Source organism: Mesocricetus auratus, unplaced genomic scaffold, assembly GCF_017639785.1.
Source record: "Mesocricetus auratus isolate SY011 unplaced genomic scaffold, BCM_Maur_2.0 Super-Scaffold_100010, whole genome shotgun sequence".
NCBI lineage: Eukaryota > Metazoa > Chordata > Mammalia > Rodentia > Cricetidae > Mesocricetus > Mesocricetus auratus.
Genome location: NW_024429194.1, coordinates 21,393,673 through 21,465,463, shown reverse-complemented (window position 1 = coordinate 21,465,463; position 71,791 = coordinate 21,393,673). Strand labels below are relative to the sequence as shown.

Here is a 71,791-nt window from a genome sequence, read left to right as displayed (position 1 = left end):
CTGTATGCAGCACACCACTGGAGAGACCTCAGATCTCAGGGCTCTGTAGATGCGCTCAGAGGAGAGGTGGGCAGGACCAGCCGCCAAGGAGCAGCTTCATGTACTTACTGTGCTATCCCAGTAGTTCAAGGCTCCCGAGAAGTGGACAATCAGACAGTTTCGGAGTGTTTTACAATTCTGGACCATTTAAATAACTAACAGGCAAGACACGGAGGGAGGGAGATGGCCCAACACACAGGCATGAGTGGTTGAGTCTCTGGCAGTCACCAATCAGGGTGGACTGAGACCTCAGCACAGCCCACACCAACTGCAGCTCTAGAAGCCACTGGACCCCACCAGAACTCCAATGCCATCTTGTGCTCCACTCCCTGGCTCTGCAGGCTTGGAAAATGAACCAAGAAATCTGAAAAAAAAAACACACACACACACACACAAAATGCCCCCACAGGTTTGATTGTATAAATAGTTTATTTCTGTTCACAGCATCATATATGCATTATAAAAGGGGGCGGGAACAAAGAAGAGAGTGGTGAGGACAGAACATTACAAGAAAACCAAAAAATGGAAGCCAGGGGACTCAGTCCCAACACGTCACAGAGTATGAAGAGAACAGCTCTAAATCATAACTGGCCTCCCTGTTGTCTGTAGAAACCATTCCAAAACTTGCTTGGGGAGGCCAAATTCCTCTCCAGGAACCCAAAGGACAGACACACCACTCGTCCTTGCTGGCACATGATGGGAACTCCCCATGGCACCACCACACAGTGATTTTCACTGGGCTCCCTCTTGTCACAAATGAAATGGGCTTTTATTAGGTCAAACATTACAGAAATCAACTGAGACTCTTTACTATTTGCTGATACACCACAGGGCTTGACTTTACTGCACAACTACTAACAGTCAAATGCACCCTTAAGTATTGATAATGGGGGGCGGGGGCAGGGGAGAAACACCACAAAACCATCCCACACCATCGTTCAAGCAGGTCAGGACTTGAACACTGACCCGGAACTCAGCTATTGTGAGCACAGGAAGGTTACAGTATTTGGCATAGGCAATGTCACAAAATAAATATATTATTCTCTCCATATTGTGGAACTACCAAAATGTCAAAGTGCTTAAGAAATTGTGAAGAAAATAAAAGAAGGTGGATTTTTTTTTAATAATTCTATACAGAATCTTCAGACCATGGGACCAGCCCATGAAGAAGCCAGTAATGCCCCATTGCTGTGTAAACAGATCTTGGAGGCTGCTCACCACTGCTTAGCTCTACTGTCTACAAAAAGACCAGCATCGGAGGGCTACAGAACACACAAGGAAGGAGCATGGGCTGCTATATTTCGGCTTTAAAACAATCTAAGGATCAGGTTTCAAGCAGGAAGCCATGATTTCTGCCTATGGTTCCTAAGTTGACTCTTAGTGTGTCAAGGACAACAGGGATGGGGTCATACTGTGACCAACTCCGTGCTCACTCACGACCATGGATGGCCTCCTTTGCACAGCAACGTGTTGTCATGGAGGGAAACCAAACTCCTACCCTAAAAGATGGATTCAGAGGGGAGATTTAAAAAGAAAAAACAACAAAACCTGGTCGTTGTAAATTTCTCTTTTGATACTGTGTTTCAGGACAAATGGCAGCTTTTATCAAGCCAAGACTCACTCCTGGTTATAAAGGATTTTTAAAATTACATTATTAAAAATATGTATTTATTCTTTCACTTTATCTATTTTCCAAAGCCTCTTTCAAGTAAACTGTGAAGTGCCTGAGTACCAATGACCATGACGTCACACACCTGCTCCCTTTTCATCTCAAGCACTCACTGTTGTCTGCGTTTAACCAAAGTGCTGGCTGGCTCGGAGGCCAGGTCAGCTCCCACAAGGGTGAATTCCAAAGGACTCCATCCTTCAGACCGTCCTCTCTTCAAATCCATGCAAACGAGGTCAGCGTTTCCAAGGTGGGGTTTTATTCTTTTGGTGAATGACATCAAATACTCTAAAGACACACTTTGAGTAGAATACTGAAATCAGATGGGCTGCAAAGACCCAACTCAGAAATCTGAACATGTCTCCACTTGTAGTACCAAGGAGCACAAAAGGACAAAGTCTTTTTTTAACTAAGGTGAAGATATTCATTTGTGGAAGTGTTTTTTTTTGTTTGTTTGGTTAAAAAAATGTCTGAAACCTAATCACCACGTGGTTAGAATGATCAGACGTCCCTTCTAAGAAAACCATTTTGCAATTCAGCACACATCTGTAGCTGGTGTGCTCCTCCAAACCAATCAGTAGGCTGAGAGAATTTCAAATTCCACACAGAGGGTCCAGTATTTATGCCGATTATGCAGTATGGAGGGCACACACACACACACACGCACACACACACGCACACACAGAGCTCATTAATGTCAAGAACCTCGCCCTTTGAACACCTGTACTGGCACCACCACCTCCAATGGTTTTCTGTTTTTCTTTGTTTTATTGGTCTCTTTATGTGATAGTGACCAACACACTGACAGGGCCTAGGCCATCTGGAAAAGGTCTCATCCCAGGCTGAACAGCAGTTCTCAACAAAACCACACACACCCACCCCTGGATAGTGGCGTCTTCCAGGCCATTCCCAGCCAAGGCCAGAAGCGCAGCAGCACCCTGGGCCTCCGGCTGCCGCATGGTCCCAGGCAGTCCACCGGACGGACCCACGCCACCACCTCCTTTGGGCCCAGAGCAGGACAAATGAAACTGCAAACAGGGGCCTGCCCTGCGACATAAAACGATTCAGTTCGCACAGCTCCAGAATGCAAGGAGCGGTCACCTCCCCCAACCCCCATCAGTACACCCCAGTGCCTACCCGCTCCCACGGGGGTATCCCCAGAGTTCTGTGAACTGCATACCTCAGGTAACTCACACGTGATTTCCCCCCGCAGTGGGGGCTGGGCAGCCTGAACTTCTGGCCCTGATGGAGCAAGAAGAAATCTCTTTTGTCTCTCTGACATCCAAGCTTCCCACCTGGGGCCAGAGGGCTCACCACCGGACCCTCGCGTCCTCACGTCCACTCCCCGCCGGTTCCCCCCACCCCACCCCATCGGTAGCTCAAGCATTTAGACAAAAGGTCCCCTGAGCTGGGGTGGGGGGTGGGGCAGGTGGCGAGCAAGGTGGTAATGCAGCCTCCACACCCGGGTTAAGTCTCCAAGTCTTGCATTAGGACACAGAGATCGTGTTTTAAAAATTCGAAGCATCGCTTTGGTTCGTTGTCTTTGTTCGCGGGCGCGGGTTCTCGCTCACCCAGACGTCCATTCATTCACTCAGTGGCTCTCTCGCTCAGCCTCGTTCCCAATCGCTGCCCGGACGCATTACCGCTTCTTCTTCTGCTTGAGAGACTTCCTGCGTTTCAGGATCATCTCATACAGCTTGTCCATGCCTTCGGTGAGGCCCTCGCCGATGATGGCGCACGCCGGCTGTACATGGTAGGTGGTGGCCGGGATGAGCTCGTGCAGCGCCAGCTGCTTCTCAATCTCGGCCACCGGCAGCGACTTGGGCAGGTCCTGCTTGTTAGCGATGACCAGCAGCGGCGTGCCCTGGTTCTCCGCAAACTTGGTCACCTTGTGCAGCTCCGTCTTGGCTTCCTCCAGCCGGTCCACGTCCACCGAATCCACCACGTAGATGATGCCGTCCGTGCAGCGGCTGTAGGACTTCCACAGCGGCCGTAGCTTCTCCTGGCCGCCCACGTCCCAGAAGTGGCAGCTGATGCCCTTGGCGGTGCCGTTGCTCAGTTTGATCTTCTCGGTATTGAAGCCGATGGTGGGCACCGTGTTCACGAACTCGTTGAACTTGAGCCGGTAGAGCACCGTGGTCTTGCCGGCAGAGTCCAAGCCCAACATAACGATGTGCAGGGACTGGAAGGCCGAGATGTTAGAGGAGATGTTGCCCATGGCTCCTCGCTGCGGCGCCGGCCACTGCGGCTGCGGCGGGAGGGCGCCGCCCCCCGAGCAGTCACAGGCCCTCTGCGATCGGGCGCACCTGGGCCCCGCCTGCCACTGGACCCGCTGGGGCCTCGGCGTCCCCGGAACGTACGGACAGCTGGGCGCACTTAGACTCGGAGGCGCCCGCTCCCTGGCCCACCCGGTGCGAGTCCCGCGGGCATCTTTCTCCCGAGGCTTTGTCTCCCGCGCAGCCGCCACGGACAGACGCAGCGGTGGAGGATGCCGGCGCCCTGCGCTCTCGCCCGGCTGGATCTGCGCTCTGGCTCCGGCTTCCCCGGCGCGCCGCGGAGGCGCAAGCGGGGCGCGGGCTTCCCCGGGTGTCTCCAGTCGGCGTTGCTACCTTGCTGTCCCTGCAGTACCCGCGCTGCCGCTGCTGCCGCCACCAGCCTGCCGCGGCCAGAGGGCGCCGGCCCCGCCCCTTTGGACCCGCCCACCAGCCACGCCCCTTCCCCGACACGCCCCACGGTCTCCCGGGGTCAGGCGGGGTCTTCTCGGCCGGTACCGCCTTTTCGCGCGCTCCGGTCGTTCGAAACTCGCTCAGGCGACCCTTCCCACTGGCCGCGCCCAGACTATGAGCCTGGGAGCCGGCTCTTCCTCCCCAACCCGGTGACGCGTCTTTTAAAAATAGCTCCGGGCTCCGGAACCCCCGCCCCGGGCCGAACCCGCAGCTGGCCGGGCAAGGGCAACGTCTGCAGAGGGCTAGGGCGGTGAGACTGCGGCACCCGCGCGAGAGGGAGGAGGGGAGGGGCTGACCTCCCTGAGCCTGCAGCCTGCCACCCGGATCTCATTCCCACCTCGTGGTCTCACGCACCTTGGTGCCCTTTCTGTGTCCTGAGTCCTAGTCCTTCTGGATACACAAGCTCCCTTTTCTGCCCTAACTTCAAGGGGCACCCGGGGGACCACCCACTTGCTTAGACACCTCCTGACAATTCTTTCCCCTGTCACCTGGTTTATAACCCCAACCCCCGACTCTGCTGACATCCCAGATAAGGTTAGTCTTGAGAAGGCACTCTTTGTCATTCCACCTTAAGAGCTAGCTACCTTCAGACCACGGGAGAGGTGTGGAGTGGCGGGCAGGGAATGGGGGAGGGGGCGGAGATTCAGATCACCTGACTAGGCTCCAGGAAAACCTGGACTCTAGACAACCCTTGATTGTAAACCTGTGTCTGTAGCTTGGAGCTGATGGTGTGATGTGTCACAAACACATTATCTGGGTTCCATTTCCTGACTGTCCATTCACTGGCTTTATTCTACCTTGTAAACATGTAACAGACACATATTATTTCTGGAAGTAGAGGGAACTGGGGAGTGATTATGAGTGACACAGAGATTTGATGATGCTGAGAACTTGAGATAGCCGGCCAAGGGTCAGGTAGTCACATTTCTGTAGGTCTGGCTTCTGTGACAGACAACGTAGCAAATACAGACCAGGGAAAGAAAATAAAAATATTATTCATCATTTGTGAATTAAAAAATTATACACACCCAAGCACACACGCACACACACGTGGTCCATGCAGATTACCCATCCTCTTTGCTACTGGGAGAAATCTAGGTCCGAGTGCTGGGACCTGCTAAGGGAGACCTCAGTTGCAGATACCCCGCCTAAGAACCAATGTTGCACTGGTTCTGGGATGCCCTCCTCTGACAGGCGCACAACAATTTGTCTCAAATATAACTGGCAAAAGGGCAAATATATTAATATATTCTCTGCTAAGAGGAAAAAATTTAGAATGAAGGTTCTCTCTTCTGGCAGGGCTGGATCCAGGAGCTCATGAGTAGACACTAGACCAAATCTTCTCCACCCACCCCCAGTTTCCCTCTGTGATGGTTCTTTTAATTCTTATGGCCTCCCACTGTTTCATTTAGAATCTAGAAGGAAAAAGGAGTTATTCAGTAAGTTTGATAAAAGCTCAGAACACACGTCTCTTTGGCCTGCCTGGTCGGCCTCAAATCCAGTACTTCTTTCCAAGAACAGAACTTGATTGACAGCCTAAAAAGTGATTCCCACAGGGATCCAAAAAAAGGCAGGTAAGCAAAAAGAAATGAATTGAGGGACAGTGAGAACGGCTCAGTGAGTGACTGCTGGTAAGTGTGACAGCCTGAGTTCCATCTCTGGGTCCTTCGTGGAAGGAGCGAAAAGACCCCTTACAGTTGTCCTCCAACCTCCATGTGTACAGGAGCACACACACACACACACACACACACACACACACACACACACACACACCACTCTAAATGTAAGTTTTAAAAATTTAAAAGGCTATCAATCCACTTTATTTGTGTCATGTCTGTTACTGGGAAGGTAGGATTTGTATTCTGGGGGGGAATTTTCTCGACTCTTGTAGGCACACCCTACACACTCTCTCTCTTGCTCTTTCTTCTCTGTCACAGACAAGTGACTGGCCTCCATGGGACTCTAATGCATAGCCTAGGACTCAGACATTTGGGAAGGGCCTGCATGGCATTTCTCAGTTTGGCTCTCACAAATGACCGCAGCATAAGATAGTTTGACCCCGCTTGCATCTGTCTCTGAGTGGGTCAGAGGGTGGTTTTGGTAGGATTCGGTGCCTGCCTTCTTCCTGCTGTTTTGATCACTGCCAACTGCCTCCTGCTTGTGCCTGCAGTCCTTGCATTTTGCATTTCATGGTGGCACTCAGCGGTTAAGGGCTGTCTGTTGTCCAGTACAAAAAAGGCAGGTTAATAGACACAAATAGTGCCTTCCAGAAGAGAGCCGTTACACAGCCACTCACCATCTTTGAATAGCTGGGCCTCTACGTTCTAATTTTGCTCACCAGGTAATAAGTTGATTTTACAGCTGATAATTTAACTCCTAACACATAAAATGTCATTTGGTTGAGGCAACCAGGAATTTCCTTCAAATGTGGATTTCAACTGAAAAGCCCTGGAGTTGTGGGGGGAAAAATACTATTTACCAACCACACCTGCCAGACCCTCCAGAGCCACTATCCGTCTCTTTTTCTATGAACATTCCTCAAGGTGGAGATCCTGGGCCGTGTTGACAGACAAGGACTCCAGCTACTCCCTCACCAACACGGAGCCTCCGTCTTTGAAATGTACCTAACCGTGGTACGTCTGCTGGGGAAATGAGATCACACAGATAGTGTTTGGCAGTGTGCTAGGCACACACAGTGCCCAATAAATGGTACCTTTGATTTGAGCAAAGAAACCGGTGTTAAAGAGCACATAGCCACTTTGATAGCGACGGTGGTCCTCCTGGTGTTTCTCACTGGGTGGAGACTACTGTGCTTCTGTTTTCATTTTAATTAAGCAGACCGAGATATTTCTCAAAGAGTAGTGAGCTCCACGTCTGGCCTGTGATGGGTTTTGCAAGCACGGAGCTATTTCTGCTTGTCTCCATCCACGAGACTTTCCACCCAAAGATGGATTCAGTTGCTTCAAGTAAACAGGATGGAATAACTCGGCAGTAACTTTGAAATCGCATCGCATAAGATTCTTTTCTCTCCTTTGAGGGCTTTAGGAATATGTGTCACCAACTAAAGTAGATCTCGAGTGAATCTAGTCTGGTTAATAGAGTAGCAAAATTGCATGGTTAGTATCTTTACCTTTAGTGAGGCTAATAGTATCAAATGCAAAGGCTGAGTCTCTGGGCCGTCCTTCACCGTGGACCCGGATCAAGATCAAAACATGGGCACTTACGACTGCACGCATGCGCACGTGCCAGGATGATTACTGCGTGTACAGACTGGAAACCTGCTGCGCAATGCGGGGTTCAGAGTCACAGCCTGTGCCTGATTGTGCTGATGCCGGAGCGCCCTCTACCGAGACGCCCGAGGAATAGGCGGAGGCCGTTGCGGAGGAAAAGACCCTAACACATTTACAGAGGGCTCGAAAAGCCAGATCATTCCCTCCTGGGAAGCACCAATCTCCCAGGGACTCACTAGCTAGAGAGCGAAGCGGGCAGGGGTGCCTGTGTTTGGGCTCAGAGCTTGGGGAATATCTGCCAGGACCCCTGCAGCTTGTGGAGAACAGGAGTGGATGGTGTTGGGAGAGGTTCCAGGAGCCTGGCAGGGTGTAAAGGGGTTTTGTTCAGTAACTGTGGGGGAGAAAATTTTAAAAATAAACCAGGAATTGATGATAAGGCATGGGAAGTAGGTATCCAGGAAGCCCGTGCTGAGATTCGAGACGGGAAGAAACCAGTAGCTAGACCTGAGTCAGCACAGGCGCTGGGGAGAACGGGGTATGGTGGAAGGTGATGGGAGCCAGGGCGAGGCCCGCAGTAGTCCTGTGGAAGCCGGGGCCGTAGTGAACAGCAACCCCCATAAGTCTGAGGGAGTGCAGGACCATCAGTGTCCACACCACTGCATAGTCCTCTGTCTCCACACTTGAGTGAAATGTCAGCACCAGGCGACTGCAAGACACCCAAGCTGGTGGCAGGGCAGGAGGCGAGGCAGAAATACACAAGAATCTCTCGTGCCCGAGGCTTGAGTTTCATTCAAGCGGAGAAAAACCTGGGAATGAAAAAGGATCCACCGTTCAATTATCCATTCAAGCTCATGATTTTAATAAAAAAACAAATCAGCATGTTTTTATTTTCAGTTTTCACTGAGCCACAGGACTGATCCAGTTCAGCTTCTCGTGTCCCTAGCAATGGCTGCTGCTGGGGTCTGACACTCTCGTTGCTGATTTCTTGGTAACGAGAAAATAGCCGCCCCCACCCCCATTCGTGTCATCACTTGACCGGAAAATTCAGAAGCCATATTTATCAGTACCGTTTTCGAAGGCTAGCTGTATCCCCTGCCTCAGCCTCCCAAGTTCCACCACACCCGACTTTCAAATGTATTTCTTAGGTAAGATGATTAAAAAAAGAAAGAAAAAAGAAAGAGACAAAAACAAAGCAAACCACACACACACACACACACACACACACACACACACACACACAAACAAGCAAACCCCCCAAAACCTTCCCTTAAGCCTCAAGTATTATCTACTAAATGGACTGAGATAAGGACTTCAAGACCCTAACTTGAGAAGTCAGGACTGGGGAGTGGGAGGGGCTGAGATGATGGGTTCTCACGGGAGCCACACCCTATGAAGGGAAAGATGGAAGGCTTAGTGTGCGAAACCTATTTCTATTTTGTTTAATAATGTAATCACCTTAATTAAATTCCTACTCTAATAAGGACAGAGAAAAAAATAAAAATCAAGTAATGACAAATATCCAGTCATTAGAGAGAGCTACACTGTGAACTGGGACGTATCAGACGGAACCTTGGCTGGCCCCGCCCTCCTCCCCAGGTGAACTGAGATGGCTTTATTTTCATTTAATTAAACCCCTCTTGGCTGGACCTAGGAGGCACAGAACAATCGTGCTCTGTGAAGGCCCATCAGCTCTCCTAGCTGCTGCCAGCCCTCCCCAGGTCTAATGTGTGGTCACTCAGGATGGCTCTTCTCTGGATACAACAGCGGGCTTTGTATGTAGCCTTCCTCTGGTGGACGTGGCCCAGGCACTGAATAGAGACCTTTGGCTCATTGCTGCTTGGCAGGGGAGCCATGATCACTTGAGATTATAATTTCCTTCTTATGGGTTACTGAGATTGTGTAACCTAATATTTGTCCCCATCTATCACTGAAAATACCTTTTACTCGTTCTTTCTCCCTCTATTGCCCCCCTAAACCTCTTGAAAATATTTGACCAAAGACATTGGTGACGAATGAAAAAGCACAAAGGGTTGTTGGCTCCTTTCTTACTAGGTCTTTTCAAGTGACATTTTACCTACAGAATTCTTCCCTAAGAAAACAGATGGCTTAGTGACTGTCCCTCCTTCTTCACAGGATACTCCCAAGATGCAGGACTGACTCAAGGCCAAGGGGTAGAGATGCTCATTTTCAAGTTGTACCACGCATAGGACCTCACAAAACATCCCTTCTGTGTCTCAGACCATCACCTGTAACCTGTATTCTTGGCCACCAGCCCACAGAATGTGAGTGTCCCCAAGTCTTGTTTCTGTACATGTTATTCCTCTCGTCTCTCAGTATTCATCTGTCTCCTGCTCAGAGTTCCTCACTGTCAAAAGCCACAAGTTGGGTGTGGTGGCACCTGCCTACAATCCTAGCACTTGAGAGGCAGAGGCAGGAGAATTATGAATTCAAGGCTAGCTATGGCCACATAAAAAGATCTTGTCTCAACAAAACAAGGGTCAGGGTGTAGCTCAGGATTGCAGTGCTCACCTGCTATGGGCAAAGCTTTGAGTTTGACTCCCAGATTGGGAGGAGAAACGATCAAAAGACATCAAGGTGGAGTACTGAATGCAGAAATCTCAACATGGAATACTGAACACAGGAATCTGTGTAACTGATTCTCCTTCAGCTTGTCAAGGCAGTACCAGATCTTGCATAGGTTTGGTGTCTTTCTGTCTCTCTGACACCCTCTGGGATTAGATGACTCTATGGGCTCTTGAAATGAAGACTGTGCATGCTTGTCAATAACTCTGAATAGCCTTCCTTCAGTTGAAAACACCTACCTTGATTACACCTTTGAAGGATGCATTATACAATTCTGTTTTTGCATATGCATGGGTACCACCTCTCTCCACTCTGTCTGGGGATAGGGAAGAGGTTGCTCATGGAGTTAACCTGAACATGGTAATGAATTGGATCCTTCCATTGGTGGTGCTCAGTGCCGCCTGCCATTGTGGGATAGCTGATTTCTTGGGAGCTGTCTTCTGTTCAGGGCAGAGAAGTCAGGCCTGGTTGAGATCTCCAGTCTCAGCTGCTTCCTTCATGTAGCTCTCACCACAGCATTCTAGAAAAAGACGAAGGTGACAGTCTGTACTTTCCCAGTTTCATACAAGCAAGATGCCCAGCTCATGCAGGGAGGTGCTAAGTGGAGGAATTTAGTTCTCAAAACCCAAATCTCTACCTCTGCCATGGCCCTGATCAGCATCAAGCTGACTCTTTGGGCCCATGGTTGCTAGGCAACAGTAGAGCAAACAGGAAAGAAGCAACCCACAAAGAAGCATAGAGATAAGAAAAAATATTTACAACAAAAGTAAAAGAACAAAGTGTGTGTGTGTGTGTGTGTGTGTGTGTGTGTGTGTGTGTGTGTGGTGGGAGATCAGGTGGGGGTGGTGTTAGCTCCTGATTTTCAGGTTCCTCTTTTACTTCTGGCATTTTTTTTTCTACCCAAAGATATATTTTTAAAAGAACATATAAGCCTGGCGTTGGTGGTGTATGCCTTTAATTCCAGCACTCGGGAGGCAGAGACGGGCGAATCTCTGAGAGTTCAAGGCCAGCCTGGTCTACAGAGCGAGTTCCAGGACAGCCTCTAAAACAATACAGAGAAACCCTGTCTCGAAAAACCAAAAACCAACCAACCAAACAAGCAAACCTAAAAGAACATATAGCCTTTTAATTGCTCCCCACTGAGTAAACTTTCCTCTCTAGGGCAACTGGTATTCAAGGAAGCCACTTCCTCCCCCAGCCCTCTCTACTTCCCAGACACCATGAGGTGAGCATCCGTGCTCCACAAGCTCCTCCCCCAATGATGTTTGGTCACAGCAGTGGTGGGGTCAAGTGGCCATGAACTGAGGCCTCTGAAACTGTGAGCCAACACAGACCTTTCTTTCATCCTTTCAAGTTGTGTGTCAGGTACTTGTCACAGCAGCGGAAAGCGAACAGAGAGCTAGACCCTTCCTTACACACAGAGGGCACAGATTTAGTCAGCAGTATTTGGTTGTCTGGCCAAGCTAAAGTAGGGCCAGGAAACCTGGAGCCAAATATCCATGAGAGAAATAATAAACTCCGAGAAAAGAAGAAGCCAGTAGGTTTTCTTTGCTGTGGCTATTGAAACATTCACTTGATAGCCCAGGTCTGCCAGACAGTGTGCCAAGAGAGACCGTCATGGGACCTGGATCACCTTGGAATGGAAATCGTGTGTCCTCGCCCTTCCTGCCCAGCACTGAAGCATCCTTCAGCATCGCTGCACCCTTAGCTTTGCAGACAGCAAGCTAGACTTCTGCTTCCTTTCCTCCTGAGTCAATGCTCCTGGGAGGCAGCACTGTCTACTTCCCGCTGCCGAGTCTACAGCTGCTGGCCAGCATCTTGTTGACCCAGATGAATCCAAGTTTGGTCCGTTTTGGATGCTCTGGCTCAGATTGGAGACGCAAGACAAACTGAAGACAGTAACTCTAGAAAACAGGTGTAGTTTGTCAATTGATGAGCAAGAAGAAAACTACAAAAGAAAGAGAAACAAAAACAGAGACATGAACATGGATTTAATTCACAAGACGTCATCCACTTTGGGGTAAGCTTCTATTTTTATTTTTTTAATTAAAAAATTTATTTTTCATTTTACATTGAGGTAAGCTTTTAGTCGTGCAAATTCCTTTGAGTCACTCTTATAAGAAATCCTTCTCCCATAACCCTGTAAGTAAGTAATCCCTATATACCCACTGGCTCACCAAATTCGACTTTGGTGGTATCCGAATTTTGGTCTGTCATCGGTGCTCTATTTGGATTGAGTAGACATGTGTCTCCCTAGGAAGTGTCACCCAACAATTAGACAGACGCTGATATGTGATGTACATTGGGAGTTTTCACAAAAAGATACCCAAGAGACAATTGTGATGTTTAACTCTGGTCAGTGGCACAGATAATGGAAAAGACACCTGTATTTCATTGCCAACACTTTGTACTGTTTCAGTTGGTGCCTGAAAATAATATTGCACAACAACAACAAAAATGCTTGCGAAATCTCCATGTAGTTAATGAACGCATACACAAAGAGAAAAGAATGCATGGCTTTGCAGACTTCAGAGCCTGGCATTCTAGAAAGGGGGGAAATAAATATAGCAGTCACCCAGAGAGTAAACTCCCATGCTGGCAAATGTCAAACATCCACAAATAAGCAATTGCATTGAGCTGCACAAGACAGGTGAAAGTAGCCTTCAAGCGTGACAGAGGCTCACACTGGAGAAGGGTTTCCCGGCCAATTTGTGGAAAGCATCATTTCCCTTCAGAGATGCCCATCTGTTGTCTCAAGGTCAGGCTGACTAGGTTAAAGGCAAAGCCAATTGTTTTAGGTCCTTCCCTCTAAGGTGAAGGGCAGCAGGAGCTTAGTACTTCTAAACCTTTGGACCATGCCCATGGGGTGGGGGTGGAAACAGGGTTGGGGAAGATATTGCCTGTCTTCCAGGTTCTTCTCTGGTTTTTGAATGACTTTACAGGGCCAACATAGAGGTATAGAACCACAGAGGGAAACATCCCTGGGCGACTGGAGACATTTTGTGCTGTTACTTTGAAATTTTCAAATTCTTCTTTCTGCTGTGATCGGATGCAAATCGTCTTTCATAATGACATTTAATCTACATATCATTAACACCCTATGGCATGGGGAGTGTTGGAAAGGAGCTTGCTAGCTGAGGTTTTGGAGGGAGTGGAGAGCTGGCTTCACAGCAGGTTTGCGCACACATTCTGTGTTCATCTGGGCCAAGCTGAGCACAGTCATCTTTGAAGAGCTAAAAAGGAGGAAAAACTGGTGCATTTACCTTTGTTGTGGGGCTGATGAATACCCACACAGTCTCCGGTGTAAAGACACCTTTCATTTCAAAAGACCAACAAAGGTGAGGTTAGATAGGCTGTGAGTCATGAGTGGAGCCTCTAGGTTCAGTCTGCTCTTTGATGTTTGCACAACGAGGGAATCAGAAATGATGCCGTTCTCAGAAGGGGTCGCAGAGGAAGGCGTGGCTGGATGCCAGATGTACCCATCCATATCAGCCCCAAATGGAAGCACCCCTCTTTTGCCAACCATACACAGTAACTGCAAACACCTCCTCTCCTCCAGCCCCAGGGCCATGGGCTGAAACGGTGCCTCCCTGAGAAATCCTTCTTCTAGACCATGTTGAATTTCAAACAACGTTTTACTGATTCTGTGTGATAGACTGAATTGTAGAGACTATGACACTGTCATTCAGGGAGTCACTGAGTATGGGAGAGTCATCAGGTATGCCAAATTGACCTTTGCACCCTCCATAATCATTTCACTGAACTCATTACCCGTGTCACCCCCAGGGCTCTGTAAGTCAAAGTACTTTGTCAGCAGGTGTGATTTATACTAGGTCTAAACACTGAGACATTTATGTGCTTTTCTTATTCTAGAAACTTCCATTGTCACCACCAATACTTGAGACTGAAAATATCCAAAATTTCTCTGAGTAACTTTAGAGAAAAATGTGTGTACTGTGTCTATATGATACCCGATCTTTCTTCTGTCCAGATCTGACGACCCGACTGTGGAGTTAAATAACTACACCTTCAAAAATGGACCATTTCCCTCCTTTCTTCTCAGTGAAAAAGAGGCTCAGTGTTGGGAATATTTGCTTTTCTTCCAGAAAACCTGAGTTCAATCACCAGTGCTCATGTAAGGCAGTCACAGTCACCTGTAACTCCAGCTCCAGGGGATCTGATGCCCCTTCAGGCCTACACAAACACAAACACAAACACATGGCATACATACACAGACACAAGTACAGATACCCAATAAAAAGAAATATTCAATACAGGGGAAATAAATCTTTAATGCAATGTGATATAAATCTTTAATATTAACACACACATATATTTTGCCTTAAATCATAGTATTCAAAGAGCAGACACAGGAGGATTTCTGTGAACTTCAAGTGATCCAGAGATCCACAGTGAGACTCTGTCTCATAAAACAAACAATACAAACACACACACACACACACACACACACACACACACACGCACGCACGCACACACACATGCACACACGCGCGCGCACACACGCACACACCCCCCTCCTGTTTGCTTTCCTCTCCCTTTTGTGTGTCTCCTTCCCTGATTCTGTTTTGTGTGACTATAGGACAAAAGAATGGATTTCCTTGTTGCTTTGAGTTGGGCCACCAATTGAATCCCTGAATCCTTGTCCTAATCTGACCCTTGCTGACCTATGTGTCCTCTCTCAGGGCCACATAGTGCTTTATCGATTCCTGCCACACAAGACCTTCCCCTCACCTTCTTTGCCCAATCAAAGCTCATATTGCCAACCTAGACCATGAGTTGTAACCAAGCCATTCTTCCCACTTCTGGGCCCAAGTAAAGAAAATAAAACTTCCAAGCATGCCGGCAATAAAACACCACTGGGCAGCACATGGCCACATGGTACTGCTTTAAAACTGTAGGTGTTCATATGATAGACACACAAGCTCCAGGGACAACTCAGGATGGCTCATGCTTGCAGCACAAGAAATCATTCAGGTGAAGTGCAGAAAATGAGTAAATGTCATTAAAAAAAAAAGTGCAGCCGGGCGTTGGTGGCACATGCCTTTAATCCCAGCACTTGGGAGGCAGAGGCAGGCAGATCTCTGTGAATTCAAGGCCAGCCTGGTCTACAAAGCGAGTTCCAGGAGAGCCTCTAAAACAATACAGAGAAACCCTGTCTCGAAAAACCAAAAAAAAAAAAAAAAAAAAAAAAGTGCACCCTTCGGGGAAATCATTCCATAGCCACTCAAGACATGGTTTGTGAGGGGAACTGTGTGGTGAAGGCATGATAAACCAATCAGGATCACGGAGCTTGCAGACTAGCAACAGATGCAACCAGCCATAGAAACTGCAGCTGAGTGGGGGTGAGCCTTGGTGGAGACATGGAGGAGGGGTGGAGCACATGTCAGTGGAGAAAGCTCCTGTGAAGGTGATGGCTAAGCAGACATTGAGTAAAATGGTTTCAACATTATGGTGTCTGCTGTCTGATTTGTATCATCTGAAAGTGTTATGGTCTCCTCAAGATGGGTGCATGTGCGTGTGTGCGTGCGTGGGGTGTGTGTGTGTGTGTGTGTGTGTGTGTATGTGTGTGTATCATGAATCCATACAAGGGGACCAGGAGCTCTGCACAAGAAGGGCTATGGATAGCACATTTGGGGATGGACAGGCCACTGGAGCACAGCACAGGTATGATCTGAATGCAACCAAGGAGATGATCCCACTTGAGTCCAGTGGAAACTTTCCCCCTAGACCCAAACATCAAGCGAGCGATTAAAAACATATATTCATGTTCTTGAACTCTTAACCACTCACTTAAAATGCCATCATGAAGATCGGCCAAATTAAAAGATAAGGTTAATAGCAACGAAAGTAGCATCATTAATTCAGTGACTATTGTGGGTCAGTTAACAACACTGCTCAGTTACAGAGTGTTAGAGACACAAGGATTTAGCACTTTATACTTCAAAGGCTTATTTTGAATAATATACACACATGCACACAGATATAGTCAGATCCATATTAAAGGTGAGCCAGCGGGCCCATGGGGAAAAAGGAAACGTGCCGTGATCTCGGCAACGAGGAGAGAAGACTGTGGCTATTCCTCTGAGTGTGCTGAGGGCCCTTCCGGGTAGATGCATGAGGAAAACTCTTTAGCACAATACCCATAACACACATGATTTTCACCTGTATTCTTCAAAGCAAGCCTGAAGGGCATTTTCTTGACTAATGACTAATGTGGGAGGGCCCAGCTCACTGTGACCAGGGTCATCCTGGACTGGGGGTCCTGGCTTCTGTAAGAGAGCAGGCTGAGCAAGCCATGAGAAGTAAGCCACTAAGCAGCACCCTCCGAGGCCTCTACTCCAGTTCCTGTCTGACTTCCCGAGATGATGGATGGCGACGTGGAAGTGTAAGTCAGAAAACCCTTTCCTCCTCAGTTGTTTTCTGTCATGATGTTACCACAGAAAGCAGACTAGACTGACCATCAGGGAAGAGGGGCATATATTCAGGTTCTTTCTCTGTCAGGCAAGACCAGATCCCTGCAAAAGCTCCTCAGTGCAGTTGCACGTACAGAAAAGTTAATATTTTGCTTTAGTAGTCCTCTTGCTTAACAGTTGGAAGTCAGCTTTCTACAAGCTGAACGATGTTTTCCCTGCTTTTGTGTCGCCAATGTTGAAGTGGCGTGAGTGTGGGGGTGTGGTATGGTGCAGTACGTCTGTGTCAGATGAAGGTGATGTGTATCATATGGGGTGCGGTGTGTATCATATGTATCATCTGTGTCAGATGAAGGTGATGTGTATCATATGGGGTGCGGTGTGTATCATATGTATCATCTGTGTCAGATGAAGGTGATGTGTATCATATGGGGTGCGGTGTGTATCATTTGGCCTGGGGGTGGTCCCCAGTACACCTGTCTTTGAGAAGTCAGGGATACAATAGAAGCCTCAGTGACTTTGAGGGACCCAAGCACTTGCAAAGTTCTCCAGCTCAGCATCTGCTGTAAGGACAGCTCTTGACCCATGCCTGACTCAGCCCGGAGACAAGACTCTCCACATCTTGGTTTGCCCTTTATCCAGGCTCACTGACCTGATTCTCTTAAAGGATATATCCTAGGTGGGAGATGGTCAGGAGAGATGTGGGGTGCCAGGCTATCCCAATGCTGCTTAGAGCCACTCGAGAAGCCATTTCATATATAATGGTATTTTCATTTAATTCCTTACTAAAAAAACAAACAAACAAAATACTAAACGTTATCGCAATTTATCACTGTTATCACTTAGAAAATTCACCAGATGACTTTAACAGTAACAGAATTTATGATCTAATGTTAGAATTTGTGCTATCTTAAAATAATAGAAAAGTTGCCGGGCGTTGGTGGCGCACGCCTTTAATCCCAGCACTCAGGAGGCAGAGGCAGGCAGATCTCTGTGAGTTTGGGGCCAGCCTGGTCTACAGATCGAGTTCCGAAACAATACAGAGAAACCCTGTTTCGAAAAAAAATAATAGAAAAGTCTACTGCCCTCAGGGTACTGGTTGCATTAATTACTACTCTTGTGACAAAATACCCAACAAAAGCGACTTGTGTTAGTTACTTTTGTGTGGCTGTGATAAAACACTATGGCAAAAGACTGCTCAAGGAAGAGAGAATTCATTTTGACTTCTGGTGCCAGAGGGGTTAAGAGTCTACCTTGGCAGGGCAGAGGCATGGCGGCAGGAACACGAGGCTGTACACTACATCTTAAACTGTAAGCACAAAGCAGAGGGGGTGAGCTGAAGGTGAGGCAAGGCTTTTAATCTCCAAGTCCATCCTTAGTGACACGCTTCCTGCAGCAAGACTGTGCCAGTCACCTAACCCTCCCTGAGTAGTATCGCCAAATGTTGACCTGCTCGAGCCTATGGAGGATAGTTCTCGTTTAAACCACACACAGCTGTAGGAAGGAAGTTCTGATTACATCATGAGGATACGACCCACCATCGTAGGGGAGGCATGGTAGCAGGGGTGTGAGGCACCTGGCCACATTACATCTGCAGCCAGAAAGCAGAGAGCAATGAATGCTGGCGCTCAAGGCTTTCTCCTTTTTTATTCAGTCCAGGACTCCACCCCAAAGGATGCTGCCACCCACATTAGGAGTGAATTTCCCCACCTCAATTAACTCAACCTTTGAATTCCCTTCCAGACATGCCTGGAGGTTTGTTTCCATGGTGATCCTAAGCCCCATCAAGTTGATGATCAAAGTTAACCATTACACTGCCCCAGAACTACAATCCCATCACAAAACCAACCTGAGCATTGGAGGAAGTGACACTTCTGTCTGACTTTCTTCTTCTCTCCCTCCCTCCCTCTCCCTCTCCCCCTCTCTCCCTCCCTCCCTCCTTCCCTCTCTCTCTTTCTCTGTCTCTTCCTCCCTCCCCCCTCTTTCTCTCCCTCACTCCCTACCCCCCCTCTCTGCTAGTGGAGTAAAACTGAATCCTTTCCTGTCAGCACTCTACACTGGTGAGTGACTCCCAGGGTCTTTGATGCTGTGATTGACAGTCACAACGCATCTACAGCCATCTTGCTGATGGCAGGAAATAGCATTAGCAATAGTGTTGTTGTATAACTCTGAAAATTCATGTGGAGACAGCACAGGGACAAACATATACACACAAGGGCACAAATGGGCACACACATATGTAAGCCAATCACAGAGTGGTTGAGAGCCAAGGCTTTGGAGTCAGATGGACCTGAGTGGGAGTCTTGGATCTTCTGCCTGTTGGCTCTGCAATTATGGAGACTTGCCGAACTGCTCCCGGTCTTATTTTTTTCTCATCTATAAAAAGTCCAGGACTATGCCAGCATTCTGTGGGTGCTTTACGGACTCAAAGGACTAAATCAGAAGGAGGCACTAGCCGTGGGAAGTAGGCGGTGGTGGGCTACTGAATGTCCTTAGAAGAACCAGTGAATAACTTGGTGACTGTAGGTTGACACTTTCTATTTGCAACTAGGGTATGGTGTGTGCTGCCCTGGAGGGGTGGGTTACTTAACTTCTGTGCACTTCAGTTTCCCAAACTGCCCAGTTGGTATAGCCATAAAGTCTACTTCATATGGGCTTCTAGAGAATCACATAAATTAATCCATGTAGGGAACTCAGAAGCTCGCCAAACCCAGCCTCAGCACTCAATAGATGCTTGCTAGTACTATTACTATTATCCCAAAATATCTCAGAGACATCCCTTTCTAACATCTTGTTTTACAGAGTTTCTTGCATCCAATCTGTTTCTTTCCTATCTAACAGATTGCAATTTTTTTTCTGAAAAAGGAGAGAAAGTAGTATTGTAGCAAGGACAGGGGATAAAGGAGCATCCATGTGATACACAACCAAGGAAGAGATGATCTGGAGAGGTCAGGGGGTGTCAACGGGTGAACAAGACTATGGGTGTGGAGAGAGCAACTAAGGCAGCCTCAAGAGAGTTGGATAACAGAAGGGCTGGTGTTAGATGCAATACGTCACTGAGATCTTGGTAGCTTTATATTCTCAGATGGAAACTGAGCAAAGAAAACTGACCAAATGGCACACTGATGCTGCAACGATAAACGGCACACTTGAGGGTATAGGTAACTGTTTATTGTAGAAATTACTCACAAGAGAAAAACGAGCAACCCAGATGAGTCAAGCCTTTCACCACCAAACCAAAAGCCGAAAAGAGAGAGAGAGGTTCTGCTGCTCAGCCTTTTATTCCTTCCTCCATTCACACCCCTAGCCGTGCCCAAAAGTGGGCCTGGCTAGGACGTAGTTCACTGCCTATGTCCGTCCGTATACGTCTTTAGTCATGCCTAAAGTGGGTGTGGTTAGCAGTAAACCGCCCTTTTATTACCTCATCTGTATGCACCTCTAATACGCCGAATGGCTAATGGTGGAGTGCTAAATTTCCCCCTACAGCACACTACTTTTCAAAATCAGAAACCTCATAGAAAATAACTGATACCCAACACACACCAGAGAAATTGGTTGGGGGAACAGTCAAAGACAAGATGGAAGGTGGTCTAAGTCCTCCATTTATAGCTTCAGTCAATTGAAGGGGAGGACATGATTAGTTTGACTGGTAAAATAGTGGAGGTATTGGACATCAGTTGAGAGCCATGTCATTTGAATAGTTTTAGAAGTAGTGAGTTTACTTCAAGGATCGGGAAAAGATGGTCGCCAACAACCCTTCTCAATGTTCACTATGAATGTAGACCACCCAGGATGCTTATTAAACATGGAGGTTTTTGGCATCCACCCCTAATGATTCTGCTTTAATGTGGGGTTGAGAGCATGCAGGCTTTAGGCAGAACTTCAGGGAGCTCAACACATCATGATTCTAGCACATGCTCAGAAGATCTGGCGCTTGGTGGTTAGAAGTAGACTTCCTCGTGTTCTGTGACCTCTGAGATGGAGTGGAAATTCAGTTTCATGGGTTTGTTTTCCTGGGGAGAGATTCCATATGCTCTTCTGGACTCGGAAAGGGTTCTGATGGAAAAGCACTATGGAATGCAGGGAGGAGGCCATGCAACTGGAGGCTATAGTAGCTGGCTACGGAAAACTGGCCAAGTGGAAGACTTGTGTAAACTGAGATGGTCATATCTTCTCAAGAATACAAAGAAGCAAGTTCAGATCCTAAATTAAGCTGAACTATTGGGCAACAGGGGAAGGAAGATGTGTTATATATAGTTGTCCCAAGCTGCTGGCACCCACCATCTCCAGGGCCCCCAATCTGTCTCCAGATGTGTGGTGCTGATGACAGCAGCTTGTTGGAACAAGTGTAAGCAACAGAACACATTCTCAGACTTTCTTATGATGCTTAGCATCCAAGGGAAGGGACTGCCAGGTCCAGGATGCAGGAGTGACTATAATTGTGGGGATGGAGTGCTACCTTTCTGGGTTCCAGGTGTCTCTTCCACCGCCATGATGCTCTCAGGTCCTAAAAGAAGGTTCAGTAATTGAAGATGGAAAAATTAAATCAGAGCTGATCTGACAAAAATCAAGAAATGGAAAGAGGAAGAGAAAAGGAAGGGAAGAAATGGGGGAGGAGTTCCTATGAACTGTTTTTCTCATTCAAGTGTGCTGCCATTTCCATGTGATCAGATGCTGCGGCTGTTGGTGTGAGGTTGTCTTGCAGTCATACACTGAGAAGGACTTTCTGACCTTTACAGAGAACAATATGAAAGAAGGGGCTGGGAGAGCATCTCCCCACTTGCACCTGGCTTTCTGAACAAATCAAACCATTCTATAGAGACCGAACTGATTCTTCTCAAGTCGTGGCTTGAAATCCTAACTCCAGTGGGACTGTGGCAGGAGGAAGAGCAGCATGTTGACCCAGAATCTGCCTCCTTGATGGGAGAGCTGCTTTGAGCTGCTAAGCTGCAGGGAATGCGGGAGATGCCCTCTGCCTTCTTCTGCCTAAAGGGAGCTCTCTGCTCCTTCCATCTCAGTGTGAGGAAAGGACTCTACTCTTTCTTCTTTCCAAATGTGGAAGAAAGATGCCTTCCAAAATTCCTGCTGGATCTTAACACTTGATTTGTTAATAAGAAGAGACACAGACTTTTGAAAGGCTAACCTTCAGGGCTCTGCTCTTGTGAGATGGTCTATCTACATTGCCAATTTGATTAATGCCCTAGTGTTTCTAGCACTGTGATAACATACTATGGCCAAAAGCAACTTGGGAAGGAGAGGTTTTATGTCACTGTACAGCCTGTAGTCCATCATTAAGGGAAGTCAATGCAGGAGCTCAAGGCAGGGACCTGGAGGCAGGAGCTGATGGAGAGACCATGGAGGGTGCTGCTTATCGGCTTGCTCCTCATGGCTTGCTTAACCTGCTTTCGAATACAATTCAGGACCACTAGCTCAGGGCTGGCATCACCCACATCAATTACTAATTAAGAAAATGCCCACAGGCTTGCCCACAGGCCAATCTTATGGAGGCATTTTCTCTATTAAGGTCACCTTTTCAAAAGCCTCTACTTTCTTGTCAAGTTGGCAAAAAGCTTACTAGGGCAATTAGGGGAAGAATCACTTACGAGACACATCTCTATGTCCATGAACATGTCTCTAGGAAGGTATAACTGAAGAGGGAAGACCCACCCTGAAGAGCCTGTGGGCTGGGGTCCCTGACTGAATAAGAGAAAGGGAATGGAGCACAGCCGTTCATCTCCTGTCTTCTTGGCTGTGAATGAGATGGGACCAGCTTGCCCACCCCTCTGTAGTCACCACTGGCGCTGCTCTCCACGCCACACTTCTCCGGTCATGATGGGCTGTACCTTCAAACTGGGACCCACAGGGGACCCTTCCTTCTTTAAGTTGCTTTGTTTCCATTTGTTTTGTTACAACAAGCGGAAAAGTAGCCAAAATGACATCTTTATCAAATGGGTTTGGAGATCTGCCTGGTGCCTCTGCGCCTCCCAGGAAGTGAGGACGCAGACTTTGTTACCTTTAGTGGATGGAATGTAGCAACTTGAAGCAGGGAGCTGCCTTTACCAGACATTGAATAGGGGGTGCCTTAGCCTGGGGCTTCCTAGCCTCCACACTGTGAGAAATGAATTCTCAATCTTCATAAGCAACAGGGATTATCTTACTATGTCTAAGACAAAATAAAGTATTCTTTATAAACAACAGGGATTATCTTATTATATCTAAAACAAAATAAAGTATCATACAGGTGATGAGTGTTTGTATAAAAAGGACACTGTGATGGCTAGCATTAGTTGTCAGCTTGACACAATCTACAATCACCCAGAAAGAGAGTCTTAAGGGATCATCTACACGGGGTTGGCCTATTGACATGCCTGTTTGGGATTGTTTTAATAAGTTGACATGGAAAGAACCAGTCCACAGTGGGTGGCACCATTACCTAGGCAGGAGGACTCGTGACCACAGGAATGGAGCCATAAAACAGAGCACAAGCAGACCACTGAGAGTGCATGCATCCATTTTTTCTCTGCTCTTATATATGATGTAAATAATTGAGTCACTGCCTTGGTTTCTCATAACCTGGGACTGTGAGTTAAAAAAGGACCCTTCCTTCCATTGTGGCATTTTATCACAGCAACAGACACAAAACTAGAATGGCAACCAAATATGTTTTCTCCCCCTTCTTGTAGGGTAAAAGGCTGTGGAGTACATAGTGACAAGGTGGTCTACAAACCAGAGCAGGCCCTTCTCTAGACACCAACCCTGCCTGTACATCTTGAATTGCTCACCTCAAGACTGTGAGAAAATAAACACTTACTGTTTAAGCCTCTCAACTTTTTGTGGTATCAGCCTTAGTTGACTAAGACTCCTGGAAATGCCCAAATAGTAGGCTCAGAAGTAAATGTGGAGGGCAGCGAGATGTTGTCTAATGGCAAAGTGATTGCAAATTAAGAGTCTTGCTGGTTAATCTTCTTGGAATTCAGAATCTTTCATTTCTAAAAGGAGCACTATACACAACGTTTAGCCTGGCAAAGCAAAAAGAGTGTCTTCCTTGATCCTTGGTCAAGATTCTGAAGTGGGTAAGAGTCAGCAATGACAGAGGACTTCAGTGCAGGAAGGCCCAGGCTGCCATCATGGCAGTAGCTAGGAGTTCAAAAGGAGCCCCATGCTGGCTAGTTTTATTTTATTTTTATTATTTATTTTTAAATTTAAATTTAAATTAGAAACAAGGTTGCTTCACAAGGCCCTCCATGGGGGTGTCCATAGTCTGTCATTTCATCCAGGGCAGGGCCTAGACCCTCCCCCAAGAGTTCAGGGTGAGAGTGCATCTCTCATTGTTGGATGGGAGTCCAAAGTCCATTTGTATACCCCGTATAAATACTGATCTACTGCCCAATGCTCAATAGATTACCTAGGCCTCCTCACTGACACCCACATTTAGGGGGTCTTGATCAGTCCCATGCTGGATTCCCAGGCATCAGCCTGGGATTCAAGAGCTAACCCTTGTCAGGTCAGCTGTTTCTGGGGGTTAAACCAGCCCAGTCTTAATCCCTTTGGTCATCAGTCCTCCCTCTCTGGTACTGGCTTTCTTGAGTTCAACTCAGTGCTTAGATGCTGGCTAGTTTTGACTGTCAGCCCAATGCAATCGAGCACCACCTGGCAAGAGTCTTAATGAGGAGTTATGTAGATAATGTTGTCCTGTGGGTGTGTTTGTAGGTGATTGTCTAGATTGCTAATTGATATAGGAAGATCTGGCCCACTGTGGGCAATTCATTCCCTAGGTAGGGGGTCCAGAACTGTCTAAGAGAGGAAAAATAGAGCTGAAAGCAAGCAAGGATCCATGTGTTTATTCTCTTTGTCCCTTGATGGTGGATGTGATGCTTTGAGTTTGCCTTCATGGCCCCAAAATTATGGACTGTAACCTTGAATTGCAAGCTAAGCAAACCCTTTCTTTCACAGGTTGACTTTGGTAAGGGTATTTTTATTACAGTAACACAGACAAGCCCTGTGAGAGAGGTGACCGATTTCTACATTAACCATTAACTGGGACACCCAGTACATCATTGACCCAGGTTCTGAGTCCACCATGCTGCAGCCAAGGCAGCCTCCCAAAGACACCAGTTAACTTAATCCTGCTTTGGTCTTCAGTCCCAGCTTCTGCAATAGGTATGGTCTGGCAATGCAGGTGATAGATTGTCCATCAACAGGATCTCACATCCTGAGAACTCTCAAAGCATTCTTGATGGATGAGAGCCCCAAGTTGCCCGGGAGAGGTGTCTGGATAACTAATTGATGCCTGGACATGGGAATCTCCTTGCTAGTCATTTATTTGAGGCTTATCTTTAAAACTGTCCATTTAAACTGTGCATGGTGCCTTGACAACATAACAGACTGCGAATAGTCACGTGGTCCTCTTCTTTTCCCTTCAGCTTCAGCAAAGAGAGTTGGTGTCTATCTCCTTGCAGTACCCCAGGCAGCTTAGAGTAAAGCACACTCGTGCCTATGACCAGGTTTCCTGACACACCCCTCCAAGTTCAGTGTGAAACCAAAATGATAACTATTCACATGCTGCCAGTACCAAAGGACACCACTAACTGTATCCGTCAGAATTCTCTGTGGAAAAATTCCCAGAGTTTACTTTGGCTGCTTTAGACAAGCACAAAATTGCTTTAATATTCTGCATTAGTTCTTTTTATTAGGAATGAGTGTGTGTGTGTGTGTGTGCACATGCTGTTCGCATCCTTATACCTAATTTTCAACAGTATAAACTTAATTTAGTGTGCTTTACTGGCATTGTCACAGTTGCTTGAACCACTTTTTGTCATTCTGGAGGGTTTTTTTCCCATGTTGTCTCGTTGGAATGTATCTTTAGGTTTTCCAAGAAAAGTGATTCTATTCAAGGGTTTGGGAACTTCATGTGAGAATGTGATGAATGTGGTTTCTTTTTTGTATTGTCTTAGTAAGCATTTGGTGCATGAATTATGCTAGTTTTGTAAAACTGACTGACCTACATGAAAGAAAACTACAAAACTCTATTGGGAGATATAAGAGATATAAAAGAAGGTTTAAACAAAAGTAGACTGAAGTATCCAGTACTGGAGGGGAAGTGAGGCGGGGCAGACAGAGAGTGATGGTGGATATGGTACAGTCTTAGTGGCCAAAAAAGGATATTTGATGTCCTGCTCTATCTCTCTCCACCTAATTATTTTGAGACAGGGTCTCTCACTGAACCTAAAGTTAGGTTAGCAGTCAGCAAGCTCCAGTGATCCCTGTCTCCACCTTCATAGTGCTGTGGTTAAAGACTTGGACACAGCCGCACAAATCTTTTTATTTGGATTCTGAGGATTTGAACTCCTGCCTTTATACTTGTATAGCAAACATTCTTTCCCACTGATCCAGCTTCCTAGTCCTCTCTCTCTCTCTGTCTCTCTCTCTCTATCTCTCTGTCTGTGTGTGTGTGTGTGTGTGTGTGTGTGTGTGTGTGTGTTTACAATGTTAATTCTTCCCAGATTCACTTTAGAGGTTTATGTCAGCCTTCATCGTTCTGTTAGAATTACCCTTTAGAGTTTGGTAACTATAAAGTTCTCGTGGGTGAAAACCATACAGACCAGAGTAATTGTGCTATGTTGGAATCTCAGTGTATTTTGAATTACTGCAATATACAGGTTATGTTTCTCAAAGGTCAATCATTTGCTTGATTTACTGTGGTTACAAATCTCACACAGTGATATTGTCACAGTGGTCAGGAAACATGACCTATGAAATTGATGTTTTGGTGATCAACAGCTTCGCTTTGTAGCCATGTCCCTTCTTATGTTCTCTGCAGGAAAGTGTGAACTGCGGTTACTTCACACTATATAAACTCTAAACGTGGAGATGGAGAGATGGCTCAATGTAAGAGTACATAGTCTGCAAGTGTGAGGGCCTGGGCTTCAAACTCCCAGAATGCACGTAAATGCTGGGCATGGCCACATGGGTTTGCAATCCCAGCAAATGGTGTGTGTGTGTGTGTGTGTGTGTGTGTGTGTGTGTGTGTGTGTGGTGTGTGTTTGTGTGTGTGGTGTGTGTGTGTAGAAACAGGAAAATTCTGGGAGTTCATTAGTCAGTCATCCTAGCTGAAATGGCAAGCTTCTGGTTCATTGAGAGACTCTGTCTCAAAGCAGCAAGGTGGAGAGCAGCAGAGGGCACTAACATCCTCCTCTGGTCTCCGCAAGCACATGCATTGCCACACACTCACATACATGTAACACACATACCACACACAGAACACACACAGAGAATTGCTGTTCTTGGAAGACTGTCCCATTCTCCTGTCTGCTCTTTCTGCCTGCTCCATCGTGGAGTGAAAAATCCTTTCCACATGAGCCAGTCGCTATGGCTCCTAGCTGTGTCTTTCACCTTATTTACATCTGATGACCACATGGCTGGAACCCTTCTTTAAGTGGTAGATCTTTCGGTAACATGGAATTATGTCTTTTGACCCATGTAATGCCTTCCCCCTCCCTCTTTGCTTCATTTTGAACATTTTTCTTCCTTTTCATTTATCTATGCCAAACATATCTTTGCCTCATTTTTTATATTTAACCTCTCTGAGTCATTTTATATTTAGATATGCCTTATAAGCAGAATATCTTTGGACTGAAAAATATAACTCAAGTTTTCCTTCTTGAGAGGAATTTAATACATATGCAATTACTAGAAAAAGAAATTAATTTGGTGTACATGTTATTTTCTACTTTTGTTCTCAAAAATTAGCATTAGTTTTTATGAAATTAATTATATCTACCTATCTCTCTCTCTCTCTCTCTCTGTGTGTGTGTGTGTGTGTGTGTGTGTGTGTGTGTGTGTGCACATGCCATGGCACATATATGGATGTCTGTAATGTGACTGCAGGGATGGAACTCAGGTCATCAGACTTGGGGGCAGTCGCCTGTCCCTGCTGAGCCATCTCACTCATCCTGGTCTCAGCTTTACAGTTCTTTTTCAGTTAAACAGTGTTTTCCTTGCCTTCATATTCTCTAGCAGCTTAGAGGTTAGCACTCTTATGCTAATATCCCCCATCATAGCAAGTGTCAATTCATCAAAAATAGTCTTAGTGATCTTATTCTATTCTATCCCATCCAATCCAATTTATTTTTCATGGTGCTCCTTTGGGACCTAACTGATGAGCTCCTTTCAGGTGTACAACAATTTTTATATTTGCTTGCAAATATAAGAGGTACTATTAGTTGTAAATGGAGTTCTTAATTGGTTTAGATAATAAAAAGTCAGAGTCAGATATAGAGGGAAATGCTGAGAGATGAGAGAGGAGCAAGCTTTAGCACACCTCAACTCCTCAGTGTCCCAGCAGACAAGAGAGTGAGCTCCTGTTTCCCCTGCTTATATCCTATTTCTGCCCAGCTACCACACTTTCTGTCTGTCTGTACAGACCTCCAGACCTCTATGGTTAGCTAGTGGAAAGCTCCATTCTCTGACCCTCAGACAGGCTTTATCTGTAAAAGCAAGCTATCGCCACAATTAGTACCTACCACAAACTCCCAAGTTCCCCACAATCTCACTCTAGGCTCCATACCACATCACAAAACACAACCACAGTTACTCACCAATGCCAGAACACAGCTGTTTACTTTTCCTATGTTGTTCTGTGTTTGGCCCCTCAGCCTAGACAGGGTGCATTCATGAGCTCAGGCTCCAACTGCTGGAAGTCTGGAAGAAAGCTGATTGTAACGGCAGCAGGGCAAACCTCCCTCCTCTCTTTGCCCACCCAGGAAAGAAGACACAGAACATCTGCCTGACTGCCATGGAGTCACCTGCTCAAGGTGACTCTTCCTCATGGCACCTTGAGAACTCCTACAGATGAAATGCCAAGTATGGCAGCATGATCTCTGAACTGGTCTGTGAGAGACCCTGCAGGAGTCGAGTGGTCCTGGTTTCCCAGATGGCAAAGAGGAAACAGTATATACTACAAGTTAGGAATGTGCTAGGCCTCCAAAACTAAGGAGTAAGCATAAACATACACACACCTGGAGAGAAGCCAAGCATGTGTACAGACAGTGCCAACCCAACACTGTGTGTACTGCCCTGGGCCTGGATGTGATGTGAATCTAAGACCTAGGTAGAGAGGAGACATTGGCCAACCGGGGTGATGGGACTGCTGCCAGAGGGAACAGCAAGTACAATGGCCCCAGGGAAACTTGGAGTTTGGTCATCTACATAGGAGGAACCAATCAGGTTCTTGGTACCTGACCAGACAGCAAAGGACAGCTGGACACCCAGGTAGGGCCAGAGTCCAGTAAGGTCAAAGGGGCCGAGAGGCTCAGGCTAAGCCTAGGGACTCAGTACAGGGACAGCTTGGGGAGGGAGATGTGGGCCCCCCACTGTCAGACCTTGAAGTTGTGCTATGGACATCGTCACTGTACCCTATGGGCCACCAACTGGACCACACCTTATTGTGGCCTCCTAAATTTGATTGTACTTGTTCCAGAGTTAAATACTTGTGTCTGCACCCCACTCCTCATGTCTTCTGGTTTGACACAGAATGCCCCTCTCTTGTTAGGGGGAAGGCAACTTGGCCAATTCACATGTTGCATGGACTGAAGGGAAGCCTGGGACAGGACATCTGGTTGACCAAGCCCAGGTTGCAGGCTCATGTGTAGACTTCAGTGAGCAAAGACAATGAGTATTGAAATGTGTAAGATCTCCAGTGAGAGGAAGCAGTAACTTCCTCATGGTCATATTGTTGGGAGTATCCCCAAAGGAGGAACATTTGTTCAGTAGGCAAGCATCAGAGAAAAAAACTGGCGCCTCCCCCAGTAGGAGAGTGGAGGCACTGTGGGTGACAGAGTAGGTTGGAAGAGGCTTGCTCTTCTGGATTCATGAGAAACACTATATAGCCTTCATGTGATCACAGGGGCCGGCGACCTTGAACTAGATAGAGAGACGATGCGGCCCAGCCAGCACTTCTGTTCCTTCCCCATGAGTTACAAAACAACGTGATTCCTGCCAAGGACTGTCAGAGACTTTTCCATCTGCCTCGTTATAGCTATCCCCTAGGGTTGTCAATCCCAGAAGTGACCCAGTGCTGCCATCCTGCTGTATTTCTGAACTCTGTGGACCTCGCCCCCAGCATCAAAGGGCTATACACTTGGTCTGTGCACAGAGGTCTGTCCCTATGCCTCACCACAGGGTATTGCACTTGAACGTGTGAGATCCGTCCCTTGTGTGTACAGAAAGGAGGTATGTGATGCCGTGCCAGGAGGTGACGTCTCCACAACAGTGTGGGATGGTTCAAGGAACATTGATGACTGGTGACTTGTCCCCCAGGCTGACCCTTAACCTGGATCAGGGTCCCAACGGCAAGGAGGGTAAGTGAGATGCTGGCTGTGCCTCACAGGCTCAGAGGGCTTCAGCTTTAGACACCATTTTCACTGTTGGAGATAACACAGCCACCTAGGAGATGAGATGAAGTGTCAGGGCCACACACCATGCCTCTTGTCCCTTGGTCCATGGCAGTCCAGTGGTTTGCTTCACAGTCTGAAATAAATTCTGTGCTTCCCCTATGAATTTCTCCATTGGAATTTTGTGTTAAAAGTGGTCATGGCCTGGGGAGAGGGCTCAGTGGGTAAAGCTTACCATGCTGGCATGAGTAAGGACCTGAGTTCAGATCCCCAGAACCCACACAAAGCCAGATGCAGTAGCACGTTTGTAATCACAGAGCTTCTTCTGTGAGATGGAGAACAGAGACAGGTAAGTTCCCAGAAGCTCGAGGACCACCTACCCTGGTGTGGGCAGCTGTGATTAAGAGACCTTGTCTCAAACAAGGTGAAAGGTGAAGATTAGCACTGACCCTGTCCTCTGCCTTCCACACACATGCCATACATCCGTGTGCCCACACCCATGTATGTGCATACAGACATGTGGTGGATTGAAAGAAAATGGCCCCCACAGGAAGTGGCCCTATTAGGAGGTAGTTGGAGGAAGGCCTTGTTGGAGGAAGTGTGTCACTGTGGGGGCGGGCTTTGAGGCCTCTTTTTCTCAAGTGTGATAGTCATTCACCTTCCTGTTGCCTGCAAGATGTAGGACTCTCAGCTCCAGCACCACGTCTGCCTGCACGCTGCCATGTTCCCTGTCACGATGATAATGGACTGAACCTCTGAAACTGTAAGCGAGCCTCCCCAATTAAATTTCTTTATAAGAGTGGCCGTGGTCATGCTGTCTCTTCACAGCAATAGGAACCCTAGCTAAGACAGCTCAAAAGTGTTCATATATCCAATACAGAACTTAAAAAGAAGCCACAACGGGGCATTGCTTGTCTGTCATTTTGCATCACGTTTCGGTACTGAGGGAGGTCAAACTCTAGTGGTTCCCTGGATGGTCTGGACTCTGAGGGCAGGTGGGAAAAGCTTGACTTCCCCACAGCTCTCTGAGTCATCACAGCTCCAACACTACCATACATGGTGTACCCCTGGAGCTCCTGGGGTACTCAGGGGGTGAGGTCCACAGAGTTCAGAAACAGAAGGTGGCTTAGACTGTGAGGGTTTTGAAAGGGTTCTGGAAGTGGGTAGAAGGGCATTCCCTCACAGGACAACTTCCTCTTTAAGGAACTTACAGCCTAGAGTGACGTAACAGGAAGTGTGGGCAAGACTGCTACCTCCTCACCAGGATCCAGTCCTGCCCTCTGGGGCTCAGAGCCTGACTTGTTTTTTTTAACTTTTGTTGATTCTTCATGGATTTCACATCATGCATTCCCATCCACTTATCTCTGTGCCCTCAAATCTGCCCTCTGCCCTTGCAACCTCCCCCCAAATCAAAATCAAATTTAAAAGAAAGACAAAAACCCAAACGAAACAAAATAACAACAGAAAACAAAGGAGAAGAACCGTGTTGTGGGGGCTGTAATGTGGCCGGTTCAGTCACACAGTGGGGGCTGTAATGTGGCCGGTTCAGTCACACAGTTTACCCTTTACCCCATTCATCTTTACTTGTTAGTGTTCATTGCCAGAAGTCATTGGTCTGGCTTGAGGCCTCTGGTGTCAGAACCTGCTTTTGCTTCTGGGATCCTGAGCTTCCCTTCAGGTGTGGGTCTGGGGCAATGCCATGGGTGGCTCCTCTGTTTGGGTAAGAGCTCAGTCCTACTAGCCTTGACCATCAAGGCTCAGGCCCAGCTGTGACCCAAGACAGCTGTGTCCTGTGGAGACCAGGAATCTGTGGATACCCGTGGGAGTAGTGAAAAACTGACGCTGCTACCTTTCCCTTCAGAAAGAAAGGGGTGGGGGCAGGGAGATGCCTCAGAGGGAAAGGGCTTGCTCTGTAAGACTGAGAATCGCAGTTCGAATCCCCAGAACCCTTGTAGATGCTGTTCATAGTAGCATAGATCTGCAACAACCCTAGCACCCCTGGGATGATGTGGAAGATGGAGACTTGAGAATCCTCAGAAGCTTTCAAGCCAGCTAGCCTGGAGTATCCAACAACCATGAGACCCTGTCTCAAGGTAGATGGTGAGGACCAATAACTGAGGTTGTCCTCTGTTTCCACATATGTGCCCTGGAACATGCATGCCTGCCATCATATGCACATATATGTGTACATACATACATACATACATACATGCAAAATAGAAATAGGAGGAAGAGAAATAAAAAGATGAAGTCAGAGAGGAGGAAGAAGCGACGGAGAAACAACACAAGACCAAGGTGAGTGGAAAACTCAGTCCCCAGGCGACAGAAGGGAGGGACAAAGCTATGACACAGCCTACCATCTTGCAAAGATGGATGCAGCCTGGGTCCCTGAGTCTGGGCACCAGAGAAGAGCAGTGGAGCAAGTCCCTGCCCCCACGTGGTGCCCTGGTGGTTTTCATGGAGACCACTCACCCTGATTCCCTGCTGGGCATTCCCATGGCAACCAAGCAGGCATCCTAGAACACATGGGAAGATGGCCGCTGATTCCACTTCATTCTCTTGCCAGGTCCGAGCTCCCTGGGAGTGGGAGTCTGCAGAATGGCTGACAGTGGCCAGTGAATCGCATTTCCTTGAGAGCTTGCTGTCAGGACATTCTTTCAAAGGAAATCTTCAAGCAGGGAAATTCTCACTGTACCCTCCCAAGGAGGCCTATCTCCTGTGAGTCTGCTTCTTCACATGTCAAGTGCCAAGTTTTCCTTTCATATATAGTGAGGAGGAGGAGAAGTAGGAAGAGGGGGGGGAGAGGGACAGGGAGGAGGGAGAGGAGGAAGAGGGGGAGGAAGAAGGAGAGGAGGAGATAGAGGGGAAGGAGGAGGAGATGGGGAAGGAAGAGGAAGAGGGAGAGGAGGAGAAAAAGGTTTTGTAAATTCAAAATAAATCCCTAATGCATGTTAGCTGTGGTGAGGACTGAGGAGACTATGAAAGGACCCAGAAGATGGCTCAGGGAAAGTGCCTGTCGCACAGCATGAGGTCCGAGTTCAGATCCCCAGAACCCATATAAAAGCCAGGTATGGGAGTTCACATCTGCAACTCCAGTGCTGGGGGATGGAGACAGATAAACCCTAGGGGCTGGCTGTCCAAACGTCTAGCCAAAACTGCAATCTCCAGATTCATGAGAGAATCTCCCTCAAATAGTAGAGTGGGGAATCTATAGAAGACTTGATATCACAGTCATATGCACCAGCAAACACACCCTCACACATACGCATACAACATACACGTTAACTAGAAACAGATGTGTTTTTCCACCATTCCAAAGTCTAACGTCATTAACTGACTCCTGAGGCCCATAATAGAATCCTCCTGCTTTGCTGTACCTGCCCTCCTGATGTGCCCACCCGTGTACTTTAACTGTCCTTTGGTTTACAGCTTTCATTGCTTTGTTGCTATAAAAACTCCATCCAACTGTTCTGAAGTTGGAACATGTAGTTTGGAGCAACCTGTATTCATGTTCCAGGGTCACGGTCCCTCATACCTTGCTCCAGAATAAACTTTCTTATCCTGGTTGAGGTGAGAGCTGTGTTTTCACACTGATGTGGTGAGAAATTCAGAGAGCACCAAAACAAAGGCCATTCTCAATAGATGCTTTGCTCTTTAGAAATGTACAGAATCGGGCTAGAGAGCTGGGTGCGAGGTTAAGAGCACACACTGCTCTTGCAGAGGACCTGAGTTTGGTTCCTCACAGCTATGAAGTGTAGTTCACAACTACCTGTAACTCCAGATCCAGGGATCTGACGCCCTCTTCTGACCTCTGTAGGCGCCTGCACACATGTGCACGTAACCATACATAGACATACACATGTGTGTGATCGAAATAAAATAGAAACTTAAAAAATATGTATGGAACAGAGTTAGGTTGTTACTACTTCCTAGCTACCGTGAATAGAGCAGCAGTAGGCACGGCTGAGCAAACGTCTGTGGAGAGGGTGAGGAAGCCACTACCCCCTCCCTGGAGCCTTCAGAAGGCCTTGCTGACACCTCAGTTTGGGCTCCCAAGCTTCTAGAACCCTGAGAGGACAAATTCCTGTTGGTTTCTGTTTGTGGCGGTCTGAGATGCTGATACAAGAGCCAAGAACGGGGAATCCCTGGAGGCCAAGATGAGCAGGCCAGCAGCTGAGATGAGAAGCGGCAGGGAGGTAAGAGACAGGGAATTGTAAACATTTACGCCCTGCCTTCCTTTCTCCTCACACATTCATGAAAATTACTTCGCTTCTCAAAATTTCTCTACACAGTCTCCTCCACCCTTTAGCTCCAACACTGGCCTCTTCCCAGGCCTCCTCCTACAGGAAGACGGTCGAGATCAAAAGCAGAGGGGGGAATTTTACTGGCAGAGAAGAAAATTATAGAGGCAGAGGTGTAGAAATGAAGATGAGAGAGTTGGGAGATGTCTTAGTTAGGGTTTCTATTGCTGTGAGGAGACACCATCACCACAGCGACTCTTATAAAGGAAAACATTTAACTGTGGTGGCGTACAGTTCAGAGGTTCAGTCCATTAGCATCATGGTGGGACGGCAGTGTGTAGGCAGACATGGTGCTGGAGAAGGAGCTGAGAGTTGTACCTCTTTGATCCTCAGGCAACAGGAAGTGGTCTAGGTACTGGGTGTATCTTGAGCACAGGAGACCTCAAAGCCCACCCCCACAGTGACACACTTCCTCCAACAAGGTCACACCTACTCCAACAAGGCTGTACTTCCTAACAAAGAGCTTATGGGGGATAATTACAATTAAACTACCACACGAGTTATACGTGGGTTGGGACTAGAACGGTGGTGGTATAAATTGGAGGATGAGAAAAAGGGGGAGATATTTAAGCTGCCAAAGGGGTAAGAAACGGAGCAATAGGACTCTTGGGAGAGTTGAGGTACAACACTTTGTGCTTTCACACATGAGTGGTGTTTCCTTGTTACAGTGTTGCACAGAGTCAGGCCTCTGTGTCTTGGCTTATATGCTGTCAACATAAAAAAAAACACATGGTTTTTCCCTATGGGGCAATGTGAATCCCCACAGTGTACGTTTCAGAATGCCTCTAAAATGAACAGACTGCAGAACTATGGCACATGTCCGTCTTAACTCAACCAATCCTGGTTTTCTGAGGGGAGCTTCAGAAGCAGGAAGCGGGGAGATGAAGTGACAAGACCATTGAAAACACAAGTGACATTGAGAAATGCAGATGTTTGTTATGCTTTGAATCTGAAATGTCTGCCCTTTCCAAGTGGCACTATTTGGGGAGATTCTGGGAGCCTTGGGAGGTGTGACTTAGCCAGCAGATGCAAGGCATCATGGGAGAGTCTTTGAAGATTATCCAAGCCCCTGGTTCTTGCCTTGTACCCCGCTTCCTGCTCTACTGTCATGTGACCAGGCTTACCCTAGCCTTGGGCAAGTTCCTTCTGGCTGAGACTCAGCCTAACTTTGCTATAAGTCAATAGCAATTGTCTCTGTGTCACCCCAGCCTTGGACATCAGCCTCGCCTGGGATGTGGCCTTCACTGCTATTGCCTGTGCTTTGCCACAGTTGGCAAGGTCCTCTCAAAAGACTCATTATGGTGACAGAAAAGGCGTGGCAAGCTTGACTGAAGGGCGGAGACCAAGGCTGGCTATAGTGCTGCCCTGGGGCTTCTTGGACTGGTCCCCAGGGAGCAAGTCTCTGCCTGGTAGCTGACCCTTCCCATAGCCCTGTAAGTTCCCCTGACTCATACGAGCTAGACAGTTCATGCTGTCATAACTGCTCTGCCGGAGGCTGCAGAGTGCTCAGATCACCAAAACGATTATCATTAATAACTATCTAAGGGGCTGATTAACATCCGCACCACACTGCACCGTTTAGATGGGGAATTTAATTTCCCCCATAACTAATAGGTAAGTATACAGTTAGCTTTTCCCCTTAGATTTGTGGAAGGCTGAGCATCCAACACAACCCTCTTGATGTCGTATTGTCATTAAAAGGGAACCAGGCCTCAGCCTCTTTTGCCTGATTTTAAGGCCTGTCAAAGACCCACAGTGAAAGACCAGAAAGTCATGCCTGAATCCTAGATGGGACTTACCATGTGGTATCCCATGTTTAGAACATCGCTCATCCCTGGAGCAAGGGTTACATGTTACAGTCATCAGCTGCTGTGGCGTCCTCCTCTCTGTCTGCTTAGGATACCAGTGACTGGCCTAGTTCTGATTCTCGGATGCCCAAGTGGTCCAGGAGGCCAGAGTAAGGACCAAAATGGGGCAGAAATCAGCTGGAGATCAAAGTCGTCAGGAAGCCAGGAAAGCATGGAAACTTAAAAGAGCCCAGTTCAAAGGTATGCCAGGGACTCGTGGTGAGCTACCAGGGAAAGGGGCCATTGCATGTGGGCGCTAAACAGGCCAACGTGTGATGATGTGCCTGGATGTGACAGCGTAGCAGAATGGGCACTCTGGCTTTGCTGGACGGTGATTGGCTGACTGAGCCTGGGGAAGGAGAAAGACCAGCCATGGTCTAGCCTCTGCTCAAGGGTCCAATGACCAACAGAGCAGTAATAATGGGCCCAGAACTGGAAGAACCTCCTCAGGTTAGAAGACGCTGGCTGTCTTCTTTCCAGGGCCCTGAGGTCTCCAACAATGACTGAACATGCTGACTCACTCGGCCTGGTCTCAGGCCAGTCTGCCCTCCCCCGCCTCCCCATGGGCCTCGTGGGTACCCACATCCTACACTGTCTCTGTCTACGTGAGCAATTCTTGTCATATTCCTGGCTCTTGCTTCTCAGTCATAAGCATCTTTTTATAAGAACAAGCCCCTCAGGGTTCCCTTGGCACTGCAAATACATGCGAATAAAACCACAGATAAGACAATGAAGTTGTGGGCCCTGGGGACTGGGGTGATGGGGGGTAGAACCCAGATTAACCTTTCTGCCCCAAGGGAAGCACACTAGCCAGTAATGACCTAGCAGGATGTTAGAAACCAGGACACGGGTGCCTGGGACTTAGTTCTTCTGGTTGGCATCTTGAGGCCCATAGAAGGTTCCCTTCCCTTGAAAACATTCACAGTGATCTCAGGTCTCAGCCACATCTGCTGAGGGAAACAACACAAGCCCCATCTTGGTAGAGCCAGCCTTGACCAAGCTCCCCTGACATCTGGGGGCATGTACTTAGTACTCTGAAATTATCTTTGTGTGTGTAGATATGTGTTTGTGCGTGTGAATATGTGTACGCATGCAGGTACACGTGTGTGTGGGCACACACATTTGTGTGCATGCATGGGGAGACCAGGTCATCCTCATTATTAGGTGCTTCCCCCTGATTTTTGCTTTCATTTGCCTAAGACTTTCACAGGGCTAGGCTGCTGGACAAGTGAGCATCAAGGTCGTCTTGATTCAACCTCCCCATTCCCACTGCCGAGATTTCACTGGCTCATCACCACACCTGGCTTTTTTTCTAAAACATGGGTTCTTGGGATCAAATACAGATCTCCACGCTTACACGGTGAGCATTTAATTAACTAAGATATCTCTTCAGGCACGAGCATCTTGGGGCTGTGAACACAGAGGCCCTGTAAGGTGGTGGCCTCCTAGACACATCTGGGCCCGGGTGGTTTCTATCTCATGGGTTCCTCCTAGAGCCAGCATCAACTGATGGTGAACAGTCAGGGGAACACTCAGGGAGAAGCCACAGCTAAGCATCCTACAACAAAGAGAACTGAGGACTAGCCCCACATGGTTCTGTGGGGGAGACAGTGGTGGGCTGTACCTCACATAGGCCCATGTGGTCCTGTGGGGTAGGTCATGGGGGTCTGTACCTCATAGCCCCACATGGTTTTGTGGAATAGGTCCAGCTGGGGACTGTACCTCAAATATCTGGTATAACAGGCCAGGACACTGCTTATTCAGTGGGAGGTAGATTAAGTTTGAGATCCATCATTTAGGCTGTCCTGTACTGGATGGAGGAAGCTACCTGGAACAACTTGTCTTAACAACTTTGATTTATACCTGAAAAGCCATAGTGACCATCACTTTCATCCCTCAAACAGTGTCAGGCCTCCTAACATGTATCCACAACAGGGATATCTTCAGGGTCAGGAGTTAACTCTGTGGGTTATAGACAAGAGATACCAAATCAATTGGGTGCTGATTCATTGTGTTCCGAACATTTTCGTTTCCACTGCTGTTCCAGCAGGACCCATCACAGATGGAGAGATCAACATGTGTGTTGATTATTGGGGAACTTCTAAACTCTGCTGATGACATGGCGTCCGCTCATCCCTGTCACTGGAGCAGAAAGACCAATGTCTTCGGAAATACTCATCCCACTCTCACCATCCAAGCCTGTTATTGTTGAGCTCTTTAGAAATCTCCGGGTCAGTTCCAAACAAACACAGTCCACAGGATGGCCACACGAACACACATGCACACACACAGACCAAACAGAGAGTACTGTACTCATGCTTGCCACTTCCCCCCAAACAGGATACATATTAGCATATTCTAGAAGCATCCTCTCACCTCGGGGGACTTAGTGTAGCCTTTCTGTGAGGTGTCCGTCACAGAAGGCTCACTTTAGAGAAACTCCACTTCCTGTCTTGGGACCTGCGTGTTTGGAAGTGCTACTCCACAGCCCACTGCAGGTGCTACATTACCGGCTTAATTGCTTACGCTTTGATGGGGAGGCGGTTCCCACAGTGGTGCACAGGGAAACAAGCCACAGCTGCTCCTCTTTAAGTGGACACCCCAACACCACCTTTGCAATGGCGACTTCGTTATGACTTCCCATCTGCTCTGTTTACACCAGAACCAAGCTCTCTACCAGGCTGAGAAGCGGTTGATCTCTTAGACCCCTCTCATTTTCCAGAGTGCATAGCAAATACTGTCTCTCCCCTGCCCCACCGCCCGTCACTGCACATACCTGGTGTGGTGGCACATGCCTGAAAGCCCATTATCACTCAGGAAACAAAATATGCATGCATGCATGCATATATGTACGTATTTCATGTTATTAAGAGCAGGTTTTGGAATATTGTTACTGTAAAAAAATGAGCATAAAAAGAGTGCTGACTTTGCTTAACTTTTCATGCTGTATGCATAGATCTAAATGTTACATTGTATTCCACAATTATACAAAGTCATTAAAATGAACTAATTGAGAAGTTAAAATTAGCCAAAAGAAAGGCTAACGGGGCCATTACCATCTAAGCTGAAGTACTAACCCTCACTCCTGTTGAAGGGACTGTTTGTGCTGTTCTCTGTTCCCTGTGGGTTCTTGGAGCCAGGGGGTGGATCCCAGCCAGGCCTGAGGGACATCTGGTCAAGGCCACCTCCCTCTGATGTACTCCAAAGGAAAGATGTGACTTCTCAAGATGTTCCTGGGGCATTCAGGCTACACTCAAGATAAGCGCTGCTCGTTATGTTATTATTAATAAGGAGCATCATTAGGTAGCTGAGGGCTCTTCCTGGCTGTGCTGCTCTCTCCCTAATGGATGCCCTCAGTCACACAATGCCCTTCAGGTCCTGCTTCCTGTCTCTCCTCCCACACTTGCATGAGGGTCTGTCAAGCTTTATGTTCAGCCCCCTCAGGGATTACCGCCTCTTTATATGGTGCATGCAGGTGGCCGATCGGTGCAGTTAACGGCCATGGATTTGAAAACATTCAAGGATTTCCATACTTGAACATGATCTGTGATAGGAGAAATTTCTTACTTGCGTGAATGAAGCAGTGTTGGAGGGTAGAGTAATTATTTCACTATTATGACAACAACTTGGCCCACATTCTGAGGGCACAGTCAAAGGCATGGAACCAGGGACATGGGGCAGCTGGTCATGTTGCTTCCAGAGTCGGGAAACAAAGAGAGATGGATGCCGGTGCTCAGCTCGGTTTCTCCTTCACGTTCAGTCCAGGTCCCCAGCCCACGAAGTGGTGCTGCCTTCTCTTTCTAATCTCAGTTAACCTAATCTAGATGTTTCCTCAGAGGCACGCCCAAAGGTTTGTTTCCGTCGATTTAAGTCCCATCAAACAACCAAGGTTAACTGTCCTAGACGGTTAAGCAGGCACTTTCCCAGTAAGGTACGTCTATTTTATTTGACATCTTATGGTAGGTGTGCGGGGATGCCCCAAGTATGACGTCTTGTGTGGGATGAGGATGAGGATGGAGGAGGAAGGCTGCAGTAGCAGAGGGTTGAAGTCCTGGGCAGGGTGCAGTCGTGGGACAGGGACACAGCCACCTCTGTGAGTCACTTTCCTCTCAACATGCCACAGAAAGGGGAAGATGGTGGAGTGGGGAGAATGCTCAGCCGACAGGACAGGGACACGCACAGTTTTGAACACTGCATAAAGCGAGCTCTGTGTGTGTGGGGCCTGGGGCTTCTGCCCGAGTAACCATGGTCCTTCATGACTGCCTCCCAGCTCCAGCCCCTCACCTCACCACACTCCTAGCTGTTTTCAAGGGAAGTCCACACACACACACACACACACACACACACACACACACACACACACACACACAACCTCTGTACTTTCTAGTAATTCCATCCTTCTTTGCCTTCACTTTTTCGACAGTTCTTAGACACAGACAATGATTTTATGTAATGGCTGTCTGTTGAATGTCTACTGTGGGCCCCAGAATGCTCTAGTGCTATGGTGTTGACAGGTGTCCTATAATCTTCCCCTTTGCTGTGATAAAACACTGACCAAACATGACTTGAGGGGGGAAAGGGTTTATTTGGCTTATTAATCACCAGCAAGAGAAGCCAAGGTAGGAACTAAAGCAGAGACCATGGAGGATTGCTGCCTGCTGACTTGCTCTCTCTGGCTTACTCAGCTGCCTTTCTTATACAGCAGAGGTCCACCTGTCTCAGGTGCACTGCTCATAGTAGGCTGGCTTCCTCCTGTATCAATTAGCAATCCCCAACCCCCCCCCCCAGACATGACCACAAGTTGACAGCCAAGAATAACTGTAACTGTGAACAGAGCTTAGCTGGTAATTGCCAGTGACTTTCTGCTCTTGGAGGGTACCCCATAATAAGCAAAGAGACCTGCAGAAGATGATGCCCCCCAAACTGACATTCGGCACTAAGGATGTGGTGCCCAGGCCGGTCAAAGAAGGTAAGGGGGAAGGCTCACACAGGGCATGGCAGCTAGTCATGTGACAGTTCCACAAGCAATAGGCAGAAGACAGGTAAGTAAGTGCTAAAGGCTTCAGGGAACAGCAAGGAGCAGATGAGGGTGACCTGAGTCACTGTGGGCCCCCAGAGAGCAGATGAGGTCATTTGAATGGGCAGGATGTGCTGGACCATTAGAGGACTTTGTGTGACATACTGTCTGCTTTTCTTGCAGTCTAGAAGATGAAGATTCACTTTGTAACATGCCGTTGTGCTAAGCCATTCAGCTAAGCAGCAGCCAGTACTTTCTACTGTTATAATCACCCCCTTCCCTGACTCACCACACCCTTAGAGGAGGACTCCTACAAACCACAGTAACACCTCCATGCGCTGATCTGGACACAGCGCCCATTATGTGGCCATCTCTCTCTCTCTCTCTCTCTCTCTCACACACACACACACACAGACAGAGACAGAGAGGGAGACACAGACAGACAGACAGACAGACAGACAGACAGACAGACAGACAGACAGAGACACCGAATCAGAGACACAGAGACAGAGAGAGCACAGCTAAGGGAATGGATGCCTCCACATTGCCAGGCTATTCCACAGAATTTGAGTTTTTAGGTGTGACGTTTTTGTTTGAAATGAAAATGACAAAATAAAGATAAAGACAGCTACACAAGGATTCCCCATGTGGAAGCAGGATGTCAAATCCACACACAGACAAGGTAGAATTTCAGTCGGCTGGGAAACCTGCCTCCTGGTGGTGAAAAGAGGGAACGCAAGTGAGCCAGGCTTTAAAGTCCTGCCATTGCCAGTCCGTCCTGCCATGGCTCTGGTCTTCTGTCCCAGCAGGGTGTGCTTGAAGATGTAGAAGCATTTAACACGTGGCTAGTGAAGAGCCAAGAACACAAATGACCGTGTGACCCACGGTGTTCACTGTTGTAGGACTACATGTGATCCTGCTTCCCATGTCACCATACCCATACACACCTGAGCACATTCAGAGAGAACCATGTGTGCAGTCACGACCGGAACCCGGAATTGGACTGGTAACCTCACCTCTCCACAGATCTGACCACACCAGAGCAGAGGGATTGCTCCTAATCACTGGGGCAGAAAACCCACTCACTCCTGGGGTGATGAGCATTCTGCCAGTAAGCAGAAATCGTCAGGGTGCTCGAGTGGGAGGGAATTAAGACATTCTGAAAGATGATGAGAAAACTTATGTTTAAAATGTTTATACTTACTCATTTTTAATACAATATTTTTATCAGTGTATTTTGTTTCTATTCACTGCCCTCCTGCTGCTGAGTCCTTGCAGATCTAACACACCCCCTCTCCTTCCCAACCTTGTATCTTTTTTTTTTGATAACCAAGTCCAAAGTTGTTCCGACCATATACTCCTAGGTGTACAACTATCCTTGCAACACAGTCAACCAACCAAAGCCCTGTACCCAGAAAACTGACATCGGCTTCCCAAGCTATCAACTGTCACTATCTCCTCATCTAGGGATGAAGGCAGGTGAGTCCTCCCAGCAACACGCTGACTGGCTTGACCTCATGCGGACATTCATAACTGCACTGAGTTTGTGAGGAGGCAGTTCTGTCATGTTCAGAAAATACTGTCTTCTCTGGTTCTTCCTTTACCTCTGGCTCTGACAAAAACCTCTACCCCATCTTTCCAGAAGCATTGTGAGTCTCGAGGGTAAGTGGCATGATATGAAAATCTCATTGGTGGCTGAGCGCTCTGCAGACACCTAGTCTCCTCGAGTTGATCGGTTGTAAATTTCTGTTCTCGCCACCACCCACCGCCCAAAAGAGCATCATCTCCGATGAGGACTGAGAGCTGCTCTAATCCATGGACACAGAGCCATGCACGTAGAGGGTTGCTTGACACGATGTCCATTTGGCAGAGCAATAGTAGTAGCTTCACTCCGGGGGCCTATGAGTTCTCTAGATGAAATACATTTTTTCATCACCCCAATAAAATACATTTGAAATCACACTATTTAAGGACGTTCCTGTTTCGGGTTTCCAGGTGTCTTTGATGAAGCTCAGGGGCAGACTCCAGCTAGTCTGCAAACACTGCAGGTTTGAAGTAGTACTGGGTTTTTAGTGACGTTTCTGTACGTACATGCATCTGTTCCCATGCTTGCCCGTGTGTCATGGAGCATGTGTGGAGATCTGAGGACAATTTACAGGAGCTAGCTCTCTCCTTTTGTCCTGTGGATGTGGGCATTGAACTACCTCATCATCAAGCTGGCCAGCAACCGCCTTTGCCAGCCCAGTCATCTCACTGGTGCAAGTACAACTATTTGTTTTCGTTTCTGCTCAACTATTTTGCATGCGCGGGGCGAGCATGCATGCTTTAGCAACTGCGTGGCACATGGAGGCCGAGGAGACCTTGGGTGTCGTTCCTCCCACACCATCCACTTTGTTTCTTTGTAGAAAGGGTCTCCCTCTGGCCTGGAACTTGCCTGCAAGGCTGGCTGGTCATCCAGCAATCCCCACCTGCCTCTGCTCTTATCCAACACCGGGGTTACAAGTGTATGCCGTGATGCCTGGCTTTTCAAATGTGGCTTCTAGGAATCCAATTCAGGGCTTCCTTCTCCCAAGACAAGCGATCTACTGGCTAGGCCATGTGCTTAGCTCATATCTGTGTCTTTGTAGGGTCAGTTCTCTCTTTCCACCTTGTCTCTTGTTTCTGCCGCTGGTGCAGCACCGTAGATTCCAGCTAGCTGGTTCAGGGGCTTCCTGCAAATCCTCCCTCCTGCCTCATGGCTCCACAGGAATTCTGGGTTCTTGCCACCACCGTATCCAGTTTTTTACGTGGACCCTGAGATCAAACAGGCTTGAACAGAGTTAGAAACAAACAAAAAAACAATCTCAGTGTCACACAAAGGACACAGGAACAAAGCAAAAATACCTTGGCAAAGCAACTCTTTTTTGCTAAAGAGGGTTCACAATGACCCAAGCCAGGCTAGCAAGTGCTCTTAGCCAAGCTTCAGCCGCATGTCCCTGACATAGGAGGTGACTGCATCTCATCCCATTGGTGAGAGCTCCGCTTTGCATTGCGACCTGGCTAATCAGCGTAAGGAGGGGGGATTCAGGAAATATGAGTCCTTGCCAGGTTAACTACCTTAGGTTAAAAACAAAATGCCCAACTCTCACAACACAATCGCTTTAATTGACTGAATCATTTCTCCAGCACTTTCCCATATGCCGTTTACCCCCAGTTATTTCCTGGCAGATGCGGGAGCATTGTACTTTCTCATTGGGGCTCAAAGGAATGCAACCCCCATAGAAGAGAAACATTTTAAATAAAGCAGCTTGATATTTCGTTTCCTCACACATCACCAACACAGGCCCACAGAGCATTTTAACCCAAATGGACAGCTCTTGGGCTAACTGGGTTACCATCCCGTTTTTCTAAGCTTCAAATAGAAACTGGCTTGCCCGAGCCCCTCCCGAAGCGGGGCCCTCTTTCAGTTTAACCTCAGCTTTGAAACCCATTAATGTTAAAAACCCGCAATCGCTGCAAAGAGATTCTTTCCCCATCTTTGGGTTTAAAACACAGTAAATGAAGTGTGAATTCTAATTCAGTCCTCAGCTTTCATATATCTGAACAAACCACATAAGTGACGTGTATTTTAACGGGACCAAGAGGCTTAACTAAATCACACGAGGAGAGTGTAAGAGATCCATGCTGAAAGATGAGAGTAATAACCTTGCAAAGATAAGTGTCGCAAGCATGAAAGGGCAGGGGGAAATTAACGGAGTTTTAAGGTCAAAGATCTACTGAGGGGTGTAAAACCGTCAGATCGTCTCTCGTGAAAATCTTTTCTAAAAAAAAATCCCAGACCGTGACATTCTCTAAGGTGTTGTTGTGTTCTCTAGACTGTCAAAGTGGGCAGCACGTGGATGGTGTCCATCTCTGCTGCATGACCCCTAAGAAGGCCAGCGGGCAGGATGGCTTTCATTGTGCTGCTGCTCCATTCTGCCACTAGAGGGAGCACGTGGCACACAACATAAGTGTAGCTAAGGCGGACCAAGAAGGCAGGAAGAGGCAGAGATGGCCATGGCCCTATACTGGTTAAAGCCTTCAGTGACTGTAAGGGGAATTTGAGATGCGCAGTGCTCAAACAGTCTAGACCACAATCCACTGGACACACTTCCCATACGCTGGCGTCACCCTGCATGCTGGACAGACTTGTCGGGTGCGTGATGAACCCTTTTCCACGTTTTACATAGGAACTCAGCGAGGCCCAGGAAGGAAGTAACCTGTGAGTCTAAAACCCAAAGGAAGCTGACCTCAGTTGTATGTGTCTATAACCTCAGCACTTGTAAGCCAAGGCAGGGGGATTGCTTGAGTCCAGGAGTTCACAGTCCACTGAACAGCACGGTGGGACTCCCAACTAAAATATCATCACTTAAAATGAAAAAAATTTAAGGAAATGGGTTGAGTCCCCTCAGATCCCAAAGGACATACCTTTTCCACTGTCCAGGAAGGAGTGGACCTCGGGCAGGATGCCCTTTGATTCTTACAGTTTTATGACCTCCCTACAAAAACAACACCCTGCCTTTGAAGTCAGTGTTCTGACATGGTATTTGTTTCTGATAAGCTGTCCCCTATTTCCCACTGAAGAGCAGCCATGGCATGGCAGAAGGGGAGAGCCCATGCTCTGAGATAACAAGTGACCCCATAAAAATGAAGGGAAATCAACTGAACCGACCAAGGAGCACAGGAAACAGCCATAAATCCTGCTCTGTCCTGAGTGCAAAGGCTCCAGTCCACTGTTGTGAAAGAATCCCACAGCCAATAAGCAAAAAGTGATTTTCTACTGATCTATGGGTCTCCCTCTGTTTAACAAAGACTATGGTGTGAAAGTGGGGGCATAGTCCTCCCACGGGCAAGATGGAGTTACAAGCTACTGTTAATCCCTGATCTTTAATCTTGGCTGTTAAACCTAGAGACAAGCACAGTTCTATAAAGCTTCATATAAGGGGAACTGAGTTAAGAACAGAGCACCTCTGCTTTCAAATAAGAGTGTGTGTGCAACTTTAAAAGACGGGAAGGGCTTGGCTCCCAGAGAGGTGTGGGAAGCCAGAGGTTGGGTATCTTCCTTAGTCGCCATCAACCTGTTTTTCTGAGAATCTCTCACTGAGCCTGGAGTTGAGCAGTTTATTCCTCTTGCATGCTAGGAAACCCCAGGATCCTCCTGTCCCCCAGCACTGGGATTACAGGCCTGTGCCGTGACACCCGGTTTTTATGTAGATGCCAAGATGGAACTCGGGTCCTCATATTTGTGCAGCAAGTACTCTACCAACTGAGCCACCCCCCATGACCTTCTTGGATGGGCAGCCACCTGCCTGTCTCATGAGACTCAGCCCCAGACCTCACCATCGCAGGAGCTCCCTTTCCTCCAGCCTCTCCATGTAGTCATCCAGCACGCATGCGCCGTTGCTTAACCTCCGCCGCCGCCGGTCTCCCTCAGCAGTGCTTGCCCGCTCACTGGGCATGCTCACAGCCCACCTCATGACTGAGGGACTATAGACAGTTTTGTTTTCTCACGGTCATCTAATGTAGAGATGGACTCCTCTGGAAGTGCGGTCACAACCGCTCCCGCTGTGGCAAAGCTCCTCACCTCCCTGACAAGGGACACACACATTGACACACACGTCTCCCTCTTACCCTTCCTCAGCAGCCCAGCATAAATTTCACTGGAATAACCCCCATCCCCACATTCCAACCTGTAAAGCAGGCCCTATCCCATGCTTGTAGAGGGTCCTATTCACTTCTTTCTCAGGAGCCCCTGTGGTGGTTTGGGATCTGTGGGGGCCATGCGAGTAGAGTTTTGTGTGTAGTTTGTGACCCCAGGAGTGTGTCATTGTTCAAGGCCTGTGTGGTGGTTTGAATGAAATGGCCCCCATAGGGAGTGGCACTATAGAAGGTGTGGCCATGTTGGAGGAAGTGTGTCACTGGGGGGTGGGTTTTGTTTGAGGTTTCAGATGCTCAAGCCAGGCCCAGTGTTACCTGTTCTTCCTGCTGCCTGCCAATCCAGATGTAGGATCTCAGCTACCTCTCCAGTACCATGTCTGCCTGCACAGTGCTATGCTTCCCAACATGATGATAATGGACCAAACTTAGGAACTGTCATGTGTCTCTTCACAGCAATAGAGACCCTAACTAAGACAGTCTGCTTTGGTGCAGGAGTATGTACGCTGCTCAGTGGATCACGAAGTGACAGGTACAGCGTGGGCATCGTCTGATGTCCTAGAACGAACAGCTGGGCGGTGGTGGCGCACACCTTTAATCACAGCACTCGGGAATCAGAGGCAGGTGGCGCTCTGTGAGGTTGAAGTCAGCCTGGTCTACAGAGCGAGTTCCAGGACAGGCTCCAAGCTACATAGGGGAAACCCTGTCCATAGAACGAACAAACTAAAGAGTTGAACAGAGGCAACTATTCAAGCCCCATTTCTAAACAGAGCACTCCCAGTAGACTTACAGATGACGCAAACACTGTTTTAAATAAAATAAACTAGAGCCAAGTGGCTGGGACCTCCAGGCTCTCCTCTGGGAACTGGGAAACAGTTCACTTGGTTGCTGTCTGATGTGTCCATGAAGTCCTTCTGACCCTATGCTGCAGCTGCCTATTCACATAGGTACAGCATATGTGTATATTAGGCAAGCAAGTGGCCAGGAGGCTGGGACCCCACTTGTTGGGGGGTGGCTGCCTGCTCTCAGAGACAGTGCTGGTGGCCTAGCAGGTAGGGGCCACTGCATAAATGGGAAGGAAGGCCTCATTGCGTGGGGTTCTAGCCTGACCAGCACCAGGCAGGACAGCATGCTGTGTGAGGTCTAACTCACATGAGGCCTAACACACACAGACAGAAGGGGAGGAGGCCTGGGAGAGGATGCAGAGCCATCTTGGGTGTCCCAGTGACACTGCAGATGGAGAAAAGAACAGTGAAAGGGTCCTGACTTCCTTCGTCTCTGGCCTTTGAGCAGCAGAGGTCCTGGGAAATGGAGGAAGGGACGGCAGCCTCCATCAACCCTATCCAGCCCACCTGGGATGGGCCCAGCACTTCCTATATAGGGATCTCTGTGCCAGCCAATGTGAGGGAGCCAGACAGGTGGACAGCGGCCCTGTGGGGGCGGGAGCATGGCTCCTGAGTGCTGCAGGACGAAGCCAATCAGACAGAGTGCCTCCCGCCAGGATGGCTGTGATCAACAAGTATGGGGCGGTTGGAGATACAGCAGATATTCTCACTGCCGGAGGGGATGGAGAAAGGGCACAAGCATGTTAGAAACAATTTGACCACTTCTTCATTATATATGTGTGGTATGTGTGTGTGTGGCATGTTTATGTGTGGTGTGCATATGTGAAGCATGCATGTATGTGTTTGCATGTGTGTATTGTGAATGTGTGTGTGTGTATGCATGTGAAGACCCGAAGTTGGGACTGGATTTCTTCCTGGATCACTCTCCATTTTATTCATTGGAGCATGGCCACTTACCAGATCCAAAACACTGATTCAGCCAAGTCTAGCTAGTCAGCTTACCCGGGAGCTCCCCCCCCCGTCCCTGTCTCCCAGTAACCGGTGGTCACCACACCTGCCTGAATTGGGTTCTGGGAATCCAAATGCCAGTCCTCAGGCTTGCACAGTGAACACTCTACGCACCGAGCCATCTCCCCAGCCTAGGCCATTTCTTTACAGAGCAAACACATACAGTCTGACCCAGTCATTCTATTCTAGGTATTCACCCAAAAGTAATAACGCACATGTCTGCACAAGGCGTGCACTCGGCTTCTCTGTGAAACCCCCAAACCAGAAATAAGTGAGTATCCATCACCTGTGGAATTCACAAAGGATGTCTAGCTGTCAGCATAGAGGAACAAACTATTGATAGCATGTGTGTGGGGGGGGAGGGAAAGGGAGACAGAGGGAGAAGGAGAGGGAGAGGGAGGAGAAATGCATATGAATATCAGAGGACAGTTTGCCTGGATCAATTCTGTCCTGCTACCATGTGGAAAGGGAGAGCCAAGGATGCATGAGGAGAGTCTGGAGGGAAAAGCAGATTTCCCAGGAAGGGAGCAGGATGGGGCAGCAGGATGTTCCTGTGTGCAAGGCCCAGGGCCAACATGAGTATAAAGGTGCTGAAACTCTAAGGAGTCTGTAGATTTGGGGGAGATAGTGAATGCTTACAGGGACCATGTTCATATTATTTCCTTATAGGCTAATGAGACACTTGGGGAAGCGATTATGGTCACAGTTATGAACATAGGCATGGCAACAGCCTGGAGGAGGGGTAGAAGCAGGGGATGAGTTCCTGGCTGCACAGATTGACCACTGATGGTGTTCAGAGTACCGAGTGGCTGCAGGTTGCCATCATGGAGAGTGTTACAGGCCTCCGCAGAGGGACGGAAGAGAGATGGGCAAGTTCCAAGAAAGAGATGATTAGATCTTGGTGAACGAGCCCCCAAAGATGACTGAGCACCCACTAAAGTGTGACAGGAAGAGCTCAGGGGAAGGCTTGTGCAGAAGGGGCAACAAGCCTGGGCTTGGGGAACAAAGGTTAGAAAGTTTGGCACAGGGGGTTTTCATACGACTTTCGAAAATCGTATGAAAACTGCAGCCCAGGAGGACAGAGGGACTGTGTGGGAAATCTCAGGGCACAAGGGCACCGTGATGTCATGAGTAATGATGAGACTGTCAGGGAGTGGCCAGCAAAACCACCACAGGCTCCAGGGAAGGGACACAGTTACCCCTTGAGATCCTGTAAATGTTTGCTCCCCAAGGTACCACAGTTTGTGGATGCTCAAATTCCTTACACAAAGGTGCAGTGATTGCTTTTATCAGATACATGACATCTTAGATACTTCGTTACGCCATCGACTGATCTCTTACCCTGCTTATGTACAACACTATACCAATGCTGATTATCTGGCCAAGCCAACCAACTGACTGACTAGCATAAGGAATGAGAGGGGAGACTTTGGAGAGAAATGTAAAGTTCTTGATGGTTGCTATACATGTTGTGGTTTACAAAGAAAGCTCCTTTTCATTTTCTTCCCCTTTTGCTTTTAACAAAAGGTTTTAACTTGTTCTGGTGAATTTGAGTAAATTTAGACTGTGACTTTGGGAAAACTGAAGGCATCGAACCCAGACCTTCTGAGACCCTTCTGATGATGTAACCGTCCTGCTGGGGGGGGTCCTCCAAACAGACCTGCTTCCCCTGAGCCACCCCTCCTTGCTGCAGTGTGGGAACTAGCTGGGATTTGCCGCTGCTTCTGGTGATGCCACGCTCTGGCCTGTAATCACACTCATTTTGCACACGGCACTGGATATTTAGTCACACGCTGTGCCAGCACACACACAAAGCAGATGTGAGAGCCTGTGTCCTGTATTAAGGGTTACAGGAATAGCTAATTACAGTTGTTATAGTATCCACAGGGGGGCTCTCCTGACATGCTAAATGCAGAGGGCTCGCAGTAATTGGGGGGCGGAGGGGAAGTGGACTGAACTTCCACAGTGTAAACAACACTCTGGTAAATTTCGAGAATCAGTGGAGTGCTGTATCTGCCCCAGGTTAGCCTCAGCTCTGTGAGGCCGTCTGCATCCATGGGAGGGGTGATCAGCACAAGGACCAGGGCCAGCATCCTGGTTTTTGAATGTTTTAATTTATTCTGCAAATTAAAAAAGTTAAAATATGATTACATAGTTTACCTCCTGTTACCTCCACCCTCAATTTTGCCCTCTCAAGCTCATGGCCCTTTTCTTGATTTTTACTGTTTTTTTAATATATAAGTGTATAAATGTATAAATACACCCCGCAGAGTCCATCCAGTGTCTGTCTCATGTACTGGACAACCAATTAGGGAGCTCATCCCCAAGGAAGGCCTCTCCCTCTCTCATTGGGTGTTGCTTGTAATCCCAGCACTGGGGAGGCAGAGGCCGGCCAATCCCTGGGGCTCACTGGTCAGCAAGTGTAGTCTACTTGTGAGTTCCAGGCCAGTGAGAGACCCTGTCTTACAAACATGAAGAATAGTGCCTGGGGAATGGCAGTCAAGGCTAACTTCTGACCTTTGTATGAATGTCACACAGCTGCTCATGCTAGCACACACAGACACATTCACACACACACACACACACACACACACACACACACACACACACACACGGTGGAGGAGTCCTTGCTAGACAAATTAGAAAGCAAATTATATCCTTGATTACGAGAGGAATACTTAGCCTGGTGTGGTGGCCCACACCTTTAATCCCAGCACTCTGGGGACAGAGGCAGGTAGGTTTCTGTGAGTTTGAGGCCAGCCTGGTCTACAGGGCTAGTTCCAAAAACAGTCAGGGCTACAAAATAGAGAGACCCTGTCTCTATAAACAAACAACAAAAATAAAACAAACAAAAAAAAAACCAGCCAAACAATTGGAAATGCTTAAAAAAAATCTTATTTCTCATAGCTATTCAAAGATACCAACACAAACACATACAGAACAGAACCTAAGATCAGACTACATGAGTGGTCATGCTTGTCATGCCTCTGACCACACATGGAATGCTCTAGGAAGTGCTCTATTAGCACTTCTAGGCATGTCAGGAATGCAGGCCCCAGATGCCCCCAGCTCAGCTGGCCTAGAAGGCACACTTGACTGTCCCCTTCACTTCCTGTCTTTGAGTCTCCTGGTGGGCTGCAACTCACCAGACACTATTTCCAGGTGACATTGTGGTGAGCTGGTAACATGTCACAGAACCTGGCAAGTGTCTTTCAGGGCCATCAAGAGTAAGGCTCTCCAAAAACCTCTTTAAAAAGTATTCATTTTTATTTTCTCCCAGTGGTCCTTTAAGATATGGCTGAAACATGAGGGGACCCTAGCAGCATCCCCCAACTTCACGGTCGAGCGATGTGGTGGCAGACAGACAGACATCCACTTCCTACTGCTTCTTGGGGACTTCCAAGCACAGATGAAGAGAGATGACCTTCTGAAGACAGATACTTGGTCTGGAGCAAAATTACTCAGATGCCACTAAGTCTGTGAACCAAAGGTGTGTACCACTGCTGCTGTAGGAGTTAGCCTGAGGTAGGGAGTGTAACACCCAACCGTTTTCCTAGGTTTTACATCTGTCCTCTGGAGAGTTGTTTTCTTCGCTTTCCCCAAGCCCCTGTGAGAGGCACTTGCAATTTTTTTTAAAACAAAGTTTAAAAAAAAATTTTATTCATCTTATTTTTTCTTTTTTTTAATTTAAATTAGAAACAAGCTCGTTTTACATGTCAATTCCAGTTCCCTCTCCCTCCCCTCCTCCCATCCCCCCCCACCAATCCCTTATCCCATCCCCTTTCTGCTCCCCAGGGAGGGTGAGGCCTTCCATGGGGGATCTTCAAAGTCTGTCTTATCATTTGGAGCAGGGCCTAGACTCTCCACCATGTGTCTAGGCTGAGAGAGTATCCCTTTATATGGAGTGGGCTTCCAAAGTCCATTTGTGTACTAGGGATAAATACTGGATCTACTACCAGAGGTCCCATAGATTTCCCAGACCTCCAAACTGATATCCTTGTTCAGGAGGTCTGAGTCGGTCCTACGCTGGTTTCCCAGCTATCAGTCTGGGGTCCATGTGCTCCCCCTTGTTCCGGTCAGCTGTTTCTGTGGGTCTCTCCGGCCTGGTCTTGACCCCTTTGCTTATCACTCCTCCCTCTCTGCAACTGGAGTCCAGGAGTTTTGGTTCTTTGAGACAGGATTTCTCTGTGTAGCCCTGTCTATTATGGAACTCTCTGTAGACCACGTTGATCCCGAACTCGCCTGTGCCTGTGCCTGTGCCTGTGCCTGTGCCTGTGCCTGTGCCTCCCAACTGCTGGGGTTAAAGGCCTATTCCACCACCACCTGGTTTGAAAAAACAAAAACAAAAATAATTTTCTGGCCAGAGACCATAGTAAGTTATCTGCTTCTCAATCTGTGCTGTTTTAAAATCGCTTTCCCTGATATCCCCATGGTTGCAATTTGTGGGCAGAGATTTGACACCAAACACAAAGAGCCATTATGTCCCCCCAGTGACAAACTTATAAATCAGGAAGGGGAAAAAAAAAGAAAACCCTACATGGCCAAAGGGTTGCATAACATTTAATTATCGTAATTAAGAGAGGAGCTGGAGAAAAGAGTTACCAGCCAATGAGAGGGATGCTTATTGGCTCAGGGGGATTGGCTGTGAGCCAGACATTGCTGGTGGGCAAAACAAAGTTAGCTCTCAGCAGCTGCAGGAGGTGCTAGTTACAGATAGGGCCTTCAGTAAGGAATGAAGGCCCAGAGAAAGGAAAGCAGCCTGTCTCTCCAGAAAGTCTCCCACCGACCGCCTCGCTCTGGCCACCGGAAAGGTGACATGGTCTGGCTGGGCTGTGGGGATTTCAGGGTCAGGACACACTCTAGCCATTTGACCATGAGATATGTTTGCCCTTTGGGGTTTGTGGAAGCCAGAGCAGTGGAACTTGTCACTGTTGTCAGGGAAAGACCTCTTACCAAAAACCAAATTATTTGCAGGTTCCGGAACACCTTTGTTTGCTTCAGTCATAAACATTCCAGTTACTTCTGATATTTCGTCCAAAATGGTACCAAGCTATATATTCCTCAATTCTCAGAAAATCAAGTGTTTGATTGTGGAGGCCACATGAGCAACTCTTGTCTTACACAAATTACCTCATTTTCACCTCAGGAATTCTGAACCATAGTGCTGTCATTCCCACCAGGGCCACAAAGGGGCACTGTGGAAGGCCAGCTTGAGCTGACTGGAGGAGCCACAGCAGCGCTGCTGGCCCTTACATGGGTGGCATTTTAGTCACCTTGGCTCTACTCAGCAACACTTCCAATGACTCCGAGGGCACAAATACTCCATCGGGCGGGTGAAAGCCTCAGGGCCCCTCTGAGCAAAAAAAAAAAAAAAAAAAAAACTCCCTTTAAATGGTGCATGAGAGCCAAGCATGTGTTTCTAATGGGCACACCCGGAGTGATGCGGCTCTGCTCCCAATGCTAGGGCAACCCGCCCACGGGCTGGAGAGCCAGGCCTACCCACCCGCTCATCCACCCCATACTTCACTACAACTCCATGGGAAGCCTCATTTGGTGCTGATAAAATGAAATCTCTGTGCTCTCCTTGGAAGTAAATGTCCAGGCACTCTGGTTGCTTTGGTCTTCACTGGATTGCAAGGGCCAAGGAGGACTCCAAAGCCAAGGCCGGCTGTGAGACGGTATGCTCCACTTCCTGCAGAGCGGGGTGTGTTCGGCTGCGGTCTCCAGTGGCTTTTAGAATTCTGCTTAACCACCCGTTTTCATTACAAACCTCCTCCTTTGAGTCAGAGAAATTACAGCTCACAGACTTGCCTAATTTGCATGCTTCCCAATTATTTACCTTGATGCAAACACCAGAATCCAAGTGTTTAGTAACAACAATGGCTGAAGTCTGGAATAAACTGAGCCCCTTAATCATCATCAGAGGGATTCTGTCTTGTAGCCTGACACAAACAAAAGAGGAGATCCAGGCTGGGCGGTGGAGCTGGAAGTCTTTGGTTTGTTTGGTTGTTTTTTTGTTTTGTTTTGTTTTTTAAGTCCCACATGCTTGGAGCCAGAGGAGGCACACAAACACAAAATCCAAGCAGTAAAATGTGTTTGGTTGTAACTGGAAATCTTAAATGATGCATGGAGGAGAGTTTTTTTCTGCTTGGCAGGTTCTCTGTTCCCAGCCCTTAAGTTCTGAAGATTCTATAATCTGAAGGCAAAGGGACGTGTTGCTGGTTTAGGCTAATGTGTTACCGGGCAGAAGAGAGATTATGATTGACAAAACAAACACCCATGAGCACCCTCCCCCCCCCCCCCAGACTATCTGTATCCAGTCTGGGAAGCTGGGGTAGGTTGTCTCTCATCTCCTTAGGCGGTCCTAACCCTGCACCCAGGACCTCACTCCCAGCTTGGACCTGCACAGCTCATGGCCATTTCCCCGTTTACACTCTATAACTCTCGCATCTCCAAACAGCTGCATTCAGCAAGCTGCTGTCCACTCTGCACCACTGACATGAAATTACACGTCACCAAGGCCAGTCGCTCCCACAGCGATGCCACGTTTCCTGTCCCAGCTGGGTGCTTGGTGCTGCTTGACAATTTGCCTCATTGGTCCTCATCTGTCTTCTCATTTCCCACCAGAGAACTTTTAGATATCAGTACTCCTGTGCTGACCATGGGTTGACGTCCCGTAAGCCCATCCTACGTTGACAGCGACCAGTTGAAAACTCCTGTCAAGACTCTTACTGAACACCGAACTGGGAGCTGAGCTCTTTGTCTCCACCCAGCATTGTGGGGGATGGACTGGAACACATGGCACTAGCCTGGAAAAGATCCAAGCCCAGAATCAGAAGTGGGATTTCTGCTGAGTGCTTATCACTTGTGCACCATGAGGACGACATCCTGAAGTTGGGGACTGTCACCATGTAAAGTGCTAAGCATGTGTTTGCTTCCAAGGGCTGCTGGAAGGCTCTGAGGGGCAGTCTGCCTGGGTATCTCTCCAGCCTCCAGTAAAGTATCGTTTTTCCTCTTTCTGCCTATGTCCGTGTTGACCTCCTTTCCGCCATCTTCTCTGTGGGTATGTCTGTGTGTCTGTCTTGTTACAAAGCCATCAGTCATTGGACTCAGGGCCCATCCTAATCCCCATGAACTCATCTGAACTGGAGCCCATCTGTCTGCAGTCTCCACTCACAGGGTCCTGTCTGCAGGCTCCAGTCCTTAGGTGTTGAACTTTCTCCCAGCTCCACCCACAGACCTCAGACATTCAGAAACACTCACAGCGTTTCAGCTCTTTTAAAGAGCTTTTGTTTTGTTTTTTGAGACAGGATTTCTCCTGGAATTCGCTCTGTAGACCAGGCCGGCCTCGAACTCAGAGATCTGCCTGCTCCTGCCTTCTGAGAGCTAGGATTAAAGGCATGTGCCATCACCGCCAGGTCAGTGGTGGTTAAGAGCACTGACTGCCCTTCTGAAGGTCTGGAGTTCAATTCCCAGCAATCGCATGGTGGCTCACAACTATCTGTAATGAGATCTGGTGCTTTTGTCCAGCCTGCAGGCATGCATACAGGCAGAGCACTGTACTAAATAAGTAAATCTTTTTGCCGGGCATTGGTGGTGAACATCTTTTATCCCAGCACTCAGGAGGCAGAGGCAGGCAAATCTCTGTGAGTTTGAAGCCAGCCTGGTCTACAGAACAAGTTCCAGGACAGGCTCCAAAGCAATACAGAGAAACCCTGTCTTGAAAAAAAAAAGAATTTTTTAGCAGCCTCTATACTTTCTGGGGATGATGTGTGTGGAGTCCTGTTCTAAGTCACTATACACTGTGAGAAAAAGTGGCCTCAGACTGTGTCCTGAGTGACTCCACTTTACAAAGCCAAAATTTGCCTCACCTGAATGCAGTTGCAGAGGCAGGGTGACTCCTCCTCTCCCAGTATTAAGCATCATCGCCCATCCAGGACAGGTATGAGACATATGCCGAAAAATAGCTCATTCCCACGAGCCAAAGGGTACCACTGAAAAACTTTATCCAAGTGGGCCGGGAACACATGCATATTAAAACAGAAAAACCAGATCAAGAGAATGTAGGACACCAACATCCAGGCACCACAAAGACAAAGCTGTAACAATGCAGCAGACACAGGCCCTCTGGCCTGCCATCCAGACACCCAGTGCATGTATCAAAGGTCTGAGAGATAGAGAACCCACCATCATCCCTTGGTTGCAGCTCAGCGAGGTCTCCACGGCTTGATGGAATTGCCATTCATCATCTATGTGTGGCAAGCGCCTTAGAAGGAAACCATTATGCATACAATTCCATCCATCTATCCATTCATCCACCTGTCCATTCGTCTGTCCACCATCCATCCGAACACAAGTCCTACACCTTTTTCTTCAACAGTTACTTCTTCAGTAGCTTGACCAGACTCCAGGGCTCCAGCTAGCTCTGCTTGCTCCCAGTAGCTCTGCCTGCACCCAAGATCTCCAGATGGTTTCCTGCATATTAATGACACCTGCTGTGACTCGCTTTGCACCCCTATCAGATCTCTGCCTCCACGATGGCCCTTTTGAACTCACAAAGAGGCCTTTTGTGGCCACTTTGTAGCAAACACTTACATGCACATAGATATATATTACTGTATGAGGTGGAATATACAATTTGAGAGTATTAGTAATTAAAATTGCACTAAAAGTACCTGTGACTGCCAATAGTCAGCTCTCAAAGGACATCAGGACTCCGTGTTTAAAACACCCAAAGAAATTGACATAGCTTGTGTATTTTATATATATAGTCTTTTTATTTATTAACTTTTTTCATTTATTTTATCAGTCACAGTTTCCCCTCCCTCATATTGTATAGGTATGAGTGTTTTGCTACATGATGTATGTATACTCTATGCATGCCTGTGCTGGTGGAGGTCAGAAGAGGGTGTTGGATTCCCTGAAACCAGAGTTCTGGATGGTTGTGAGCCACCATGTGTGTTGTGGGAACTGAACTCAGGCCCTCTGCAAGATCAGCAAGTACTCTTATCTGCAGGCCCTTGGATCATTAAACTGTTCTGGCTGCAAGGAAGCTTCTCATTTTCCCTCAGTTGTGCCAACACCAGGCAAGCTGAGGGTTTTCCTTGCTGCTGTTAATTGATGTCTTTAGACAATATCGCCTGCACTGGGCACCAGGCTTCTCTTCAGTTAGCCTGACATTGAGTTTGTCATGTTCACAGCACATCTGTCCATGGACCCCTGCTAAGATCCAGTCAGTTGATTTGGGGGCTTCTGTTTGTGGCCGCTGCTGTCATGTATGTGTTTAGGTATGATGTGTATTACTCAGTTCAAGATCTGGTGTTACTGGGCTAAATTTTCTCACCTTGGTGAAAATGCCTAAGTAGTAGCTATTAATTATGAGCAGATCCCAGAATCATCTTTAGGGATCTCCCAAAGTGCAGTTGTCTGATAGTGTCTTCAGAGTGACTGCAGAATTCTCACAGGAGGGTGGCTCATTTTTTCCCATTTAGCTCGTCTTGGATTCCAGCATGGCAGCCTGAAAAGAAGGTTAGAGCCAATTTACCTATGGCTCTGAATGCAGGGGAAGGTGGACTCAAGACACACAGTTTTGATGCTGTTTATATGTCCTTGACCTGATGCACCCCCCAAAACACTCATTACTAAAATAAAACGGAAGATAACAACAACTGCAGGAGAGCTAACAGTTCAGTGCGGACTTCACACACAGCAATAAGAACAGTAGGGCTGAGCTCAGCAGCACAGACCTGTTGCTTCTCAAGAGGCAAGCTCAAGGCTAGACTGGGCTATGGAGAGCTCAAAGTCAGTCTGGGCAACTGAGTGAGACCCTATGTCAAAATTAAAAGTAAAGGGAGGAATGGGGGCGTATCTTAGTGGCAAAGCGCTTTCCTGGCTTGTGTGAAGCCCTGTGGTCAGTCCTCAGAAACCAGGAAAGAGAAAAGAGAAAAGGAAGGAAAAAGAAAGACAGCAGAAACCCCAGGGGCAAGGATGCTAATCGTTACTAACAAGGAGAAACAGCAGGGATGGGCGGTGTAAACATGGTCATGGTGTGTCTTGTGACCAAATGAATGAAAAGTCAGATACTGAAACAGTTCTCAGCTTTTTTTTAAATGTAAAATTGTTGTTCGATGCTCTCTGAAATTCAAGGAAACAGGTGCTTAGGTGGTGTTTCTGAAAACAGGCTCGAAATGGCTTTCACTTCTGTGACCCTGTCATGAAGAACAATGTTCTGAAGGATATTTAAGATTTATAACTGCCAACCTGCTGCAATCACCTGGAAGAGAGTTTCCATGAGGGAGTGTCTAGATCAGGTTGGCCTGTGGACCTGTGTTGTGGAATAGTATTTTAAGATGTGCTACATTTGTTTATGCTGCGGAACATTTGCTTAGTGGTGCAAAGATGTGTTGCATTCCGTTATGTTGCGTTTGTTTAACTCTGCGAAGCTACATTACTTTGCCTGTCTAAAACACCTGATGGTCTAATAGAGAGTTGGATGGCCAATAGCGAGGCAGGAGAAAGGATAGGAGGGGCTGGCAGGCAGAGAAAATAAATAGGAAAAGAGGATCAAGGAGCAGGACAAGGAGAAGAACTCCAGGAACATCCAGCTACACAGCCAGCCACGGAGTAAGAAGTAAGGAAAGGTATATAGAAATAGAGAAAGACAAAAGCCCAGAGGCAAAAGGTAGGTGGGATAATTTAAGCAAAGGAAAAATGCCTAGAAATAAGTCAAGCTGAGGCCAGGCATTCATAAATAATAATAAGCCTCCATGTGTCATTTATTTGGGAGCTGAGTATTGGATCCCAAAAGAACAAAAAGCCCAAAGAGGGAGAGTAAAAGCCAACTACAGGCCTGTCTTTGGGAGACTGTCTTGCGTATGCTGATGATGGGAGAAGACTCAGCCTAAAAATGCAAAGCACCATTCCCTGGGTTGGATTCTGAACTGTACAAGAACAGAGGAATCGAGCTGAGAACTGAGCATGCGTGCACTGGACTTTTCTCTCTTCTTGATCACGGGGTGAGATGGGACCAGCTGCTTCAAGTTCCTGACATTATCAATATCAGTAATACTCATGGTCTTTGTTGAAAATCTAAATCATGCAAATGTCCAGCACTAGAGGACTTGCTAATAGAACCATGGTTGTCCCTAGGAGAAAGCCTTCTGGCTCTCTCCTCACTTGAAGTGCTGGGGGAGGGTGTTCTAGATCAAATCTTCACTGTTCTGTGATCACATTCCATTCTGGGCACCCAGTCCTGTGTTCATCTTCAAATTCCTTGTGGCGAGGATGCTTTCCAGTTATCTGTACATCTCCATCACCAGCTCAGTGCTTCACCTGCAGTAGAAATGTAATTAGTGTTAAACAGGCAAGAGGGGTGCTTGTACTACTGTGTGTGTGTGTGTGTGTGTGTGTGTGTGTGTGACTTTAAATTCCACTGGTGATTCTTTGGGAGCTCCATTCATGTTTTAATTTTAAGAAAATTTTATCCCCACTTTACTGACTAAGATGCCAGCCTTTCTGGAAAGGTACTAGTCACTTGAGACAACGATTGGATACCTGACAAAGTGGGCTGGGGAGATGTCTCTGGGGAAAAAGGCCCCTGTGACCAAGCTTGACAACCTGCACTGGATCACCAGCAACAGAAGGAGAGAATGGACTTGTCCTAGCTTTACCTCCATTGCTGTGATAAAATACCCCGACAAAGGCCACTTTACGGTAGGCAGAGGTTATTTGTCTTACAATTCCAGGTTATGTAGCAGGAAGTCAAGGCAGGAACTTGAAGCAGGGAGTCATACCACATCTCCAGTCAAGAGCAGAGAGAGACAGAAACAAAGGCATGGCCACTGCTCAGCTCCCTTCCTCAATTCTTACACAGGTCAGGATCCAAGCCCAGAGAACAGCACTGCCTACATATTAGGGCATATATTTTATTCCCAGCTCAGTTAATTCAGTCTAGAAACTCCTGCACAAACGTGCCCACTGGATTGTTTCCTTGATGATTCTAGATCCAGTCAAATTAACAATTAATATCAGCCTTCATAGTGTTGAGAGACTCAGTCAAAATGGCGCGGCCTGGTGGGGGTTGTACCCAGGCTGCCTGGCCCCCAGGTAAGTCTGCTGAATACTGTTCTGCATTGCTTGCAGTGTAAACACAGGTGGCAAAAGTGAAGTCATCAAAAAACTCACTAAAACGTGTCCTACCGGGATGGGGAATAGTGAGGTTGTAGAGCACTTGCCTAGCAGGTTTGAGGCACTGGAGTCCATCCATGGTACCACTAAAACAAAACAAGGAAAGAAACCATACACGGTCAATGGACTTTAGCCAAATGGGCTTTGCTCAGCAGGACTCTTAGGAATTTGTTCCTTTTTTTGGGGGGGGGCGGGTTTCGAGACAGGGTTTCTCTGTGATTTTGTAGGCTGTCCTGGAACTAGCTGTTGTAGACCAGGCTGGTCTCGAACTCACAGAGATCCACCTGCCTCTGCTTCCCGAGTGCTGGGATTAAAGGCATGCACCACCAACACCCAGAATTAGTTATGATTAATTTTCCGTATTGATTCTGTGTGACATTCATGATGGAAAATAATTAACCATTCTTTAAAAAAATCAGTGACAATCAAGTGGACATGTATTTTCAAAGTACAAATCTGGCTTAGAATGCACCTCAGTGTCCTGCTTGTAGAAGTCATAGGAAAACATGTCTGTAGAGCGTATCACTGGCAGGTGTCCCATGCATGGAGGTCACCAGCTGAAATGAGGGCAAAGATGAAGGAAAATGCCTTTCACAACTCACATTGGACTCAGAAGTCTAGAAAGGAGTGACCTAGACATCAGAGGGCCATTACTACAGCTGCCTCCTTCTCCCACAGTGACCATGATCTAGTAGCTGTTAGAAATCTCATGGAGATGAGTTCAAGGTCACAGGAGGATGTGTATAGCTGTGAGCAGACACGTCACTTCATGTCAGAGTCTTCAGCATCTATGGGGATCACAGAACCCACTCCTCAGGGTTACTAGGGGATAAGTGTATTGCCACATTGTTAGATGTTGCTTTTATTTTCATTCCAAGGTAAGACTTCTCCATGTTCCTGCAATGTTAAGAAGAGGTGTGCGTACCACAGAGTGGGTCACAGAATGGATTTACAACAAGTTGGATGTTGGTATTGCTTCAGACCATCAACCCAGACTCGGAAGTTTCAAAAGCCACACAGACAAGCGTCTTGTCAAGACATCCTAGACTACTCGGTCCATTGGACTTCTCTCTACTGCTGCTGACTGAGAAGTTGAGACTCACCTTTTGAAGTTCAGCAAGTCAAGAGGGTAGAATCAGGGTCAGCAGGACAGGGATGACAGGCTCCTGGTGGCCGGGGGGGGGGTAGGCGACCGTGGCATAAGCAGTCTCCTTGGCATCTCACTGTAATTTGGTTTCAAGCTGATGTCCACGAAATGACACTGTGACAGGGATAATGGCTTCAGGCCCCATGCTGGCGGCAGCTGATATATTTCTCTTCCTCTCTGGGGCACCCATCTCTTAGCCAGGGGTCAATTACAAAGACTATTTAGAGAATTATGACTAATTTAAGACATTTTGTGAAAACCCAGTTGAGTTTTATGACAATGTACTCATTGCAAAGAGTTCTTTGCTAAACACTGAGAATTCTCAGATGACAAGAATAAATGCTGCATGTTTCAGGGAAAACAGAAAAAGCACGAATCGTTTCCTGGGGCTTCCCCTTCCCTTCAGTCCCGATGTGATTTTAGGAGAAGGGGACTCCCTCATTCATTTGTGGCTGAGTATAGAGCTATAGGAAGAAGCCAGTGCTAACGAAGGGGCATTGTAAGATCTAGACCTTCCCTAGAGAGACACTTACATAATGGTGGGTAGGTAAGAGGGAAGGTTTGAATAATAGTTCATCCTTGTCAGAATTCATTCAAAAGCATGGTGTCAGCGTTCACTCTCCTTTTCTCTAACGTGAATATTTAAAACCTCTTCCAGCCACCTTCCACACTGTTTTCCTGTAACTACACTATCATTCCACACTCCACACCATGGCTCCTCCCCGGCTCTGTGGCAGGGCACCAAAGGCGCAGGGATCACCTCTCTTCTATGCATCTCATGGTCCACAGACGGCACAGAAGCTTGTGTCTGGCCACATCACACCACCCACGATCGTCATTCCCCAGCTTGTGATTCTAGCAAACCGGCCCTGGATGCTTTAAATTTCAGTCACAGATATTTGCATGCCTGTGACAAATTTCTTCAAATTAGATCCTTGATTCTAGAATTATCTTTAAAAGATATTCAAGTGTGATTGATTGCAGGGGGGAAATTTTTCCTCTTTTTCAAAAGACTAAGTCAGGGCATCTGTACAACCCTGGAGCTGGCTTCTGGTCTCCATGTTTAAACTTCAGAACAGATGGCATTCTGGGCTAATCAGGTCAGATTTGTTTTATTTTTGTGGCCTGAGTTAGGCTCTGCTCTGAACCACAACTCAGGAAGTGTTATCTTGCCCCTAAGACTCCTGCCTGCCTCACGCTCCCGTGGATTGTCTGCAAGCATGAAAGCTTTCCTGGAGCTGAATGAACTTCTGGGGGGTTCTATTTTAACCTATAAACACACTAATGACCCTGTTACAATGTTGTGAACATAATTGTACTGTTCACAGTACAAATTCCAACACTTTTCTTCTCAAAGCCCCATAGTGGTTTCTAGATAACCTGTCCTAATGAAGCTAATTCCTGAAGGGTATTATACGTCAGCTCTCTCCCTGAATCAGACATTGCCTCCGTTCCTACATCTAGCCAGCAGAGAGCAGAGAAACAGTGCAGCAAGAGTGGAACTATTAATACGCAATGTTATAGCCACATGTAGAAGAATAGGGATGTAGCTAAGTCAATAGAATGCATGTCCCACACACATGAAACCCTGGGGTTCAATTCCCCAGCACTCACATTGGGCATAGTGGTGCACAGGAAGAGGAGGCAGGAGGATCAGAAGTTTAAAGTCATCCTCAACTACAAAGTGAGGTCAAAGTCAGCCTGGGCTTCATGCGGTCCTGTCAAAAGAGAGAAGGAGGGGATCTTCACGACCACTACCTCAACCTTGCGACCCTTTCTGTGGGTCATTTTACACCCCATGTGCTTTTTCTGGGCATATTCCCTTTTGTTCAGTGTAGCTGGTCTCTGAGATTTCCACCTTTCTCATCGTTCTAGTTAAAATTTTTATTACTGTGATGAAACCATGACCAAAAGCATCATGGGAAGGGAAGGGTTTGCTTTACTTCACAGCTTGTAGTACATCATGAAGGGAAGTCAGGACAGGAACTCAAGGCAGGAACCTGGAGGCAGGCACTGACTCAGAGGCCATGGAGGAGGGCTGCTTACTGGGCTGCTCTCCGTGGCTTAGTCAGCATAGCTGGCTTCCTCCTTATGCTTATCTCTCATCCACCTGCTGCAGGTACTGAACTTCCTGCGGAGCTCCCAAGGCACTCAGTGTCCGATGTGGGAGAGGGTCAATGTAGACCCGATGACCCCAGCTTCAGCAGTTGGCCTTCAGGCTAACTGAGGCCCTCACAACTACTCATATAGAACTCACGTGGCAGTCCTGTCCCAGGCTGCGGATAAAAATGTCCCCTGAATCAATCAAGAAAATACAGATTTCCAAATTGGAGAAGGAAAAAAATGAGGACTTCTTTCCTAGGCTCCATGAAAGACTCCATATCCCAGAGGATCCGCTGTGGGGACGAAAAGATGACTGTATGGAGAGAAGACATGGGAGCCCTAAAGATGTGACCCTGTCCGTTCCTAATGGTCACCTTTCCACCTAGACTTTCAAGGGTAAGGTGAAGTGGGAATGCACATGGAAACAGCAAACTCAAGGGAAACCAACTCTAGCTTTGGAATTCTAAATAGGACTACAGGCCAGGCATGATTTTGATAGCAATAGCCACACTCTCTGTTAAGGCCATTATTATCACTATTACTTTATCCCATTGACCGCAATGGAAGAAGAGTGGCTGTCCTTTATCTTGCAGATGGGTCAGTTTAGGCGGCTCTGACTTCCTAAGAGGGGACAGAGCCCATGTTCACTCAGACAATGGAGGGCTGCTATCAGAGGGAGTTCTAGGTTTGAATGTTGGGGTTCCTCCCTTTTCCCAGAGACTGGTTCCTGAGAAGGTGAACTTCCTGTCTCCCCGAGGTCAGGTCCACATGCCAGTTGCCACCACAGTGGGATTGTTAGGACACTTCTCCCTCACCCGAGCAGTCCCCAGAGACCGATGGCTTTTCATCTTTCCAAAGGTAGCCATGGGAACAAGGCAGGTCCCTGACTAGCAGCAGAGAGAACAGAAAATAAGTCCTTTATGCCGGAAGTGAGCAGAAGACCAGACCAATTCTAGAAGACTTGTCATGACTAGGGCAACATTTTCCCTCTATCACCTGGGTGGCTTCTGAGTGACGCTTACCTAGGGGTCTTAGAAAGGGTGGGGGGAAAGGGAAAGAGCAAGTTTGTCCCCAGGGACCCCAAAACAATTCTTCACAAGCTGCAGTTGCCCTGTGTCTAAAGTAGGATTAGACACTGAGTTCAGTGTCGTTGTCGTTTCTCTCCAGTTAAGGGCTCTGCATCAGCCACAGGGGCAATCCACAGATGCAGCTGTGACTGCGGGGACAGTGCTCAGTCGTATGCGGCAGGACAAAGAGAGTCTGCCATTTGTGGCTGGCACAAGGGTCGCCATTCTCCTCATGTTCAGACCTGCAATGGAGCGCAGTTAGTCTCCCTCTATCACGGTCACAGTGTGGCCCTGTCTAAGGCCCGCCTGGCTCTGAGAAGCCCTCTGTGCTATGCAAGAGGCTGTTTCAGGGCCAGCTCCTGATGCCAGGGCTGCCTTCCTTCTTGGCTGACATCAGTAGTACACTTACAAAAGCAGCTTGGCATGGACAAGCCTATCAGTATATCCCGTAGCTGGCTCTCAGACCACTTCTAAGTGAAACCCCTTGAGGGAAGGAATGCGAGCCGGGTATTGACTATGTCCTTAGTCATCAGTGCCTAGCAGTTATGATTTGTCCAAAGTGCCACTCAGACCCAGGCAGAACCACGCCCCAACGGTAATTCCAGGTGGACTGGAGCAAAACATGTCTAAAAGAAATCTAAGTGTAGGATGGAGGAGATGGCTCGGAGGGTATGTTACCATCTATAGGCCTGGATCTGGTTCATTTTCTCCGCCAGTTAAAGAGTTAGAAGGCGGGAAAGCCTCAGGTGTGACAGATAACGGCAGAGAAAATGTCACACTGAGGCAGAGTCAACAGGTGAGGAAAGGCTTCATTAAAGCTGAAGAAACAACACAGTGAGGATGCTGCCCTGTGAAGGAAGCCCAAGTCTGAGCTCCCTTTGAGGGATGGGGATTTGAGGGCTTTTCTTTGCTATTTTCTGGCTGGCCAGATTACACAAAGACAGGGAGACTAACAGGTTCCAAATTTGGCGTAAACATATCCTTGTTAGACCTGTCTACCAGGAGGCAGCGGCCTCTGCTGTTAGGAGACAAAGGCCCCAGGGCTTTGTCTCAGGTCAGGAGAGAGAGGAACATGCCAGAAGTTTGTAATTTTGTTATCCATTTCTGTCTGTCAGGGATGTCTCCCTCCTAGGCCCCCAGGTAAAGTGCTTGCCGCTCAAACGTGGAGCTGGGTTTCGAACCCCCAGCACCCAGGTGAAAGCAAAGCTCAGAGGGGGGCCCCTGTGGCCACATTCCCGGGAAGGACAAGGAGGGCTGTAGTTTCTACAGTTGTTTTAGTTCAGCCGTGCACGCAGTTGAATTCGTCAGTTTCAAACAGTGGATGTCAAGGATTCTATGCTCAAGGCTAAAAGTCACACGTCGCATTCCAAAGGCTTCAAGCATTAAAAAAAATGGAAATACCAGCAATATTTATTTTTAAAATTTAAAACACATCCACTATTTATTTGCTTTTTGTTTGTTTTCTTGAAACAGGGTTTCAGGTAGCCCAGGGTAGTTCAAACTCATTATCTAACCAATGGTGATCTTTGGATTTCTGGGTCCTCCCTCTACCTTCCCAGTTCTGGGATTGCTGGTATTCACATCAGTAACATTTAAATAATCATGTACATATTCATGAGAAGGCACTAAAACATCAATGAAATGGACAAACACACAGTTAAATATATTCAAATTATGATATTCAAATGACCAATAATGATTTGAACAGGTGCCTTCCTTTGCTACTGTAATTAAAGAGAAAACTTGAGTAGCAGTGTCCCAACACAGATGGTTATCACACACAGTGGTCACATGCGAGTCCATGCACTAAGCCACAGAGGTGTTTACCAACTAAAAGTGCCAAACGCCCACCAGTGTTTGTTACAGTGAATCTACTCACAATACTGGCTGTAAAGAAAATCACTTGTCACTAGGCATACCTGTGCCTTCTGGAGTTCTTAGTTTATTAATTCTTCTAGAAGTTTGATCTGAGATGATATTTGAAAATGCAGTGCTCCTGTGCAAAATGGCCTTGATTAGAATACCTATAGTGGAAGCAAAAGCTGGAAGTAACTGGAATGGCAGAAGAGATCATGTTCTTATAAACCACAGACCACTAGTACACTTCAGAGTTCATGATTGCCTGAGGACTCTTTAGTATGTATTTGCTCTCTCTCTCTCTGTGTATACATATATATTTCCCTGTGTGTCTGTGACTGTTTGGCCTTTCTGATAATGTGGGTTTTTTAAAGTAAAATTAATATTTTTCATCATGACAGTGATTAATTCTTCATTTGCTCACAGATACGATGCAGATCTGTGAATTTAAAGAGCACTGGAGCTGGGGTAAAGGCCTGCCTGCCCTGTAAGTGTGACAACCTAGGTTCATGTCCCTGGGATCCACGGAAAGGATGGACAGGGCAATCTCAGTGCAGGCAGGACACAGAAACAGGAGACTGCCCCAGAGTTCACTGCCAGCTAGCTAGCCAGTACACACAGCAGTGAACAGAGAGAGGCCCTCCCTCAAACGAGGTGGATGGTGGGCAAACACCTGACGTTATCCTCTGACCTCCACACATATCCTCATTCCCATACATGCAGGCACGAGTGCGCACATACACAACACACTCACACACACGCACACACACTCACACATACACACACACTCACACACACGCACACACACTCACACATACACACACACTCACACACACGCACACACTCACACATACACACACACTCACGCACACACACACACACACACACACACGTGTTTTATTTTTAAGTAGTTTTTTTTTTCCAATGGTACTTAAGATAAAATTCTGGGCTTCATCTGTCTTCAGCAACTAGATTCTTTTTCCAGATTTGTGAACATATTTAGAACATTTAAAAAACCATTACGGAGACTCGGAGTTATGCAGCTTGTGGTTTTATTTTTTCTATTCTACCATATGTGTAAATACTTTTGGGAGGGGGGCAGGAAATAATTTGCCTTTTATTATTCCAACACAGAGGAGGTGTCTGTCGCGGATGAACATGTCAGAGCCTCCCCATTCAGCGTGCCCCTTTTGCTGCTGGTGAAGAATTACTTATTAATGGAGCTCATCCGCATTAAGGTAGCTCGTATCCTGTGCTGGCCTCCATTCTGCATTATTAATGCGAGATGTTTACAGGAGTCCCATGCTGCACGAAGTGAATCATGTTGCATAAAACTGCGGCAGGGTTGGGGTTTAATTTTGTTGAATCAGAGGGCTTTTGGAAAACCGCATTATTATGGTAAACATCACACATTTGTGTGATGTTGTAGAAACAATGACACAAAAGTGGGTGACTAGTGAGTCAAAAGAGCAGGTGTTTGAGGCTTGCCAATCACACACACACACACACACACACACACACACACACGGGGGGGGGGGGCTTAGAGAGGTGGGGGAGATTCTGAAGGAGGAAGGTGGCTCCAGGGAGACCCCTGATGGCTGACAGAAGCCTCCAGTTCTGGCAGAGCTGCTACCTTCAGACCTCTCCACTGGTCACTGTTGGGGCAACCCCACTGCTTCTGTGTCTCGCAGCTCTGATCTCCGTCTACTGCACATGTAGGTGGATTATGCCCATTCCCTCTGGCTCCCTAGAATCTCACCAAAGGAACCAGGCAGGTGGAACTTGGAGGCCAGTGCCCTGTAATGCAGTACTATAAAGCCGTGGCCTCCCGTGAGTCTTCAGGAAGTTGAACCGGATGACGGAACATCCCAGCAAGCCCTGCCTGCCACGAGTGTGTCTTTAGGGCAGCACTGTGTCCTATCATGAATCCCATCCTCTATAGCCATGAGTGAGCAATGGAGAAAGCCAAAGAGACCTATCCATGCAATGGGTTGCAATTTGGCCATAAAAGCTCTGAAGTACTGATATACAGCACTGATTAGCCTAAAACCACACACTAAGGGAAAGAAGCTAGTCACAATGGAGGACACGTGAAGGGATTCCCACGCGATCCCAGAAGAGGCATCCACAGACAGACAGCAGACAGAGGGTAGCTAGGTCAGGAGAAACCGTAAGACTGGCTGGCTGCTTCATGGATGTGGGGTTTGCTTTTGAGTAGATGTGTTTGGGAATTATGAAAGACTGCGTGACACTGTGAATTTACTAACGTCACTGTGATGACAAGAAGTTCACACAACGTTGTTGCTTAGAGCTGGCGTCTCAGCATTGCAAAGACAGGTGTGAGGTGAAGCTCAGTTGCATCAGCAACTGTGCGGTCCTCCAGAGAGGGCAACACCGCAGGCATTGGGAGGGAAAGCAGGCAGGGAGACAGGGTGTTGATGGGGTGAAGACAGGGGCCAATCAGCAGTGGTTGGTGGCATTCCAGTGTTGATAGACAGTCAGGTTCTCCAAGAGTCCTTGTGTTCTTTGGTGAATTCTTTTTGTCTCAAATGGAGTGGCTCTTTGCTGTCCAATAGCTTCCATCTAAGCAATCTCTTTCTAGAAAAGAAAGTGTAGACAGATGTGTCTTACAATAACACAAGACCTAATATATGGATCAGAGACTCATCGTCACTGCTTTTTACCTGAATGTTGGGGGAGGGGTAGCAAGATGCTTCAATCTGGAGGAGGCAGCAGGCAGATCAGCCCTGCCTCTCTCTGTGTTTGCAAGGGTGACTGTGTCCTCACTGTGCCTGGAGGTGTACATTGCACCCAGTGTGTTCATTGGCAGGGTCTTCTATGTCCCCTTACTGGTGTTCAGGCTTAAGTGTGTCCTTCAGGCCCAACCACTTGCAAGAGAATGTTGAACCAAAGTCATTTGTGGTTTGTGGTTTACTGAGTGCTCAAGAAGCCATATGTAGTAGGTTCTGGGCTGAGGGGACATTTCCTTCCCTCTCAGGTGTTCAGAGCCCTGTGAGATGGGGAGGACCTAACACCAGCCGTGTGTGGCAGGCCATGAATCCTGGCTGCTGAAAGGGAGAGGAGAGGCTTGCCCTGTGTCTTGTGGCCAATGGGTGCAGAGCTGGCTTCAAGGCAGAGAAAGCACACAGTACCCTGCTTTTTGCATACTCCCATCCAGAAACTGCATGAGGATGAATATTGAGATCACCAGGAGAAAACAGATACAACCAAACAATTGTAGGAAGATCAAGTGGCAAAAGTAGAGTCCTTCTAGAAGGACGGGCAAGAGTGGCCACGACAGGAATCCTAGCTGCTCTCCTCTCAGCCCCTTGAAACTTAACAACCTGGGACAAAGATCCTGAGTATGTTACATGACCTTTCACTCCCCCCAGAGATGTCAGCAAGGTGACCTTATTAAAGGTCCAAATGTCCCAATAAGTCATGGCCTCGAGGATGGCCACAGAAGTGGGTAGCTTCCTTCGTCCCATGAGCAGGTACTCCTTGCATATATCCATTCCCACCGTGATGGGGGATGTCCTTCTGTATCTGTGTTTCTCTTATTGGTTGATGGATAAAGCACTGATTGGCCAGTAGAGCAGGAGGACAGGTTGGGCTGTGACATGAGGAGAATTCTGGGGAGAGGCAGACAGAAAGAAGCTGGCAGAGAGAGACACCATGTAGATACTGGGAAGATGGGATGCACTGGGCATTCTCTGGTAAGATAAGGCCATTAGAAATACATAGATTAGTATTTATGGGTTAATAATTGAGAGAGAGCTGGCCAATAAGAAGCCTGAGTCATCTGCCAGTTACTAATTAATACAATACTCTGTGTGTTCATTTGGGCCTAAACAGTTGCAGGACCAGGAGGAAGGAAACTTCAGCGACACCCCCAAAGGTCTGTCCTTTGGGGTCAAAACAGACATGTTAATTAGCAGACTTACACCCTTCTTTGTGCAAGTCCAGGGTTCTTGCCCACCTCCTCCTTCAATGTCAGGCCAGTTAGCTCAGTAGGGAAATTTATCAGCTACTGTGTTTGAGATGATAATTTTAAAAAGTGTCTGATTAGGGGTTGGAGAAATGGCTCAGCAGTTAAAAACAGTAGCTGCTCTTGCAGAGGACCAGAGTTTGATTCCTAGCACCCTCACGGTGACTCACAACCACCAGTAACTCCAGTCCCAAAGAATCTGGCACCCTCTTCTGGCTTCCACAGGCACTGCACACACATGGAGCACAGTCACACAAGCAGGCAAAACACACTTAGAAGGCATCATTTACATTGGGTGACACAAAGATTCACCATGTCCTTCCTCGGTTGGTACCCATTGTCAAAGGCGCGATTCAAAGCCTTTCGCAAAACTTTAAAAAACATGTAGGGTTTCAACTGCAGAAAATTAGCTGTTTGAAGACCTTGGTTTAGGTTAACAAATTCAAATTGAGCTTCTACTCACCGAGAACCCCCAGGATAAAATCTGTCCCTTTGTTGTGGCACACAGGACCCACGTCACATGGCACAGCCAGCACCAGACTTCACTGCCTTGGCACCTTCACTTGGCACCTACTTCCTGTGCCGTCTGTATAGCTCTAGCCAAGCGAATCCCTGTTCTGAGTGCAAATTGGGATGGCTCTGTCCTCTCTTGCCATGGCAGATCCCACTTGCCAGCATGTCAGGTT

The 71,791-nt window shown here is 47.6% G+C and overlaps 1 protein-coding gene and 3 long non-coding RNA genes across 4 annotated transcripts; 2 read left to right on the top strand and 2 right to left on the bottom strand.

Moving 5' to 3' along the window:
• Window positions 1–2,821: 2,821 nt before the first annotated feature.
• Window positions 2,822–3,926, bottom strand: Arl4c (ADP ribosylation factor like GTPase 4C). The gene has a single exon (XM_040753063.1). It carries the CDS (start codon window positions 3,921–3,923, stop codon window positions 3,345–3,347), a length of 579 nt encoding a protein of 192 aa, XP_040608997.1. The 5' UTR covers window positions 3,924–3,926; the 3' UTR covers window positions 2,822–3,344.
• A 1,277-nt stretch (window positions 3,927–5,203) lies between these two features.
• On the bottom strand, window positions 5,204–7,642 carry LOC121142747. The gene is made up of 2 exons (XR_005879831.1): window positions 7,562–7,642; window positions 5,204–5,373 (listed from the first exon to the last, which is right to left on the bottom strand). It is a non-coding gene; the product is annotated as an uncharacterized LOC121142747 (long non-coding RNA).
• A 26,510-nt stretch (window positions 7,643–34,152) lies between these two features.
• On the top strand, window positions 34,153–37,565 carry LOC121142671. The gene is made up of 3 exons (XR_005879699.1): window positions 34,153–34,262; window positions 36,266–36,415; window positions 37,415–37,565. It is a non-coding gene; the product is annotated as an uncharacterized LOC121142671 (long non-coding RNA).
• Window positions 37,566–41,715: 4,150 nt separating this feature from the next.
• Window positions 41,716–55,756, top strand: LOC121142615. Its single transcript, XR_005879638.1, has 3 exons — window positions 41,716–42,710; window positions 52,038–52,247; window positions 55,385–55,756. It is a non-coding gene; the product is annotated as an uncharacterized LOC121142615 (long non-coding RNA).
• Window positions 55,757–71,791: the final 16,035 nt, after the last annotated feature.

What these genes read in the sequence shown, in the direction of transcription:
- Arl4c (XM_040753063.1), bottom strand. Translation starts at nt 3,923, where the DNA reads ATGGGCAACATCTCCTCTAACATCTCGGCCTTCCAGTCCCTGCACATC.